The 58,727-nt window shown below is 47.8% G+C and overlaps 1 long non-coding RNA gene across 3 annotated transcripts; it reads right to left on the bottom strand.

The window, feature by feature from the left end:
- Positions 1–13,016: 13,016 nt before the first annotated feature.
- Positions 13,017–46,926, bottom strand: LOC139018754 (uncharacterized). 3 transcript variants are annotated; one of them, XR_011472935.1, is made up of 6 exons: positions 46,826–46,926; positions 45,980–46,120; positions 38,885–38,990; positions 22,493–22,626; positions 17,298–17,404; positions 13,017–14,629 (listed from the first exon to the last, which is right to left on the bottom strand). It is a non-coding gene; the product is annotated as an uncharacterized lncRNA (long non-coding RNA). The 3 variants fall into 3 exon arrangements; XR_011472937.1 differs by lacking the exon at positions 17,298–17,404; XR_011472936.1 differs by lacking the exons at positions 45,980–46,120; positions 46,826–46,926 and adding an exon at positions 39,163–39,261.
- Positions 46,927–58,727: the final 11,801 nt, after the last annotated feature.

Genomic DNA, 58,727 nt, shown 5'->3' with positions numbered 1-58,727 from the left:
CCATGTGAGGACAGCCTGGGACCCCTTTCTCCAACCTCATCCCCTTCCATCCTTTCTTTCACTTTATGTTGGAACACATCATAATTCCCCAACTTGTACACTATGTCAAGACTCTGGGTGTTACCTAGACTGCCCTGTGTCCAAGTAGAGTTCTTTATCCCTCCTTTTGGTATGGATTCACAACCCTCTGCCTTTCCCCTTTCCTTCTTCCAGGGAAAAAGAAGAGAGAACAGCCGTGACTGGTTTAGCGCAGTGGATTGAGCGTTAGCCTGCGGACTGAAGGGTCCGAGGTTCAGTTCCAGAGAGAGAGAGGAAGGTGAGGGGGAGAGGAAGGTGAATGTTTCATTTTATAAATATAAAGCCACCAACACAAAATAATTCAACAATTATTCCCTTCACTTTTTTTTTGTGATCCTCAATGAATATTTTTCTCTTTTAAAAAATTTTTTTTTTTTTTTTTTTACAGAGAGAAAGGGAGAGGGATAGAGAGTTAGAAACATCGATGGAAGAGAAACATTGATCGGCTGCCTCCTGCACCCCCCCACTGGGGATGTGCCCGCAGCCAAGGTGCATGCCCCTCACCAGAATCGAACCTGGGACCCTTCAGTCTGCAGGTCGACACTCTATCCACTGAGCCAAACCGGCCAGGGCTCAATGGATATATTTTTTTTTTAATATATTTTATTGATTTTTTACAGAGAGGAAGGGAGGGAGAAAGTTAGAAACATCGATGAGAGAAACATCGACCAGCTGCCTCCTGCACATCTCCCACTGGGGATGTGCCCGCAACCCAGGTACATGCCCTTGACCGGAATTGAACCTGGGACCCTTCAGTCCGCAGGCCGACGCTCTATCCACTGAGCCAAACCGGTTTCGGCCTCAATGGATATTTTTTCATTGACTTTTAGAGAGAGTGGAAGGGAGGGGAAGAGACAGAGAGAGAAACAGGGATCAAGCCTGCAACTGTGGTACCGGGCCCTTGACCAGAATTGAACCCGTCACCTTTCGGTCCGGGCCGACACTGTCCACTGATTTAAAGCAGTCAGGCCCTCACCTTCTTCCCTGAAGGACTGTTGATGGCCTGCGTGTTATTGTGATGAGCGACGGCATGAGGGCAGGTGGGACAGTCTAGTCCAGTGGTTCTCAACCTTCCAATGTCGCGACCCTTTCATACAGTTCCTCATGTTGTGGTGACCCCCAATCATAAAATTATTTTCGTTGCTACTTCATAACTGTCATTTTGCTACTGTTATGAATCGTAATGTAAATATCTGATATGCGGGATGTATTTTCATTGTTACAAATTGAACATAATTAAAGCATAGTGATTAATCACAAAAACAATATGTAATTATATATGTGATTTCCGATGGTCTTAGGCGACCCCTGTGAAAGGGTCGTTCGACCCCAAAGGGGTCGTGACCCACAGGTTGAGAACCGCTGCTCTAGTGGGTGGAAGGATGAAGGGACAGCATTGACTCCCCTAACCAACCCTGGCTCCACTGGGGGCAACGGGTCCAGCTCCAAACACCTGTCTGCCTGTCTGTTGCCTGGTTCCCGGGACACCGGGTCCTCAGGGGACCCATTTCTGCTCCGACGGGGCCAGCCTGGGAACCGCGGACTTCCACCCCCTTCTCTGCCCCCCACACATCATTTCTCTGGGGAAGGCAGCCCAGGCCAGGGCAGCAGTGGGAACCCCCTCACCCTCCCTGCTCTATGTCCTTTCATCTTCCTTCCCAGGCTTGCTGGCCCCACCTCTGCTATTGCCCCGGGTCCTAGGCAGGCCCTGGGCAGGAACCGGGGCTCAGAGGAGAGGCCAGAAAACGAAGGGATGGGGTAGGGGTGGAGAAAGAAGGATGGAGAGCAGAGGGCTGGGGTGGGCAGGGTCACTGGGGTATGAACTGCGGGGTTTCCAGGCTGCTGTCCTGGCCACACTCTGCTGGGCCTTCGTTGGCAGTGCCCCGGTCAGGGGCTTTGGGGCTGAGCCTCGGTAGGGCAGGTGGTCTGGCCAAAGCATGGCACGCCTGGTCGCCTTGTAAAGGCCAGGGCTTTAAATGCCCTTCCCCGAGCCTGGCCTGGCCCCTGCTGTTCCGCCTGGGTGTGCTGCGGGCTCCGCAAACGGAGCTCTTGATCCCCATAACCCTGCTCAGGCTCGCCCAGCAGCAAATGGCAACTCCACCCTCCCAGTCCCGAAGCCAGGGCCATCTCATCCCTTCCTCTCACATCTCACGCAGGGGCTCCAAGCACCTGCCCCCCTCCCCACCCCATCGCCTCCCCACTGCCAGGCCACCTGCCTCCTGAGCCCCCTCACTAGTCTCCCCGCTTCCACCTCTGTCCTCACAGCCACCCGAGGGATCCTTAGGGAATGCAAGTTGGGTCACCTGACTCTGCCGCTCACCTTGCAAAGCCCCGGGTTCACTCAGTGAGGCTTGGACCCTGTCCTGGGCCTGCAGAGCCACCTGCTTCCGGTCTCCTTCCTGCCCACCCTCCTGCCTGCAGAACTGCCTCCAAAGCAAAGCACTTCCGGTTCAAGAGATGTGGTCCTGACCCTGCCTGTTCCAGCTGCTCCACGCTGTCGTGCTGAGTTCAGTATGAGTGTCTTTGTCTGCAACCATAATGTTGAAATGTCATATTGTAACAGTAAATCTATTTGGTGCGATTTCCAGTAAAAGGAAGAATCATTATATATCCTGGGGTTTCGGCACCAAAAACAAAAGAAAAGAAATCATTATAACTTGTTGGACCATTTTTGCAACTTTTCTGTATGTCTAAAAACATTATAAACTAAAGTTTATTAAAGTGAAAAAGCGAGCCTGGCTGAGTAGTCAGTTGGTTAGAGTGTCGCCCGATACGCTGGAGTTGCGGGTTTGATCCCAGGTCAGGGCACATAGAGGAGTCAACCAATGAGCATAAATATGTGGAGCAAGTCAATGTATCCCTCTCTCTCTCATTCACATCAATTAATCAATCAATGAAATGCTGATAATAAATAAATAGCCCTGGCTGGTGTGGCTCATGCGGTTGGGCATCGTTCGTGCACCGAAAGGTTGCCCACTCAATTCCCAGTCAGGGCACATGCCCGGGTTGCAGGCTTGATCCCCGGTAGGGGGCGTGCACAAGGCAGTTGATAAATGATTCTCTCCCTCTCTCTCTCTCTCTGTCTCTCTCTCTCATCGATGCTTCTCTCTCTCCCCCTTTTAAAAAATATTTTAAAAGATAATAAATAAGAAAGAAAGGGACGGGAGAAGGGGAGCAATTGTGGTGAAAAAGGAGTCACTGTCCAAAGGCGGCCTAACTTCGTAAGAGCCATTCCTCCTGTGCCCAGTGTGCAGCAACACAGGTCTGTGACCAGGGCTGTCCCGTGCACGCCTGGGGGGGGTGAGGGGGGGTGGTGGTGGCGGGGTACGGTTCTCCTACTTTGGCTGAGTGGAACAGAGCATGGCCTCTGGTCGCAGTCAGACGAGCCAGGCCTGGACAGGAAGCCAGAGCACAGGCCTGGGAGAGCGTGTGCGAGGCAGAGCGGCGGCGGCGCCAGCAGAGGGCAGTCAGGCATCAGGGTTCCCTGGGAAGCATCTGAGCTGGACCTGGAAGGAGTGGGATTTCCGCTGGAGATGGGGGAGGGGGGGGGAAGAATATTCCAGAAAGGGGGAATGAGCCAGTGAGGGGCTGTGGGTGGGGCCTTGGGTGGCTCCTTTGCAGGGCTGGGAATCTTTCTGCCCAGGGCCATTTGGGTTTTTATAACATCATCCCTGGGCCATACAAGTTTATCAGCTTAAAAATTAGCCTGTGGCTGGTGTGGCTCAGTGGTTGAGCGCTGGCCTATGAACCAGATCACCCGCCAGACATCTCCATTCAGACATCCCACAGGCCCCTCAAAACTCAACAGTCCCACGCTCCCCTCATTGTTTTCATCTCCCTGCCTACCCCCAACCTCCCGACCCTCTCCTTCCTGTCTGCTCTGTCTTGGGGATGGCATATCCATCCCTGTGGCCCTGAATCCGGGGGGCCTTTCTCAAAGCCCTTCTCTCCCTCAGTCCTGGCCTAGGGATTTCACTCCCTCCACGCCCTGGTCCCCAGACCTTCAGTCCTGCCTGCTTTCCACAAATTAATTAAAAAAACAACAACAAAAACTTGCCCTAGCTGGTTTGGCTCAATGGATAGAGCAATAGAGCATCAGCCTGCGGACTGAAGGGTCCTGGGTTCGATTCCGGTCAAGGGCACATGCCTGGGTTGTGGGCTAGACCCCAGTGGGGTGCATGCAGGACGCAGCCAATCAATTATTCTTTCTCATTATGTTTTTAAAAATATATGTATTGATTTCAGAGAGGAAGGAAGAGGGAGAGAGAGTTAGAAACATCAATGATGAGAGATAATCATTGAGTGGCTGCCTCCTGCACACCCCCCACTGGGGATCAAGTCCGCAACCCAGGCATGTGCCCTTGACTGGAATCGAACCTGGGACCCTTCAGTTCGCAAGCTGATGCTCTCTCCACCGAGCCAAACCGGCCAGGGCTATTCTTTTTCATTGTTTCTGTCCCTCTCTCTTTCTCCCTTCCTCTCTCTGAAATCAATAAAAACATTTTTTTAAAAATATATTTTTATTGATTTCAGAGAGGAAGCAAGAGGGAGAGAGAGAAACATCAATATGAGACTCATCATTCCTCCTGCACGTTCCCTATTTGGGACCGAGCCTGCAACCTGGCCATGTGCCCTAACCAGGAATGGAACCATGGCCTCCTGGTTCATAGGTCAATGCTCAACCACTGAGCTATGCCTGCCAGGAAATAAAAACTTTTTTTTTTAAATGTTTGTTGAATGTATTACAAAGAAGTCCAAGGACAGTGTATGCAGTATTCCATTTGCACACTAGATGGCGGCAAAGGCCAACTTATGTCCAGTTCTGTCAATCTGAGTCTGTGGCTCCTCTTCCTTACCTGAGCTGGGAAGGCCGGCCATTACCCCAAATTTAACCTGAGAAAAAACTCAGGCCTGGAGAAGGCAGGTGACTCTCCAAGTTTGCCAACTTGTCAGAGCCAGGAGCCAAGATCTCACCCATGTCTCCTAGATATTCTGGGCTTCCGAATCGACCTTTACCAGGGAGATACTCTCACATCTCAATTTCCACCCACACCCTGTCGGAGGCCTACCCCTATGTCCTCTCACTCTCCTAGTCTCAATCCTTTACTGAAGTCAGAAAGCTGGCCAGTTTGCTCAGTGGATAGAGCATCTTCCTGCAGTCTGAAGGGTCCCAGGTTCGATTCCAGTCAAGAGCACATGCCCGGGTTGCTGGCTTGATCCCCAGTGTGGGGTGTGCAGGAAGCAACCGATCAACGATTCTCTCATCATTGATGTTTCTTTCACCCTCTCCCTTCCTTTCTGAAATCAATAAAAAAAAGTATATATATATATTTTAAAACCTGCTGTCCAAGTCCATACCAACTAGCCCTGGCCCTGGGGGCTTGAGGGGAACCTCAGGGAGGCTGGGATATGGGGGAGCTACCATTTGGATTCAGGTTTGTTTACCCCTGTACTTCTGGGATTGCCGGGATGATGAAATCCAAGGAAACATGTATAAAAGACATACATGCTGGGGGTGTATGTTGTCAAGACCTATACTCTTGACTTGGACATAACTTTCAGGAAACTGTTACATTGGCCTCCTCTATTCTTTTCCGCTCAGAGGGTGGAAGGTGGCTTCCGGCCTACTTTTCTGTCTTTGTGCCTTTACATTTCCAGTCCCAGCCAACTGTGAGCCTGTGCAACACAAGAAGCAAAGTAGCCCCTGGCAAGTCTCCCCTCCTCTCTTACTTCTCTGCTAATAAGTCTAGTGCCTCAGGGAGCCGTCCAGCTCTAGACAAACATGGGAGACCTTTCTCCATAAAAGGCTCCTAAGACGCTGTGACTCAGCATCAAGGAGACCATGGGGTCTAGTGCAGCTTCTCCCTTCCTCTGCCCTGACTAGGTCACTTCAAGAGCAAGCCCCTCTGCCCCGGGGCCGCCCAGGCTGAGTCTATTGGTCCTGGGTCTGCATGGCTGCTTCATCTGTGAGGACATTCCCTGCACTGAAGAAACGGCAAGAGTTGAAGTGTTTGAAACTGACTAGGATTCAAATCCCAGCCTTGCTGCCTTGGAAAAGTGACCCGATCAGCCTGCAGCCCCTTTGCAGCAGTAAACCCAGCCATTTACTGAGGCCCCTCCACTGGGCTGGGTACAGGATCCCTCTGCAGCTGCAGCCTCTTTGGTCCTGGGTCCCCATTCTCACAGGCCTGGCTGGCTTTACTGGATCGAGTCTCTCCCACTGTTAAAGGAACAGGCTGATTAGAAGCAGACACCTCAGATATGTAGTGGCCAAGGTGGAACCACGTGGGTCATTTTAATATTTCATTTGCAACTGAGGTAATACTACCTGAAGCTCATGCAGTTGCACAGAACAGGGGAGACATGACCAGTTGTTGGGGCAGCTGACAAATGACAACGTGACCAACCCAAGACTTAAGAGGTAACATCAAATGGCTCTTTATTGGCTGCAGTGGTGCCTCTTCAAGGCCTGCATGGAAGCAATGGAAACCCTCCTCCTCCTGTCCTCCAGCGTTCTCTCCACCCCACCAGCTCACAGCCAACTGCACAGAAACAGGCTGCTGAAAGCTCCTATTGTTTCTGGGGATGTTATTGGGTCACTCACCCACCACACATCCCTTCCATGCCCCCCGCCCCACTTGAAGATTGTGCTGTGTCACAGTGATGTGTATTTATTAGACCGTAAGTTAAACAGGAACAAGGTGGGACCCCACAGAACGCCCATTTCTCCCCTCTACTGAGGGACAGAAACTCGGTTTATACTCAAAAGAATCACACCAAGAAGACCTTTTAAATTTTTATTAATATAAAATCTTTAAAGTTTTTAGCCGTAATCGACGTGGTTCAGTTGGTTGTATATCGGTCGTCCCATGCACCAAAAGGTTACTGGTTGATTCCCAGTCAGGGCACATGCCCGGGTTGTGGGCTCCATCTCTCTCACTAAAAAATTAAGAAATCGTTTTTTTAAAAAGTTAATTGTAAGGCTTCTCAACACTAGATGCATGGAAAATACCTGAAAATAAAAAATAAGGCAGTTACATTATGTCTCCATGTAAATACAAACTGATTCAGGATCCTGTCGACTTCAAAAGCTACTTTACTCCCAACTCGAGCCCAGCTAGCCCCTGAAGAGGAAATGGAGGAGAATCCTTAAGGCAGAGTTATTCAAGCAAAGACGCCACAGGGACTCGAACCCCGTCCTGGAAACCAGGAGTGCCAACCACCAGCATCTTTTGCTTTTTTTTAAAAAGCTAGGAAAAGGCGAAAAAGCAAAACCTGAGAAAACAAAAGATTGTTTTCTCAGGAAAAGAAAAACCTTTACAAGCCCTAGTGAAGAGCACTGGAGAATCTGCTTCAGCTAAGATGCTAGCTTGGCCAAGTCTGTATGTTCACCTGCAAAAGTCTTAGCAGAGAATTGTGCAATCCCACCCACTCAACCACTAAACCCTATCTTCAGTTTAAAGTTACAACTTCCCACCCAACATTCCAGTTCTTAAATGTTATTCTGCATTTACTAGTTTAAGTCAGTTTTAATCACTGGTAATAGTGCTGAATATTTAAAACATTTTTCGAGCTCAGTGTGGTTTTAGTAACAACCATTTGCAGGCAAATTAATGGCCTTTCTAGTAGTGCAACCCACCAAGACCTCAGCACCACCGTTACCTTGCGACACATATGGACCATGCCAAGGATCCAAGCTACTGGCAGCATCGAGGTGAGGGGTGAAGGGTCTGCGCTAGGCCAAAGGCGGGGAGTGGCGATGTGGCAGAGAAGTCACTTGTGGGGAGACCTTGCTTTTTAACAGGCTTCTGGAAAAGCTAGGGAAAAGGGGTTGCCCGCTTTACCCCTTTCCCTCCCCTTCAAGCATCACTTGAAGTTTGTTCAAGCTTTAAGAGCTGCTATAAAAACAGCTTAATTCAATATTAGGACAAGCCCAGGGGTTTACAAGGTACGCAGGCATTCCTTTGGGCGCTTCACTCCCCAGGAAAGAGGACCAGTGCATGTCTGCCAAGTGTTAAGGCAAGTCCTCGTTTCTGACAGAGGATGGGGTTACGAGGCCGACACCCGTTTTGACCTTAGTTAATAGCGCTTTGTTGTCTCTTGCCACAGGAAGGCTCCGTGGTTGTCCTACTTTAAGCCTTCGGTGCCTTTAGTGAGGTATACCTGAAAAATCTTAAAAAAAAAGGCTTAGCGCCCACCTCACCCCTCCGCCCCCAGGCCAACAACGTGCTCATGTATGTACTATTTGCTCCAGCATAAAGCTGAAGTCTATTCCACACTAAGTTATTCACCCATTAACTGACTTGGTATGTAAACAGAAAAGGCTTGGTCACCTGTTGTCCTCATTGTCCACTGGTGAATGCAACTGGAAGCTCCTTCTAGTCTGAAGAATACCATCTGAAAGAACTAGTGGTTCCCAATCCCCACATACAATACGGAATATTTGTTTAAAGAAAATAAGCTATTTTTCCTTACTGGGGCTGGCTTCTCTGGCCCTTTTCATACGTCTGCTGTTTTGAATGTTCCTGTGTGTAAGAATTAAGACCAAGGGAGGGGAGAGAGAAACCCACACAAACACAATGCACTAAGTAAGACCACTGAACTGTATTAACATTTCCACTTGCCAGTTTACATTTCTTGAAGACTTGCATTTCTTGTCACTGAGTTTAAGTTGCATCTGGAAAAGACTAAAGGCTTCAGTGCCCTCCCCACCCCCCTACCAGGAAAGAACAAAAAGCATTTTACCTAAAGCACAGCAAAAGGCACTTGGCTTCAATCACAAACATGAATACTTAAAGCTGCAGAAATTTCCTCAACACTCAGCCTTTAGCACTCAGCTGGTTTTCCTTCAACAATCACTACTCCAAGCATTGGGGGAAACACAACTTTAAATCATACTCCAGTCGTCTCACAATGCATTCTAATAGCAGCGGATCAGAACAGTACTGCATTACTTGCCAACAGAACAGACAGACCTGAGGTCAAGACAACCGCATTCTGTGTAGTCTGTAAAAAAAAAACTGACAAGTAAGCCCCGCCCCCTCCTCCCATCCCTGGAAAATCAGAGGGGAAATGTTACTTAAGTATGCTGATAAACTCACTGCAGGGTCTCACACACTAGGAGAACAGAAGGCAGAGCCAAGCGCTAGATGCAAGTCAAAGTCCTGAACAGCTTCATGAGGGATGAAATGAAGCCTCTGCAAAGGAAAATTCTTAAAAAACCCACATGCCCCCCAACTGGTGTCTACATAAAAGGCCAATAGTGTGGACATTAGCTAACACTGGATGAGATGGTCATAAGCATTTAAGTTAACATGCAAACTTTGGAAATGTAGACAGTATTTTATTGCTCTAAGTTTATAGATCCCTGGACTTTCTGGAAACAGTGTAGGTGCAGTTACCTGTTTTTCTGATTATCTCCCACCTGTCCTAAGAGGTATTTATTCCTTATTTAGAGGCCCTCTATTGCCATGTGCCTGGCATTATTAAATGCTCATCAATTTATGAAGAATAAAATTTGTCTTTCCTGCCTTAAGAGTTAAATTCCTTCTTCCGCTCAATTCCTGATCTTGTCCATTAAAGAGTGTTCGCAAAGTTTCTGAAAGATTAGAGAAGAATCCCCCCAAGATTGCCCAACACTAACCACAAAACAAACAGTATTTTATTTAAATAAGACAACTGCTTCCTAAAAGCATACATTTTCTATTAAAAATGTTTTATTTTGAATGATTTAATGGTTTTCTGCACAACATACAACACAACTTTTAAATTTTAGCAAGATTAACATCTGATTAACAGCACATTCTTATCCTATCCTATCATAGGGTTTTTCAATTCAGTGCTAACAAAAACTTCAGTTTTATTATTAAGTACTAATCTGGAGAGGCTTGAAGAATTAACTTGCCTCTGAGTGAGGTGCTATCCCATCATGGAAGCCCACAGGTAAAGTCCTGTCTAATCTTAAAAAGGCTGAATGGGGAACTTCCTCACAATCCTGGAATCCTCGGGAAGGGACCAGGAAGGAGGCCATGTTCAATACTTAAGACCTCCACAGCTCTTAATGAAAATAAGCACTTAGCCCTAACATGCAAAACTGCAGATGCAAGTTAAACTTATCTGTTAACAGTTGCCTGCTGTTTTCTGCTCCCAGATGAAATGAAGCAACTCTTCTGATAACGAAGAGAACCTGTCTGAGGCAAACGAAAGATTGGCAAACAGCACAGCCTCCTCTCCTCTGAATCCACTTGATCCCAACTCCTCTGAATTATTTCAGCTTCTTTTATTCCGGGATTAATGTAGTATTATCATTTTCATTTCATTTCATTTATATTCTGCTTTTGTAAAAGCAGTATTTTGAGATGGACATATGATCTTCATTGTATTTCTCAATTCATTATTTAATTTCTCATCGATTCATTTTTTTGTGGGTATAGCTTGATAAGCCGTAACTTTAAAATGGTAGATTCCATTAACTTTAAATTGGTAGCTTTCATTTGCTTTTTTGGCATATGCAGACAATGTTTTCATCAGTAGTTAGGATCTCAGGGTTATGCTTTTTCCCCAATGAAGGTATGAAATATAATCTTTTCTGCTTTTACTTATCATTCACCAAGGAGTTGTTCCCTCTCCATCTAGGCCATCATTATTGCCAGGCTGGTTATGACTCAGAAGATGTTATCTGAAAAAAGTCTACAGAAAAAAAGATTTCCCCTCCCTCGTCAACAAAGCCCACCCTTTCTTTTATCGGTTATGATTTACAAACTTAGGATGCAAACATAAAATATACAATTGACAATAATTTTAAAGCATACCTTAACATCTTGTTTTGCAGTCAAAGGAAAAATGTTTTTCCTACACCAAAAAACACACACACTTGCTCATGTACAATTAAAAATAGAATCTTACTTGTAACACAAAAGCTACCATCAGAAGAAATCCCTTCAGGATCATTAAGCCACTTCCTCTGCTCTGAAGCTCCTATAGTATTAACTTTTATTAAACCACCTGAAAAAAATTCCAAAAGAGAACCAACACACTACCATATCCAAACTTTAGTGTTCAAAAATTCCCAAGGTATTCTCTTTGTCAGCCCAGTGGGCTAGACCAACCCCGTCCAACACTTTCCTTCCCCAGGCCCTGCATTTTGAATCCAGTGGATCTTCATGAAACTTCCCAGCTGCTCAATTCAAAAATTGAGGGCAAACAAAAACTTGAAGATTGGGAGTTACTTGCCAACATGGAAGTTGAGATTCCTTAGTTTTTCATCCTAAGTACTTAAGTTCTCTGGCATGAGTTTATCTGAAATCATAAACTAAACAATTACCTAAACCCAACCCCCCCAACCCCAACCATAACAAGCTACTGCCAAAGGTTGCCAAAATTTGCCCCTCCCCTTTTAATAAAAGGTTATTTTAAAAGTCACAGTATTTGAAAACTTAACTTCAACATTTGGCCTAGTCAAGATCTTCTGAAGTTCTCCTGAGATGACTGAATGTGAACCAAAGCTGCACTGTGCTGTACCTTTCAGCTTCAACTGGGAATACTCTTCCAAGAGAAGAAGCAGCTCCAATCCCTAAAGGCGGTGTTGCCAACAGCATATCGGCACAATCCTTCTCTAACCCAGTTTGTCAATAGCACTATAGCATCTGTGGAAAATCTTAGAAAAAAACATTTTGCTCCCCCCACCCTTTTCCCTATTAAGAACACCCCAAAATACTTCAAATGAACTTTTAAGGATTACATACTTTTAAAAATCTGATTATGGGGTGGAAAAAAAGAATAACTACCAGCCATTTCTCCAATGCACAGCTCCTCCACAGACCTCAAAGTGAGAACTGCTCGTGCTCTAATTTCTAGAAACTGTAAACCTGTGATGTTCTGATTATCCTGATACTGGATTTTCTTTTTTCCTGTTACCTTGAGTCATTTGCCTTTGAGATTCTAGACAGACCTAAGGGGAAAAGAACTCAAGACATTTTGCCCCCCCACAAAAACTCCCCCCCATACACGCCCAAACTTGACATTCACAACTCAAATGTTTCATTACCCCAAGCTAAAAATCAAAACTTGCCTTAATTTTGTCTCAATTCATGTTTCCCTCAAATTGGTTAAAAGACAAAAACCATAAAACTTGCCATCTACCATTCCTCCGGGCCTTGGAAGTCTGCCCTCAAAAGCTTCAGACAAGATGCATGAGAAAATAAGCCTGAAAAAGAGAAACCTACAACACCCGGAAATCGGCCTACATTCCATAAGAGAGCCCTTGCCGCTTAATACAACGCCCCCATTACCATTAGTGAAGTAAAGGTTACCATTCTCGTTACCAAAAACCAGGGCGCGGCCGGCCTCCCGGACTTTACCACCACTGGCTGCCCCGCGGCCTCGCACCGGACGCCCGCTGCTCTAGGCTCCTCTATCTATCCTCCAACCGCCTGCTCGCCGCCTCCGCCTGGTCGCCTGGTCGCCCAGTCGCACGCTGGCGTCAGCACGCCGCACGGGCTCCTCCTCCTTCCCCGGAAGCCTCTCTAGCTTCACCGCCAAGCGCTCCTCCTTCTTGCTAGCTGCCTCCACACCGCACTGCTCCCGGGCTGCTCTCCTATTCGCCAGCCGCCGCTGGCCGCTCAGTCCTAGCTTCACCACACTGGCTCCTGGAATCCTGTCTGTCGCTCCTGTCGTCCTAGCTTCACTGAATCCACTTCTGTGCAGCACCTGGTCAGCTGACAATTAGCTAAGTCCTCAGGTTTTACTTCATCTGAGCTCAGTCCAAAGCAAAAGCGTTAAGTTGGTGATTATTCTTGATCTCGAATTACTTCGGTTATGAAAGTCCTTTAAATTTTCCAAAGAGAACTAAGCTAATGTATTTAGGCCTTTCAAGATTTTGTAAGTCTTGCAAAACATCCTACCCTTAGTTTTAAAATTACTTCAGTCCTTTTAGTAGATTTTTGCTATTTTTTTTTAGGCGATTTCCCCTCTAGCTTCTTCCGGATAATTTTCTAAATTAGGCCTGTTCTACAGCAATTTAAACATCCTCGTCTTCTCAAAGCTAACTTCTGCACCACCAGAAATTAAACTTATGGGCGTTTATAGTAAATTACTAAATTACAAATTATTAAAAATTTAATTTCCTCCTTTTGTTCCTGTACTATCTTCTAGCTGAAATACTTTGCTTGACAACCTTCTATCTTCTACTAAACTTGTATCTTCTCGTTTTCTATCTTCTACTTTTCTACTAAACTTGTATCTTCTCGTTTTCTATCTTCTACTTTTCTACTAAACTTGTATCTTCTCATTTTCTATCTTCTACTTTTCTACTAAACTTGTATCTTCTCATTTTCTATCTTCTACTTTTCTACTAAACTTGTATCTTCTCATTTTCTATCTTCTATTTTTCTACTTAGTCTGTATCTCATTTTCTATCTTCTATTTTTCTACTTTTCTGTATCTTCTCATTTTCTATCTTCTATTTTTCTACTTAATCTGTATCTTTTTCTATCTTCTATTTTCTGCTAAACTTGTATCTTCTCTTTTTCTATCTTCTAGTTTTCTACTGAAATCTGTATCTTCTCATTTTCTATCTTCTACTTTTCTATTAAATCTGTATCTTCTCATTTTCTATCTTCTGGTTTTCTACTACATTTGTATCTGTGCCCTTAGTTGCTTTTGTTAATTTGCCTAAATACTTTCTCTTCTGCTTTCTACCTTTTGGACTTAGTTTTTCTGTCTTCTAAAATGCATGTTGTATCTTCTATTTTCCTGTCTTCTCTAAGTCTTTTTCTTCACCTTCCTGTACACTTCTGACTTCCAAGTTTTCCACTTCAAAATTTCTAATCTTTCTCCAAAATTTTATCCTACGATTTCTAAATTAACAATTGCCCATCTTGGGCTAATAATGCCGTAAGAGCAATTGGGCTTCAAATGACACAATCTTTCCTGCGCCATGAATTTGAAGGCCTCTCTTAAATCAATTTTTTCTTTTAAATACGGCATTTAATATATAGTTTAACCACCTCCAACTTTCTTTAATTGACAATTATGTTCTAGTTATGTCACCTACGGTTCAATGGTATTTTTAAAGTTTGCCCTTCAATTTAGTTAAGGCGTTTTTGAGTTCAGACTTTGCCGTCCTATCAGCCATTTCTTTGAAATTATTTTACTTCGTAAAGAAGTTTCATCTCTTTAATCTCCGTCATGTTCTGGAAGTATTTTCTTCTCTCTTCCTTTCTGAAACTATTTTTTAAGTAAGTCTTCATCATATTTTCCCTTAAATAAGATCTTTGTTACAAAAGTTAAAATATTAATGCTAAGCAGTATCTCAGTAAGTACCTTCCCTCGCTATTTAGATTTCCTAAACAGTATTATTTTCTATCTCTTTTTAATAGAAAAACTTATCTGGTCTCCTCAAGTAGTGCCTCGGTCTCAGCAGTCATCTCTGCGCTCGCTGCCTGAATGCCTGCCGCAGAGCCGGGAGAGGCGTATTTATGGGCGAAGGACAACTCACGCCGTTGGCATTCAATAACCCTCCGCAGCCTTTGTGAGGGAGAAAAAGTAGTTCCTAGGAAAGGTTAAAAATAGAATCTGGTTTACAAGCTTTTCTCGTTTTTTCTAACCGTTTATGCAAAATAATTGCAAACCATATATCCAGAAATATTTAAGACTCATTAGCAAGTAGATTTGAGCTGAAATTTAGGCAAAATCCATGGAAATCACATTTGAGTCCATCAGCAAACAGCTCACAAAACCTCAGAGCCATTGCTTGGGAATCTTTTAGCAGCTTTGAAAATACCTTTCCTCGAAGTTCAGTAGGTACTATTTAGTGCTTTTTGAAGGCAGGTTAACACGGGTTTGCTAAAGGCCTTAATTTTCATTATGTAACAGAGACCGCAGCCATTTTGGCTGTGGCAAAGTGTTGAGGTACCCCTCCCCCCCCCCCAACTGCTCACGTCCTGTGAGTTGATTCTGGGGTTACACAACGTTTTGATTACCCGTTTATTTGAGAAATCCAGTGGTCTGGATTATCTGCTTAATTCTACTGAATGTGAGAATCCACTAATAGAACATGTCTTAGGTAGACACAATCCACTGTTATCTCCGGCAATAGAGTCGGCACCCTACAATCTGAGGCATCCGTGCGGCTCACTGTGGTTATTTTACTTGCTTAACGTCCTTTTGTTTGTGCCATTCCTGCCAGCTAGACCCTATGCTTTTGGTTGCCTGCTGAGACTTTAAATCAAGCCTGGTTTCTGTGTTCCCAGGCTTTTCTCTCATTATCAACATCCAAACCCGCTGTCAAAACTGAGGGGAAGTGCGCTCTATCAAGGGCCCAAACCGCGAGGGTTTTGCCTCTGAAGACACAGTGACCTTGGGAGCCGGGCTAGGCGGGCTTGTCAGCGCTCAGGGGTCGCTTTCTGGGCTCTTGTACAGACGCTGTCCTTTCCGGTTTGCCTGCATTCTAACACCTTCGGACTTGGAGGTGGAAGGAAAGCAAACACTCACACAAAGCCCTTTCTTCCTGCAGTTTGGTTTTCTCTTGGCCGCCCCCTCCGTCTCTCCCCACAGGGAAAGCGGGGTTAGGCTCCGGACATGGAACTTGCAAACCCGGGGCCCAGGCAGCAACGAGCCCGGCCCCCCAGCGAGGCCTGAGGGAGTGGGAACAGCGGCACCGGAGGCTCCCCGCACAGTTTCCACGCAGCCAAAGGGGCTGCACAGAGAAAGCAAATCCAGGCTGAAGCGGGTGGGGGCCCCGCTCCCCTTAGTTCAGTCTCCCCACCCCCGGGCGGCGCGGCGAGGCCCGGGACCAGGCTGGGGGAGGGGCGCGGCCCGGCCCGGCACCCACCCACGCCGGCCCGGCGCAGGGATACGCGGGCAGTGAGCCGCCGCCTGCCTTTGTGAGGTGTTGGCTTCCGGGCGGGCGTCACCGGTTCCAGCCGGTTCCAGCCGGTTCCAGCCGCCTCCGGGAGCCGGCGGTTGTCGCAGCGCGCCACTGCGCAGGCGCGCCCCGCCCCCAGGGCCCGTGTGCGGCCGGGGAAGAGGCGTTGGGGGAGGGGCGCGGCTCCGGCCCGGCTTCCTGGCTGCCCCTCCTCCCTCCCCTGCGCGCGGGTGGCTCTCCCCTCTCCCGTCGTCCGTTTTCAGCCCAGGCCTGCTTTTCCTTCCTTTGTCAGAGTCATCCACTGATTTAATATCTATCAAACGGCACGTCTTTAGGCAGGCAGTCCCAAGAGGGGAAGATGGAGTTTAGTGACCGATACAGGCTAGAATGGCAGCTAGAGGAGCTGTATGAGGCCCACACTCCCTTTAAGGCCCTGCGGCTCCTGTATGGCGGCGGCTGTGAAGGGTGGGGAGCCGCCTGGGACTCTCACTGCCTCGTGCGGACCCCCCGCCCCGCACCCAGTAAAGCGGGGGCTGGTTTAACCTTCCCTCCCGCTTCCCCGCCTTCCCTTCAGGGGGGGAATGTCACCGAGATGCAGACGGATGTCCGCGCCGGGACTGGAAAATTTTTACAGAATTTTAGCACCGGAAGGAGGAAAACAGTCACCTTATTTTACCAATGGGATTTGGGAGCCCGGGGAGTCTGTGATTTGCCTAAAACCAGACACAGCTAATTAGTACCGGAACCTATTCCTGAATCCCAGAACCTGGACTTCATGGCGCCGCTGTCGGCCCGGGGAGGGCGCGGGCCCTCGGGACCGGTGGTCCGGTCCCACTCCGGAGCCAGGAGATGAGTGTTAGGAGCCCGGAAGTGCTTCAAATAATTGTCAGAATGTCCCTACACTGTTCCCCATTCCCTTTACAGATTATAGCATTTTTCTTATATTGTGAAAATGGCTGTATATTATTTGATTAATTCTCCTTGGGTTTGGGAAAAGAAATAGAGGATTTGAATGCAGCTCAGCACTGTGCTGAGAGATGGCTTGCCAAGGCCAGAGAGAACATTCTAATTTTTCCGATGGGTAAATGAAAAACATTTTAGAGATGATTATGGACACTAACTCCTGTTTTTACTGTTCAGGCTCAAACATTGATTGCCTTCCTCTCTCCTAGCTTTTGCTTCACAAAACAGCCTCTAAAATACTGATTCCTACCCTCCTCTCCTTTATATATTGATTTAAACAAGATGGTAAAATCACCCTGTTCTTTGATGAGATTAATATGTGCCTTCCCTCAACTCTTTGACCTAAGATCTTTAACATAAAACTGCATTTTTTAAGGCGCTTTCCCCTTGCCTGCATCCATGTTTCCATTAACTTCAGAATGTCGGGTTGATGGCCGCTGCTCTCTCCGCTGGTACTTCATATCCTCCTCAGTCTAAAAACCTGGACTTCATTTGAGTCTAAAGATACAAATTTAGAGGGCAAATCCATTTTATTTTATTTTTTTAATTATTATTATTATTATTATTTGCAAATCCCTTTTAGCTGGTTGTCTCCTGTTCCCTGCCCCCACCCTCAAAAAGCCGAGGCTAAGAATAGGAGGTCCTTGGTTTCTGGTAATCACTCCAGGGAGGAACCAATGTGACCTTGGGCACTAACCCAAATAACTTCTCAGCAATTTTCTGAGGTGTAGAATGAGGAGATTAGATGACAGAAGTGATGATGCTAATTCTATAAAATGCAGTAAACAAAGCGATGGGAGGAGAACGTGGGGGATTTTAGATCCTGGTTTTGGCTTCAAGGAGGTGGGGCACTGAAAAGGACTAAAGTAGCGAGATTTAGAATGAGGGCTCCAGGCCCTGCTGTCAGCAAGGCCCTACCTCATCCCCCAGACTCACACCACGGCCAGAAACCTCCAGAAAATGCCCGAATCCTTCCCTCTTCAGTCAGGCTTACTCAAGAGAGAAGCTTCTGAGGCCCTTGGTATTTGGGTCTGGGGTCCAGAGCCAGAGGGGTGAGGCTTCAGCTACACCTGGATCCCCTCAGGGCCTCTTGTTTGCTTTTAATCTCATCCTTGTGGGGGTTTTTTTCTGATCCTGCATTACCAGAGACTGTTCTAGAAATGCATGTCTCAAAAGGCAATGGGTGTTACAAAGAAACAACTTGCTGGTTTTCTGAAGAATAGGAATTAGGAGTTCCCAGCCCCCTCCTGCCGCCCACTTTCCAGAGCTGATCTCTCGGGAACAATGACCACAAAACGTTCAGCTCCTCCTCTGCAGAGCAGCCAGATCCTGCGGCAGGAAAAAACCCAGGGATGACTCAGCTCACAGCTCCATTATGCGGAAGAGAGATCAACAGCAATTAGAAGTGGCTAAAGGAGAAATATCCTTAATCCCGAGTAATTTATAGTCTAGTGCAGTGATGGCGAACCTTTTGGGCTCGGCGTGTCAGCATTTTGAAAAACCCTAACTTAACTCTGGTGCCATGTCACATATAGAAATTTTTTGATATTTGCAACCATAGTAAAACAAAAACTTATATTTTTGATATTTATTTTATATATTTAAATGCCATTTAACAAAGAAAAATCAAACAAAAAAATGAGTTCGAGTGTCACCTCTGACATGCATGTCATAGGTTTGCCATCACTGGTCTAGTGAGTTAGATAGAAATGTAAACCAATCACAGTACAATGTGATAATTGTATTTGTGATATATATAACAAAGATATATACAAAGTGCTATGGAAAACAGGTCTGGGGTGGGAGGGATGGAGGGTAGTATAATCCTCTGAGTGCTGCGTAGGAAGTAGCGGGGGAGGGGGAACTAATCACTACACAGAAGAACTGGGAAATGATATAGAAAGTAAGAAGTTATCTTTTGTCGCCGAGGAATACCTGACCTCTAGAATATATCATTCACAATGACCTGAAAGTTTCATCTTTTAATAACAAAAAAGTTAAAGAGATTCCATTTCACTTACCAATGTCAGGAGTCAACAGTTCACTGCCTCACTGGCTGAAACACTGACACACTCTAGGGCCTGTTGGGCTGTGCTGGGGTCCAACCCCAGCGGGTCCAGGGGTCCCCAAAGGTGTGGACGGAGCAGCGAAGAAGGAATGACACGGAGACAGCCTTCAGTTGATCAGCAGCCTAGTCAGGACCTCTAGCCAGGATCTCCAGCCAAAGTTCTGGTTAGGATCTGATGTTTATTGTCTTGTTACATCTGTATTTATACCAGTCGATTTTAATCCTGTCAATTTCTATTGCAAAGGTTAGGGCGTTTCTTATCTCCATTCCAGGGAGTAAAGATTATGTAGCTTAAGCGTGATTGTTTGTAGTTAAAGTGATTAACTACCCGCCTGGCACTTAGTTAAGGGGTCGTATCCCCTCCCTAACCTCAGGGAAAAATCCCCATCTGGGGAAACAACCTTTCTCAGAGAGGTGACCTTGTTTAAAACGCATGGTGCTAAGGAGAGCAAACATATTAAGAACAATATGCTATATATGCCAGGTCCCTTGAAACATATGCTGTGCAGATGTTTCTTTCCTGCAGCGACTGTGTCAAGCAGCAAGGATGGACTGGCTTCCGGCAGGGCTGGGAAGAATCCAGAAGTAATTCTTGACATTATTTCTTGTTCTACCCCAGGAGATAAAAGTTAAGGATTCCTAAATGTGATCGAAATGTACAGTGTTAGAAATTCCACCCTTAAAAATAACCTTTAGCCGAAACCGGTTTGGCTCAGTGGATAGAGCTTTGGCCTGCGGACTGAAGGGTCCCAGGTTCGATTCCGGTCAAGGGCATGTACCTGGGTTGCGGGCACATCCCCAGTAGGAGATGTGCAGGAGGCGGCTGATCGATGTTTCTCTCTCATCGATGTTTCTAACTATCTCTCTCCTTTCCTCTCTGTAAAAAATCAATAAAAATATAAAAAAATAAAAATAAAAATAACCTTTAACCATGAACACAAACACTGATGTGTGAAAATAGTCATTCTAAAAGCTGAATCTGGAAAGAAGAAAAAATCAAATGTACCCTCCAGCAAAATAAATCACATGAAACAGAAAAAGGGGGGGGCTAGAAGTAGAAGTGGCTATAACCCTGGTCTTCCCCCAAAATGCTGCCAGGAAGAGGCAGCCCTGGCCTCTCCCACACAGACACTGAGCAGCACTAGGTAGAATAAGGGAAACATTTTCTTCTTCCTGAGAAAAGCATCCATCTTCTAAATGCCCCTCCCCTAAGACTCAGAAGCAGGGTTCTGTGTGATAGGATCCACTTCTGCGGAGGGGACAATGGTATCTTTAAAGAGAATTCCCCGCGCCCAGCCCCAGAGCTCCAGGCTGCTAGTTCCCTTCTTTAGTTTATTCCCCACATAACGTGTCTGGCACTGGCCCTGCAGCCTGCTCTGTGGATCTTTCTAGAAGGCCTGGGTGTGGCAGTGCAGCTGTAGCACCCTGAGCTGTGGGAGGACAGAATGGCAGCAGTGGCCAGAGCATGGCTCTCAGAGGAGCAGCTTTAGCCCCATCACAGTAGAGACTTTTACTGACCTCCCCCCAGTAGAGAACAGAGGGCACCGGCTTTTCTTGGCCCCTCCACTGCCCCTGGTGTGTCTGCAGGACAGTAAACCCAGCAGACAGCTTTCTGTTCTGTGACATTTAAAGAGCTCCATGCATGATCTCTTCTCAGTCCTCTCAACCACCCTGTGAGGGAGACGCTGCTGTTACCCCCTTAGAGGGATGAGGAAACGGAGGCCTAGGAGGTCTGCCTTGGTATCACTAGTGCTTGGCGCACAGTCTTGAGATTAAAAACCTAAGAACAGTGAAGAGAGCCTGGTGGTAGATGCTCAGTAGGTGGGATGCTGAGCGACCCAAAAGCCAGCACAGAAGGGGCTGAGAGAGAACCAGGGTTCCCCCTCCTGGGATTTCCTAGAGACACTTGTCGCAGTAAGCCCAGTGGTAAGGGAGGTTTTCAGCAGGTTGTTGTGATGTTTACGTCCTGGAGAATGGTGCTGAGTATTGTTAGTAAGGAAGAAGGAAGTGATGAGGCACAATTTGACGTGACTCTACAGGAACAAGATGAGTTAGATTTGACATGAACGCACTGCCCATCAGGATGGAGTGACTGCGTGGAGCTGGTACTGAGTAAGAAAGGGGGAACTGCTTCCTCTCTGAAGAACTTCTAGACCAGCGGTTCTCAACCTGTGGGTCGTGACCCCTTTGGCGGTCGAATGACCCTTTCACAGGGGTCGCCTAAGAGCATCCTGCATATCAAATATTTATATTATAATTCATAACAGTAGCAACATTACAGTTATGAAGTAGCAACAAAAATAATTTTATGGTTGGGTCACATGAAGAACTATTTAAAGGGCCAGAAGGTTGAGAACCACTGTAGACAGACTGTGATCCGAGAAGACAGGAGAGAAGACCTGAAGGCCGCCTCAGGGCTCCATGAAGCTCCAGTTGGGCATTCACCCTCGAGGGAAGGGGAGCGAGGGGAAGGCTCAGGCCTTGCTGTCATTCCGCTGTGTGACTCACTGCAGGGAGGCAGAGTGTCCAGCCCTCCCTTGTGCTGGGGCCTCTAGTTACCCACCCTCTGAGGCCTGCTGAGTGGACCTTCAGAAATAGCCTGAAGGAATCAGGAGGCTCCCCAGTGAATCATGTTGACCTTCTTGTATCCCCACCTGTGATCTGTTCAATCACCCCCTTTGAGGTCCCGGCAGATGTTTGTGTCAGCATCACATACGCGTTGCACACCCAGCAGGAAGCTCATTAAACATGTCACATCTTCCGTATGTGTTCATTCTTTCTCAACACAACTGTGGCCCACATCCCCACAGAAACAAGTCTTGTAGAAAAGGGGGCAGAGGTCACCCAGTTCCAGGAACTTTGCCAATGGTGTATTTCTCAACATATGCCAGGTAAAAACAGAAGCCCATAGCATTATGGATCCTTCCTGGGGCTAAGGTCATAGTAGAGCTGTACAGTGACTGAGGTGGAGTGGACCTTAAAGCTCATTACCTGCTGGGAACCCACTAGAGAGTAGGGGAAGCAGGAAGGGAAGACTAAAGTGAGGTCTGCCAGGGCTTGAATTACCTGGAGAGGGGTTTGAACTCAACTCTTTGGGCAGAGGCTGACTCCTGAGCTGGGAGGGGGCCTGGCTTTGGGAAATGCCGTGGCTGCTCTTTGCAAAGTGGCTGAGGGGGGAAGGGGGCAGAGGGGAGGGCACTGGTGTCCATTCTTGCAGCCCAGGCAGGCCAGAGGTCATGGAGGCCTGCACTGGGGTAGGTGGTGGCTATGGGACAAGGGACAGAACACAGGTATAGAAAACCTGCCTGAGGCTCTCTGAGCTTCCCACACTGGTCTCTGTAGCACCCCTGGCGTTTCCAGAATCATGTTCTTTACTCTTGATGACACATCTGCTTGGAATAGACCTCCCTACTCTTCAGATGAGACTCGTTCTCTCAGCCTAGACGGCACTCCTCTCCCAGGGCCTCTCGGACCAGCATATCCAGTCACCTGGCATCATCACCCCTTAGTTATCTCACCTCTGTCTCAGCACAGCCTCCATTTTCCTGGATGATGCTGTGTTGTTAACATGTCTCCTGGCTCCTCTGAAGGCCAGTGGGAATGCGGGGTGTGCAGCCAGGTTGGTGGGAGGATGAGGTGCCACTGCTGGAGCCTGAAAGTGGACAGAGAAACCTCAGGCTCACTCATGCCCAGAGGTGGGAGAGGTGATCGGCATCAACCTCACTGAGGGCGACCCCTCCCCTCCCTCCAGCTGTGGACAAAGGGTGCAGACACCATAGAGATGGCATTTTGTCCTGTTTGGAAACCTCACTTGATTGCCCTGAGGCCAGGGCTCCATCTGGCCCCCACCCCAGCTGTTGCTGTGGTGGCAGAACCTAACTGGAGGTGGGCAGAGCTGAGATCCTGGGCAAGGAGAGGTGGGGGTGGGGAGGGGAGAGCTCCTGGTGTCTTTCCAGCTCCCCTCTCACACACAGTCGCTTCTTCCACTTGGGAGCTGTGGGAAATAAATACACAAAATGCTCCCCCCAAGAGAACTGAGCAGACGTGTGCACTCCTCGTTTAGGTTGCCTCTGGGCTAGTTCTGGGCCCGACGCCTTGTGCTCTGGGAGGCACAGGCACAGGAACTGCCTGGCTTCAGAACCCTGACAAGATGGTGGGAGCTGCCATTCCTCCCTTTGCCTTCCCAGGAGCGGGAATCCTGGGACCTGTCAGTTGGGGTGACAATTCCAGTTTCCAGGTGGCACAGTGCCCTGGGTGCCTGAAGCTCTGACCACCGTCTGTGGCTGTCACGGTCCCTGGGGGCGCCCTCGCCTCTCCAGCCTGCAGCCCACACAAGCAAAAGAACTTTGGACTCATCAGGGCCTGGGAGGAAGGTGGAGCTGAGAACAGCGCTGGGAAAAGAACTTGGGTGGAAATTTCCATGGCTGTTCTGCTTCAGCAAAGACTTCAGCTGAGACCTTTTGGCCTAGACAGAGACCAGTGGGCTACAGACCATCAAAGTCACACTGAGTGACCCTTCCTCATTGTCCCCGATGCTTTTCACTTACTGTCCCACCCTGAACCAGGGCCATAACGCTCAACCAGTTGTGTCCCTCTGTCCCCCCTTTCTAGCCCTGCTTGCTGTCAGATCCCTAGTTCACAGGATATGGTGAACTGGTTCCTGAGCCCACCCGTCAGGAACCAGGTCAGAGCCCTTTCCTCCTGCAGGAGGCTGCTCTGCGGCCAGTCCTTCCTGCAGACGCCTGTGGCCTTTGTGGTCCAGTGACCTCAACAGCACTCCTGTTGAGAGGCGCCAATATAATCAGGTCAGAGAGGTCAAGGAACAAACGGCATCAAAGCGTTACCAGAGTGTTACATTTAACAAGCACCAGAGCAATCAGGAAGGTTAGGAGGGGGAGATGGAACAATCAACTTTTATGGGACACAGCTGCAGCCAGGGAGGTTACGGAGATGGCTGCAGCCCGGGAGTAAACTGAAAAGCAAGCAACCTGATAAGAAAGTGGACAGGCATTAATTCACAACGGCGCCAAGATTCCCAGAAGAGTGACCCCTTTGCTTCCCCCGTTTGCTCCCCCCGTTAGCTAGAAAAAGTATATAACCTATGCCTGAACCCTTAGTCGGGGCTCACGGCCGCTGCTCTGCCGCGTTCAGAGTGAGTTGTTGTGGGCCCCAACATGTTGGAAGCTAAATAAACCCCTTGCGTTTGCATAGAAAGCGTCTCTTGGTTCTTTGTGACAGCGGCTTGCACCCCGGACTTTACATTTGGAGGCCCCAGCGAGATACCGGCGGGGGTGAGAGGGACCCCTTATTTAGGGCTGGAGGCTCTCCCCCTGCGGGGAGGAGAGGGACCCCCTATTTAAGGCAGGAGGCTCTCCCCCACTTGTCGCCGGGCACGCAGCGAGGTATTTGTTGCAGCCGCCTCTGGGTTCCAACAGACGCTTCTTGGGGTAAGTGACGGCGCCTTTCTGAATAGCGATCGCTTAGATATTGGAAACACAAATTTAGTTAGAGCTGGCAAATCTGTTTGGTCGGGTGGCTGTCGGGGAGGGGCGTGAGCCTCCCCCGACTGCGACAGACAGACGTGTCGGGAGGTCGCAGGCCACAACCCCGGGGGACGCCCTGGTGGAGTCTGGAGAGGACCAGGGACGCCTGGTGGACTCCTGTCTGTTCCGTCAGTTAGGTACGGATTCTGATTCTGGTTCTGTAGTTCTGTTGCCAGCTAGGTCAATTGGTTCTGTAAAACCTTCTTTTTGGATCCTTCGATTTTTGTCTCAACGCGTTGTGTCTGTCTTTGTCTTTTGTTCTTTGTTTCTTGTCGTTGGTGTGTTGGTGTGTTGGTGTGTGTGTGTTCTCTCCTCCACCCTCTGCTCCCTCCCTCCACCCTCTGCTCCTCCTGGATGGACGCTGTGGAATGGACTCAGACTGCTCCTTTGGGTATTGTGATTGATCAGTTCAAGGAGATTGCGGGAGGCTTTAGAGCTCCCTCAGAAATTGGGAAGTTGTTAAGAATTGAATGGATTGTTTAAACTCTAAATGAATGTCGGGTGAAAGTATGTGAGTGTAAAGACGGGGAGGGAGGGGGGAGGGGGCAAGTGTGCTGGAGCGCGGTGCGCGGTGACCGCAGCCCTCGCCCCGGAGCCTGGCCGCGCCACGGGCCCAGGCAGCTCGGCTGCAGCGGCTGAGGCCCGGTCGGCGGCGGGTGCTGGGCCGGAGCTGGAGCCCGAGCTGCGCAGCCTGGCGGGAGAGGCGGCGGCAGCCCAGGCAGCCCGAGCCCCGCAGCTTGGGCCTGCGCTCGCTCAGCGCCATAGGCGGCGGCGCGCCTTCGGGGGGCGGCGCTGGGGGGCTCGGGCCGGGCGCGGACTCGTTCACGGAGCCTGGCGGCGGCGGCTGCGGCCGGCGGTGGCCGGCGTTGGCCCCGGGCTTGTGTGGAGCGCGGGGGGGCGGGGCCGGCGAGTCGCTTGCAAGAGGCCGGAGCAGCGAGGCCCCCGGCGGCGTCGGGTCCGGGGGAAGGTCTGGGAAAGGTCCCGCGCGGAGCCCACGGGCCGGACAGCTGGGGGCGGCGCGGCTACTCTGGACGGGAGCAGGGCTCTTCCCATGGAGATCGCGCCAGCTAGATGACAAAAAGTCCTTCTTGTAATTGAAAAGTTTTAAAATGTGTCTGGTATTTCTGTTCACATGTAAAGAGAAAAGCTGGTTTAAAACTAATGCGCGCAATTGTCCTGTTTTTGGACATTTAGATAGAGTTTTGAACTAGAGTCTCTTCACACATGTACAGAATAAAACCCAAGACTAATTATTTCCTAAGGAAAATAGCTAATTTTACCCAGGGAAGCAATGCAGGCTTGTTCTAGCAACAAGCCTCCAAAAGAAAATTCAGTAAGATTGCCTCTGTTACAAAATTTGCCAAAGTACATGCCTTAATAATAATAATTGGATTTGAATCTCAAGAAATTATGTAGCTACAAATTTGCCTCTTGACTTTCCCGAGAGAAAAATGGTGGTTTTAAAGTCAAGGGCTGGGCCAGGCCTGTTTGCCAGCCTCAGGTGTGGTTTTCCATAGCTGCTGGAAACTTGAGACCTTAAAATTTACTGAGTCAAACAATAAAAAAAAAAAAAAATGTTCATCTAGGTATTATTAATCTGAATGTGCCTCATACAAAATCTAGAGGGTAGAATTGAATCTATTGGTTAATTGTGCCTTATATTTTTGAAGTTTACGAGAAGTCGCTGACCACAGAGAGACAGACAGCTATCCCAAGATGACGTCAACAAGGCCTGTATACTCACAAACTGATAATTGCTAGCTGTGGTGATTCAAAGTTTTAATGGGGAATGTTATCTGTCTTTATTGTTTAAGTATATGTCTTTGTTGTTTAAAATTGTTTAGCTAGTGAAATTTTTGTTTGTATCTCCAAGAAAAAAAAAAAAATGATGAATGTATTGCTAATCTGAGGAATGTTAATTACTTACATGCCACCTTAAAAATTAATTAAGGCTCAGAGTTCTAACTAACTGAAATGTACAGCTTTGATGTGATGGAGGAAGGTAAAGAAATACTTAATGGAAGGTCTGAGGCATGGTTATGCATTTTTGAAGGACATAGAAAGAAGGTTTGAAGGCTAACCTAAAAGAATGAAATTTGTAAAGATTGTGTATGTAATAAAAAGAAAAAGATAAATATTAAAAGAAAGATGAATGCATGATAGACCAGTAAGCTGGGACAAGTAGAATAGGGAAACTAAACAAAAATCCTGTTTTCCCTAAACCAAAGACATTTGGAGTAAATGCTTTGCATTTGCCTCCCTAAACAAAGGTTAAATCGTTTATGTCAATCTGATTAGTGTCATTTGTTGTCCATGCCCAGGGACAAATGAAGTTAGGAAATAAGCCTTATTTTGATTAGTTCTTTCATTCAGGAGGAGCTAACCCGGTCCCTCCCTGCAACATGAATGATAAAATGTATGTTAAGAAATTTTAAAATTGCTCAAAACTCGCTGCCTTGGGTCCAGTTCTGCATGTATAAAAAGGGACAGAGTAAGGTTTAGTAGCAGGAGTGGAGAGGCAGGCAGGGCAGGAGCAGGCCAAAAGAAGCTGGCGAGGCCATCCAAACCACCCAGCCGCTATTGGCCAGAGCCGCCTGAGGCAGACCTCCTCGGACTGGCAACAGCTGACTCTGACTAGGACAGGCTGGGCTCTTTCCAACTGGGCCCCCATGAACCAATGGTCGAAATGAAAATCGGGGGCCAGACTGTGAACTTTATGGTTGGTACAGCGGCAGAGCACTCGGTAGCTACTCAGAAGGTAGCTCCCCTCTCAGGACAGGAAGTCACCATTATTGGAGCTACCGGGACCACAGCTGCAGACTGTTCTGCCGCCCCCGCCGATGTCAGTTAGGCGGCCATCAGGTGGTTCATGAATTCCTGTATTTGCCAAATTGCCTGGTCCCTCTAATGGGCAGAGACCTTTTAGCCAAAATGAAAGCAGAAACCACTTTTGCCCCAGATGGTTCAGCACAGCCCTGCCTAGGTGAAGAGACCTCTTCAATGATCCTGCCCTTAGCAGTGCCGAGGGAGGAAGAATGGAGACTTTATACCCCCCCAGCCAGAGGCCCCCACATCTGTTCCTGTCAGGCCCCCATCAGGGGACTTGGATGATGTTCCTGTTATCTGCTCAAGAGCCCAAGACTGTAAAGATACTTGTTCACTAAAAAGATAATTGTCTCTTTTCTTGAGAGGGCTCCAGAGGGCGCACGAGGACATTTGGCTGCGCCTTGGCGCCACCCAGGCAAAAGGCACCTCCTGGAGCCTCAATGGAAAGGTCCCTACACCCAACTCCGTGGTGCTGATGACCCCCACCGCTCTCAAGATAGACGGCGTCGTGACCTGAGTCCATCACACCCACGTCCGGTCAGCGGACCCATCCATGATCCGGAAAGACTTCGTCAAGCTACAGCGTGCTCGACCTGCCTGATGCTGATAACATTGAATAGACTTAGATAATGCCTGCATCTTCATGGACATGGCTCCAAAGAGACAAGGACAATTTATAGAATCACATGTTTAGTAGCAGAAGATGTGGCTGCCTAAAGCGGCCATGATGCCTATATTATGTTTCATTGTCACATTAACCTTTAATTCTCTTGCAGGTTTAAATGTATGTTGACTATCCTGAAAGGGTACTATGTGGGGTGAGCCCCAAAAAGTAAAGGGTGCCTAGCTGCCAAGAGGGCAGGTGCCCACCTGGGCAGGGAACAGTGCCCATCAGGTTTTGGTCTCTGTTGAGAGACAGCTAATAGTTGGCAGCCTGTGTACTGCTTACAGGCCTTTATGACCATGCCCATGTCAGGGGTAGTCTAAAAAGAGAAAAAAAAAAAAGCCTATTTAGAGTAAAAAGTCTGAAGCATAGTTATACATAAAAAGAAAGTTTAATGCCAACAACTAAAAGGAATTGGCAAGGAAAGTCAGAAAATCTTAGAGTAGATCAATATGTCTTTCTTCTTATGTAATTCCTCCGAAATTTGGCGATGCTAACATGGCAATACATTTCTTTGCATAGATTCAATAAGACCGGTTCCTAATAATGGTTTTATTAACAAAAAACTTTGACTGGAGTATCATGTTTTAAAGAGCCCTGTCTAAGCTCTAAAGACTTGAAGCCAATAAAAATGCCACGAAGGAAGCCTGGTATTCTGCTTGGAAGCCCTGAAGATGGCTGGCGCTGGAGTGTCAGGCCGATGCCCTACCATCACTGGCGGTTGGTAAGAGTAAAAGGGGAGCAGTAGGGATGCCTCTACGTTCCTGCGGAGCCCCCACACGCTCTGGGCCGCAACAAGTAGGAGGGCTACTGAGATGGGCTTAAAGCCTGGAGCGTGGGCTCAGGTGGAATTGCTACAGGTGAAGAATTCACCTAACTCAGCAAATACTGCAGGCGGGCCTGATGGCAGCTGGGTGGCATGGCTTCCTAGCCCTACAGGGCACATTAAAATTCAACCATGAAATTCCAGCAAAGGTAATCAGTTACCATTCTTGTTGTGTTTATACAAACATCAGGACAATAGATAAATTAATCTTAATTTGGCTTTTTAATAGCCATGGAGAAATTTTAAGAAGAAAAATCCTATTTCAATAGAAGTTGCTAAAGCTAAAATAGTTTCTTTCCTTATCATCAGGCAACAGTGCTCAGCCTTAGCTGAGCCTGAGGGTCTCTAAGATTAGAAACCGTCCACAGAAAAAGGGGGGAATGAGAGGCGCCAATATAATCAGGTCAGAGAGGTCAAGGAACAAACGGCATCAAAGCGTTACCAGAGTGTTACATTTAACAAGCACCAGAGCAATCAGGAAGGTTAGGAGGGGGAGATGGAACAATCAACTTTTATGGGACACAGCTGCAGCCAGGGAGGTTACGGAGATGGCTGCAGCCCGGGAGTAAACTGAAAAGCAAGCAACCTGATAAGAAAGTGGACAGGCATTAATTCACAACGGCGCCAAGATTCCCAGAAGAGTGACCCCTTTGCTTCCCCCGTTTGCTCCCCCCGTTAGCTAGAAAAAGTATATAACCTATGCCTGAACCCTTAGTCGGGGCTCACGGCCGCTGCTCTGCCGCGTTCAGAGTGAGTTGTTGTGGGCCCCAACATGTTGGAAGCTAAATAAACCCCTTGCGTTTGCATAGAAAGCGTCTCTTGGTTCTTTGTGACAGCGGCTTGCACCCCGGACTTTACACTGTGATCACACCCTTCACTCAGTGACTCATCTGTTGTGACCTTAAGCCATGGCATATGACTTCTGTTCTTTGTTATTGTCACTTAACATCCTTGAAAACAGAGTTGGGGGCTTCCTACGGCCCCGCCTCAGCTCAGAGCAGCTCTGCACATGCTTGCCCAGCACCGGGAGTTGCTCCTGGCCTCACCCCAGGTTCCTTCCAGCTGCTGGTTCTTGGCTCTGCCAGCAGCCACGCAGCACTTCCCCGCAGCAATGTCTGTAGGCTGACTCCCTCCCTGCCCAGCACGGCCAGTTCTACAGGATGAAACAAGGACTGGGCCGGCCTGGCCTGACCCACCAGCCCTCAGCTCCATATCCTTCCCCTCAGCCGCAAAGTCACCCTCCTTGTTTGGTGAAGCCTCCCTTCAGCTCCCCTGAAAACCATGGCTCTCGCCCCCTCTGCACCCTCCCCCGCCTCATCAGGTCCTGCACACCTCAAGCATTAGAGAGCCATGGAGGAGAGAATGGCCTGCTGCCTCAACATGCTCTGTGACATAGGCAAGTTCCCTAACCTCTCTGAACCAAGTTTATTCCTCAGTGAAATAGAAATGTTCTGTGCCCCACCCTCCTGTCAGGGGTGTGAGGCTACCAGGAGCTTGGTACAGGGCCGGGCTCAAATGATTTGCGCTATAAATGCTGTCACTACCAACTTGGACTACCTTCCTCCGCCTCCAGGACCAGGCACAGTGCGGAGCATGCTCCCCCTCCCAGGCCCCTGGATCTGACTGGGGCCAGGCCCCGCTCGGAAAGGGTTAAACACCGGCCCTGACTTCATCCTGGGCCCCTCAGGCAGGAAGGAGGCAGAGAAGGTAACAAAATCAGGCTGAAGGCTGGGCGGAATTTTCCAGTCCTCATAAACAGCACCAGCCCGAGTTGCTAAGGGAGGTCACCATGGAAACGGTCACGTGTGCCGGCCTCCTTGTTATTCCAACCTGGCTGGAGGCCCACGGCTCAAGCTCCAGGCCTCTTTATTGGCTGCCACCGTCCTCTTGCCACTGGAATCCAGCAGGAGATTGGCCGATGGCAGTAGCGGGGCTCGCATTAGGCCTTCCCCGCCCCCACCAGGAACCTGCTGGAAGCCGCAGTTTGAGCCCGAGGAAGACAGATAGGCTGCCAAAGATGTTGCCATAGCAACTGCCTGCCTTTCTGCCCTACTTGGAGTTAACAGTTAACTTCTTTGTAGTTGAAGGACTTTTCCAAAGGCAGAGCGGTGTCGGCCATTTTACAGGAACCTGACTTCCCCTTTTGAAGAGGACAGCCCTCAACTTCCAGAGGAGTCAAGGCATTTCTGAGCCTCCGCTTATCAGGCCTGGGCACCAGCCCACCCTGGAATGAAATACAGGGTGCGGCAAACGTAGATTTACAGTCGTTCATCTGGAAAGTAATACAATAATTAATAAAAAATAATACAAGAATAAACTCTGGTCCTGCTGGCATGGCTCAGTGGTTGAGTGTCAACCTATGAACCAGGAGGTCACGGTTCGATTCCTGGTCATGGCACATGCCCAGGTTGTGGCCTCCATCCCCAGGGGGTCCTGCAAGAGGCAGCCGATCAATGATTCTCATTATTAATGTTTTCCCCTCTCCCTTCCTCCCTGAAATAAATAAAAAAATATTTTTTGAAAAGGATAAACTCTGGATTTCGTGTAATTACAACTGTAAACCTACTGTTAGGTCTGATCAAATAATGAGTCAATTGAGTGCATCCCCACTCCCCTGCGCACTGACCTTCAGGCCACTTTACAACAGTCCCTTTTTGCTTCGACCACATTTCAGTTGTTAGACCACATTCCAGTTGCTAAGACCATTCTCTTTCCCCTCAGGACCCACCCAAGAGAATTCTCTGCCCTGAAGAAGCCCGCCTAGAGTCTTTTAAAACCTCTGACTCCCCAGTCCCTGGATGCTGGCGCCATTTGGGGGCTCAGCCCATCTGGTTTTCCAGTGATCTAATAAACTCATAATTCTTTACCCCTTTTGGCCTCCTGTGTTCCTCCGTCAGGGACCCTAACACCTACTTTGCCCCACCCTGTATTCATTCCAGGATTCACTATCTACAGCTGGAGTAAGGCTCCCACTGGACCAAGTTTGCAAATGATCATTGTAAACTGTAAAGCTCTGTGCACTCACCATGTGTCTTTAATTGACTGGCACTGACATTAGCTTAGGGCTCTATGAGGTGGGGCTGACCCTCTACCCACTCCCAGAGGGAAGCCCAGAAAGGGGTGTGTGTGTGTGTGTGTGTGTGTGTGTGTGTGTGTGTTGGGGGGGGGGCTTTGCAGTTTACTTCCTCTTCTGCCACCAACTGCTTCCTGGGACCCTCAGCAGTTCACATAGCCCCCAGGGACTCATTTTCTCTTTCTTAAAAGGATTTCCTGTAGAAGATCTCAGGAGGCCCATTCCAGCTCTGTCATTCCCGCTTTCCACAACAAACCTGTGGAACTCATCTTGCCCATAGGAGGTAAGAATACAGGCAACTGCCCTACACCGAGCACTTTCTATGCAGCAGGCACTGCAAAGGCATTAGCTCAATCTTCACAGCAACCTTAGAAGGTGAGTACCACCATACAGCATCTACCCATTTTACAGATGAGGAAGCTGAGGCCTGAGGAGTTGGGTAAACCTACCCAAGGTCACACAACCAGCAATTAGCAAGGTCAAGATTTAAAGCCTGGTGGTCTGGCAGCACGACTACACAGCTATCTTTCCAGGCACCAACTTAAATTAAGACAAAAACAATATGCATTGATTCAGAGTAGGTAAAACATTGGGTGGAGCAAACCATGGAATAGCAATAAAAAGCCCTGCGTTCTTCTCTAGGTTCTGCCATTAAGTCACACTATGTTACTTCCAGCAAGTCACTTTTCCTCTCTTGGCCTCAGTTTTTTCATTTGTAATAACAAGAGGTTATGCTACACCTCTGAGGCCCTTTCTGGTTAAACACAGAGTCTCTGAGAGAGAAATATTGGCACAGAGGAGACAAGTGACAGCCGTCCAGAGTCACAGAGCAAACAAGTGCAGCCTGAAATGGCCTGTCCATTAGCTACGATCTCAGTTTTTCAAAAACAGGAGGTTTAGGAAGGACTGTTTGAAGCTGGGGCTCACAGACTGGCTTTTATTCAGAGATAAGCCCTTTCTGCATCCTTGATGTTATAAAGACCACTAGAGGCCTGGTCCACAAATTCATGCATGGGTGGCGGGGGGTGGGGGGACGGGGAGACTCAGGGAGGTTGGCCAGCCAGCCCTGCCCCCTGGTCGAACTCTCAGTCTAGGGGACAATTTGCATATTAGTGTTTTATTATATAGGATTTTCTTAGGAAATGATGGTGCTGGTGAATGGTAGCTACTTTGCTGTAATCTTATTTGGGAAAAGTTGGCTAACCTTATATCAATATATACAATTTAAAAAAGTCTTATTATGAAAAATTCCAAACATATAAAAAAGTATCTCTGGCTAGTATGGCTCGGTGGATTGGAGCGTCGTCCTGTATACAGAAAGGTTTCTGTTCGATTCCCGGTCAGGGCACATACCTAGGTTGCAGGTTCAATCCCTGGTCCCTGGTTGAAGCACATATGGAAGGCAACCGATTGATGTCCTGTTCTCTCTCACATTGATGTTTCTCTCTCTCTTTCTTTCCTATCCTCCCTCCCTTCCCCTCTCTCTAAAAATCAATAAGCATATCCTCAGGTGAGGATTAAAAAAAAAAAAACTAAAAAATTAGTAAGACCAGTTTAATGAAATTCCTTTGTTACTAACTCCTAGCCACTTTTGCTTCCCAACCCCCCATGCCCTGCATTATTCTGAAGCAAATCACAAACCCCATATAAACTCACCTGTAAATAAGTTATTTTAACATAATCACATTACCATTCACACTTTGTCTCAATTTTAAATGTTTTTGTAGTTGATTTGTTTAGTTGGGATCTAAACAGAGTGAACAGCCCTAACCAGTTTGGCCTGCGGACTCAAGGGTTCCAGGTTCAATTCTAGTCAAGGGCATGTACCTTGGTTGTGGGCACATCCCCAGTAGGGAGTGTGCAGGAGGCAGCTGATGGATGTTTCTCTCTCATCAATGTTTCTAACTCTCTATCCCTCTCACTTCCTCTCTGTAAAAAATCAATAAAATATATTTTTAAAAAATTAAAAAAATAAATATAAAGAGTGCACACATTTTCTTTCCTTCTATGTCTCTTAAGACTCTATCATGTTCTATAGATTTCCTCTCCCCACCGTTCTTTCCCCTGTAATTTATTTGAAGACCCTGGGTTGTTTGCCCTTGGAACTTTGCACAAGTGGATTTTGCTGCTCAGATCCCTGTGGTGTGGTGTAACATGTTCTTCTGGCCCCTCTGCATTTCTTGTAAATAGATTAATAGATCTAGAAGCTTCATTCAATTTTGTTTTCTTTTAAAAATATATATATATTTTAATTAATTTCAGAGAGGAAGAGAGATAGAAACATCAATGATGAAAGAGACTAATTGATCAGCTGCCTCCTGCACACCCCACACTGGGGATGGAGCCCACAACCTGGGCATGTGCCCTGGTGGGGAACCTAACCGTGACTTCCTGGTTCATAGGTCAACACTCCACCCCTGAGCCACGCCAGCAGGCTGTTTCCTTTTTTTTTCAAGAATATTTTATGGATTCTGTTGAAAACATCCAGTTTAAAAATAAAATTATTAGTCATGTAATCCAAAAAGCTGGAAGCCATACTGCTCTGAAGGGAATTATGTGGTTCTAGGCCTCAAGCCTGAGTCTAGCCAAAGCCTCAGAAAACGCCCTGCTCTGCCCTGCAGAGCTGCAGCTGTGCGTGGCATCCTCACTGCTGATGTAGCAACGCCCCGTGAACAAGGCCTTTAGTTAGGAAAGCTGCTGTCGACAGCCACCACACATCCCTATGTGAGAAATTTCTTATAAACTGCCAGCACAATGTTTGCTTTTCCTGAGAAATGAGGATGCTTTTCCTTATGGGCAGGGTAAATCATGTAACAAATTCTGTTCCCTTTTTCTTTGGCTCCCAGGAAGCTCAAAGCCATAGGAGGCACAACTTTGGTGGTAATGTTGGGTTCTATGAATCTTTCTTACTCTGTGGCCTTTTACCTGTTATTATTTTTTTCTTTTTGAAGAATTTTCTTTTCTTCTCATTGATTCTAGAGAGAGAGGAAGGTTGCCTCCCTTATGTGCCCTGACCAGGAATCAAACTGGCAACCCTTTGGTACATAGGATGATGCTCAACCAACTGAGGCACTCCAGCCTGGCTCACTGTATGTTTAAAAGCTGACTCCAATCCTTTGTGTAAAAGGTTCACAGAAAGAGAGAAATTAAAAAATTAGTAGCAGAACAGGGGCGGATCTTGCTATCTTCTAGTTTCAAAAAATTTTTTTTCACTGTTAAAATTCAAATTTATTAATCTAGTTTCAACCCACGCAAGAAGCTCCCCGTAACAGGCCATCTGTCCTTGGCTTATGAGTGTGAAATATGCACTGTTGTTACTGCCCCCAGATACCTGTGTTGAAATACATGCCTACAACCTTCTTCATGGGTGGGGGCCCCAAACCTTCTGATTCTGGGCTTGACCTCAGACAGGTAGCTACTGGTGTCCTGGCTTCCTGCACCATGTGTCCTCGGTCCTCCTGCTCTCGGGGCTGTGCCAAGGGGCAGGAGCCAGGTTTACATGGACCAGCGCAGCCCCAGAGGAGCCACCCCTAGTACCTACTTGCCGCTAGAGCAGCGGTTCTCAACCTGTGGGTTGCGACCCCTTTGGGGGTCGAACGACCCTTTCACAGGGGTCGCCTAAGACCATCAGAAAACACATATATAATTACATATTGTTTTTGTGATTAATCACTATGCTTTAATTATGTTCAATTTGTAACAATGAAAATATATCCTGCATATCAGATATTTACATTATGATTCATAACAGTAGCAAAATTACAGTTATGAAGTAGCAACGAAAATAATTTTATGGTTGGGGGTCCCCACAACATGAGGAACTGTATTAAAGGGTCGCGGCAACAGGAAGGTTGAGAACCACTGCTCTACAGAGCAGAGCTGGATGCTGGGGGTGGGGGTGAAGTTTCAGGCTCAGGATTCAGCTTTCACTGGGTGCTGGTGCATTAGTCATCACCAAACACCCTGGTCAAGCCCAAACCAGAAGGGGCTCCACCTTCTCCAGCTTATTTTTTATTTTTTTATAGCAAAGGTAGAAATTTGAGAAACAAGCACAGACTCCCACGTGGGGAGGGGGACGAGTCCCCTTCTCCAGTTTATTGAGGTGAAGGTGGGGTGGGTGCTGATGGGGAGGAAGCCTGGGGAGCTACTAGGTAGAGCACAGAAGGCGGCTTTAACCCAGAGGACAGAGCCTGGAGGGCTTCCAGGGGAAGTGATCCATTCCACAAGCTCAGAAGAATCCTAGAACATGAGCCAAGAGGCTTGGGACTTGGGCTTATCCCTGTAAAATCCTCATTATCTAAACCAGTGACCAGTCTCTGCCACACAGTAGGTGCTAAGTGAACATTAGTTGAATGAAAAAATAAGCGAGGCCTAAGGGGATGTCAATTCAAGAACTTTCTTAGTAGTAATAAGTAGTGAGCTCCCTGTTAGTGGGAGACACCAAGGAGCAGCTGGATGGTCACTTGTCTGGCGTCCTGTCTTAGGGGCCTAGAGCAGCCTTCCATCCCAGGTGTGTGAGGTTAGTCAGAATCACCTCACGTGGCGATCGGATCCAGAGATGGCAATCCAAATCCACGGAGACGTCCTGCTTAACCACTTTGCAGCCCAGACCCCCTGCGTCTGCTTAACCACTTTGCAGCCCAGACCCCCTGCGTGCCTCCCCAGCCGCCGCGGCCTGGCCCACGCTCCCCCTCCCGTACTGGAGGCTGCGTATACCAACCCTGCCCCCAGACCGAAGGCCAGGCTGGCGGGCGCCTCCCGCTCGTGCAGCTCCGGCTGGAGAAGCGGGGCCGGGGCGGGCGGCCTAGGCTGAGGAGCTGCCACGCTGGTGCTCCGGGAGGCGGTCGGAGCCTGCGCGTCACCTTCGCGAGTGAGTTCAGTCTGCAGGCGCCGCCCGCGCCCTGCGGCCAGGGGAGGAGAAGGGACGCGGGTCTGGTTCGCTGTTCCGGACCCACTCCCTTGACAACGATTCCTATGGAGGACGAGTGACCCGTCCACTCAGGTCCCAGCCCTCGGCCGCTCCCCAGCCTCAAAGCCCTTTCACGGAAAGTGCCAGGCCCTGTGCTAGGGGGGTTCACACGCATTGGTTCCTGGTGGGGGGACAGGAAAAGAAGTGGGGTCGAGCGTGGAGCTGGTAGACACTCCCAGAGGAGGCATCCCAGAAGGGGCCTGAGTTCACCGGGGACAGAAGAGGGTGCAGAGGGCAGGCTGGGTGCGGGGAACGGTATGTGCACAGAAGGGTGTGCGAGCGCCCCCTGTCGGAACAGGCAGGAATGTGCGCAGAGGAAGAGAAGGAAGGGCGCGCAGAGGGCACTGGCTGGGATGTGAAGGGCTTGATGCCAGGTTGCCAATGGCTGGAATCCAGGGAGTTGGGGCGGGGGGGTGGTGCGGGGAAGACGGACCACACGTGAGGGGCCCCCCGCTGAGGCCCAGCAGGGGCCTGAGGTTGTTTCGGAGTGGGTGGGACAGAGTGCTGTACAGATGACCTTTCTGAAGACCCACATTCCCCCAGCTCCACCTCTCAGGCACATGTGGGAGCCATGCCAGGTCCCCAGATAGTCAAGGCCGGTGGGAGCACAGAGGCCTTATCCATACACCAGAATGGCCAAAGGCCGCTCTGGGCATGTGCCTAAACCGGATGTTCAAGGACTCTGAGCCTGAGAACCATAATCAGGCCAAGATACCAAGCAGATGCAAGGACACAGTACATGTGCCCTTCAGTAGCTAATATAATTGAGGTAACTGTTGGTTGGAAGCCTTCTTTGTCTAAATAGGGTAAAAAGTAGGTTACTGACCAGCTTGTCGGGTGGGGTGTGTAAAGAAGTTTGCTAGAGAGAGCAGCTGGGCAGGAGAGACAGAAGCTGCTGAGCCAGGGCTCAGGTACCGCTCCATGGAAGGCGGTGAGTCTGGGGCAGCATGCGGCCGCTCAGATCACGACTGTGGGTACAGAGACCAATGCTACTATGTGAGGAAGATATGTGTTCACCAGCCGGTGTCCGGCCGCTGCCTCTATGGACTTTGCTGTGAGGACTGTCTTGTCTGATGGCCCTGTGGCCAATGGCTTCTGCAATAAAGACTCATTCTTATACACCCACAACCTCTCATGGCTTCTCCGTCTGCCCCACCCCCGAGAATTGACCTGTAATTAGTGAGCAGAGAATAAAGGAGGAACTTGGACTAAGTTCCCAACAGTTAGTACAGTGGGCAGGGTTCGAGAAGGACCAGGCCTGGAGGTCGATGGGAGAATTGAGAAGAATACACAGACGCACAGCCACTCAGAGCACCGGAGCCATGCAGGGCTCTGCTCTGACACACATGATCTGAGTTGTCCTCTCCTCCCCTCCCAAAACATTCCCCCTATCCTTCCTCCAAACCTGGGACACTCCCTCCAGTCAGTCCTGACCCCCCTCCCCTCCACCCCAACACCTGTACCCCCGTTATGAGGGTTGCTTTCTAGAGCCTTTTTCTGCCTCTAGATTCCCCTCCGCAGCCTGGAAGTCCTTGGTTTTCCAATCCGTAAAGCCAGGACAGAGACCCTGAGCACTCCCACCCCACTACAAATTCTCTGCAGGTTGGGATGTTTCTTACATCGATAGTCCTTAGAGCAGCTCAGCCTGCAGCCTGCTTGAAGACATGAGTGTAAAGATCCTGCCGCCGGGCTCCCTGACCTTGGGAGAGAGCTGACTCATTCTTGTTCCCTGGGGCCCAGCTCAGGCCTCAAGACAAGGGAACCAGTGACACAGGCCCGAGTGTCTCCTCAATCTCAGAGTGCTGCCACCGAGTGTGTCAGTCCACTCTCCACTCTCAGACCAGTAGCTCTGGGGAAGCTAAATCAGCAGAGAAGATTCAGAGAAGGGGTTCAGTCACACTCTTCTGTTAAGAAAGAATTACTCAGCCCTAGCTGGTTTGGCTCAGTGGATAGAGTGTCGGCCTGTGGACCAAAGGGTCCCGGGTTTGATTCTGGTCAAGGGCACATACCTGGGTTGTAGGCTCGATCCCCAGTTGGGAGCCTGCAGGAGGCAGCTGATCAATGATTCTCTTTCTTCACTGATGTTTCCATCTCTTTCTTCCTCTCCCTTCCTCTCTGAAATCAATAAAAATACATTTTAAAAAAATTATTCAATTTGAAAACAAGGCAAAAGGATAACTGTCAGTCCCAAGTTGGTGATAAGCAAATGGATAAAATGTAAATAACTGTCAGGTAGAAAAGATGGTTTGACCTCCCTGTAGGTCACTAGCTAGTTTTGTAGGAGTACCTAAGAAATCTTACTCCGGTCCTTCTGTTTTGGTGCCATTAAATACTTCTGTCTCTCCAGTTCTCTTTAAACTAGCCCTTCAGCATGCTGGTACCCTCCTTAAGGAGTTAAGTGCTCTTTGCCACATACTCTATATTAAGGAGAGTCATGCCTCAGCTTTGAAAATTATATACTGTGACACTCTGGGAGACTGACTCACGGATATCCAATTGGACTCAGCTGCCAGAGCCAGTACACTTTGTTGGAGAAGCCAGACTCATGGGCTCCCCTGAAACACTGCCTCTCCTCCCTCAGGCTTCCTCGCTCCACCTGTGATTTGTTATTATTATTTATTTAGAATTCTCAAGTACAGCCCTGGCCAGATAATTCAGTTGGTTAGAGTGTCATCCCAATACACCAAGGTTGTTGATTCGATCCCCAGTCAGAGCACATACAAGAGTCAACCAGTGAATGCATGAATAAGTGGAACACAAAAATGGATGTTTCTCTCTTTCTCTCTACCCCCCTCCTCTCTCTCTCTCTAAAAAAAAAGAAGTACTCAATTACATGGGTACTTTCTTGTTGTAAAATTTAAATAGTACAAAGTCCCTTGTATAATCACCTCCCATCCTAGGCCTGTCCTAAAGTTGACTACTATTATTCTGCATTTTTAATATATTGTTATGTAACATCTTATATATATTGCAGTATGCAGGATCCATATACTCATTAATATACACATCATATATGACACAATATGCTTGTATATGTTTATATATACATACCACACAAATATACATACATATATTTATACACACACACACATATATATAACCTCTTTGATATATGTGTATATATGAATATACATATATAAAAATGTCCTATCACTTTAGTGGTTGGGGGATTGTTTTCATAAAAGATATATTGAAGATATTCTTGCAACTTGGTTTTTCTCATTTAAAATAGGGTTGGAGATCTATTTTAGTACATGAGACCTACCTTATTTTTTTAAACACTAACACAGCAACACAAACCATAAAACATGTAGAAATAAATTTAAGAAATGTGTAAGGTTCTGTGTAGAAAGTTATGAAAGATTTTGGTATTTTATAACAAGCATTTAAAACAAAACGTTGTGATATTTAAACCCATAATATTGATATATTTTATGAACAATGAATGTATAAAGCAAAAAGTACAAACACACACTCCTCACCCCCACCCTCAAGGCAACAGCACTGTGTTTTTCCAGGCTTCTTCTCTACCTTTCTAAGCACATTTCTGGAACTTGCTTTTGGGGGCTGAGTCAGAGAGCTGAACATATCTATAAATAGCTGTGACGCAGCTTGGGCTGTGCACCCAGCACTGGGAACCTGCGTCAGGAAGACAGTCATGAGCAGGGGGAGGCTTCCGGGAGGGGGTGGGACTTCAGTTGGGCCCGGAAGGATGAGTTGGTGAATAAATTGGACAGAACATTCCAGGCAGGGGGCTTGGTCTGAAGGTGGGATAATAATTTCTACATGGCAGGTCTCTGACAAGGGTGAGACTGAGGGCCCACAGACAGAGGTGTGGGGCTGACCAGGCCCATGGCCAGTGTCCTGGCTCAAGCCTTATGGAGAGCCAGGCCAGAAGCCTATGTCCATAGCCAGACCCATGGCTTGAGTTCCAGTTCCAAGAAACAGGAAGGGTCCAGGCTGTGACCTGCACTGCTTTAAGGGGGGCCACAAAAGAACGCTTCCCTGCAAAAATGAAAAGTCTGTACCCCTAAAGGGGCTTTCCAGAATGTCGAAGCTGGGAACTTGCTTGGTGCAGGAAGGGGAAGTACTCATGCCACCCCCCAGGCAAGGCCTGGCATTGCCCAGAGATGGAGCCCAGAGCTCTTCGGGCCCCACCGGAAGTCAGTGGGAGCTGGTGGGAGGACTGGACTCCTGGGTCTCTCTCATCATTTCATTAGTTGGCAAATGAATGTGTTCTGAGTCATAGACCTTCCTGACCCAGGCAGTTGCTTTGAGGAGCACACTGCCCCCTAAGGACCTGATGCCTGTGGTGCAGCCCAGCATGACTTGCAGGAGTCCACTAGCTCAGGCGTGGCAGCATGGCATGCAAGGTCAAAGTTTAGGTCTACCAGACCTCCTCCTATTTCACCTGAAACCCCCACCCTAACCCAAAAGGGAGTATTTATTGTATCGTTTAACTTCAAAACACAGAGGTGGTCTAGGCCTCTGGCCGTGGTGGCCCCGTGCACACCACAGCTCTCCCTCCACCTTGAGGCTCTGCTACCCTCTGCCTTCCTTTTCAGACAGGCCTTCTCACATCACCCGGAGAACTGGTTTTTGTTGTAGATAGGAAACAGGAAATGCTTGTTAAACTGGTTTTACAAGTATTAAAAATGGACAGTTTGCTGTGATTTACTCATGCTGTGGGATGCTACAATCCGGAAGGGACCACAGGGCTTCACGGGAGGTTCCTGGAGGTATTTCAGAGTTAGCCAAATACTAGATTCATCAGACCATCAGGAAACTGCAAGGCTTCTGTCAAAGTCAAAGCAAAACAGACCAGGCTAGAAGAAATGCGAAGAGGATGTGACAGTCAAGGGGTCAGAGGACAAGGAAAGAGAGAGGCCGCAGGAGTCTGGTGTTGAAGTTCAGTGAGAGTTCAGGAAGTGCTGAAGTGGGAGGGAAGGCCAAGCTTAGCCCCAACTAAAGATGAGGACAGTATGACCCTGACTCATTCCCCATGCTCCGTAACTGGGGGGCTTACAGTACACGGACCAGTTTGTGGCTAACAGGGCCTTCTTTCTGCAGCTCGCGCTGACTCATGTGCTTCATATTTGCATGGTGTCTCTGGTTCTAGTGCTTTTCCATTTTCCAGCTGAGCTCTGCTGAGCTCTTCCAGTGTTCCTGGATCCTTCTGGCCCCACCTGCTACTGGGAGACAGAGTCACACCCATGGGCAGGAGAGGCCAGGAGTTGGGTGTTTTCAATTAGAGACTCGACATATTTTATGGCCTCCTGTGGGGCCCTGGCGTAGGCACTCCTCCACTGGGTCTGCTTCCTGGTCACAGGACAGTGGCCTTGGCCAGGAATTAATTTTTCCCCTCATCAACCTTATAACAAGATGACATCATTTGAGGATCTGCTGTACATTGTTTTTTCCTTATATAGTCAATTCTCTTCTAAAGTCTTTTAGCCATGTAGTTGTCATTTCTGGTATTCTTTACTCCTTTCTGTCTAACCACATTTCCAACATGTGTAGTTTCCCTTCCATCAGAAGGACTTCCTTTTTTTTTTAAAGTATATTTTATTGATTTTTTACAGAGAGCAAGGAAGAGGGATAGAGAGTTAGAAACATTGATGAGAGAGAAACATCAATCAGCTGCCTCCTGCACACCCCCTACTGGGGATGTGCCCGCAACAAAGGTACATGCCCTTGACCAGAATCGAACCTGGGACCCTACAGTCTGCAGGCCGATGCTCTATCCACTGAGTCAAACCAGTTAGGGCCTGAAGGACTTCCTTTAACGTTCATTGTAGTGTGGCTCTGCCGGAGATACATTCTTTAGCATTTGTATGTGTGAAAAAGTCTTTATTTTGCCTTTGTTTTTGAAACACACTTTGCTGTACATAGAATTATAGGTTGACAGTTTTTTTTTCTACCAGTACTATAAAGAATCATGGGAGATCAGGTAAAAAACTCAGAAGGGTTTTGCCCAGGTAGAAGACAAAATGTGCCTGAGATTAAAATCTGCCCTGATCTTACCAATGTAAGCTGTAAAGCAAGATCCAAAAAGAACAAAGTGTTTCCAAGTTACACAACTGCATCCCAGAACACTGTCTCTGACTTGCATTGCTTCCAATGAGAAATGTGCTGTTGTCCTTATCTTTCATCCTTTTTACATAACACGTCTTCTTTCTTTGGCTGCTTCTCCGCTCTGGCTGGTGGGATCCCAGGCCTATGTGATCTCTGGGAATTCTTCCTGATGATCCCTCCTGGTGGCTCATCTTGTGGCTTTGGGTCATTTCCATTCACTCATGCAGTGATCAGAACTCACCTGAAGACCCAAGGGAGACCCTCTGCCGATGCCTGCTCCTCTGCACTGTGAGCCTTAGCCACCTTGGTCTCCCAGCTCCCTCTGCCTGGGCTCCCCCGCACTGTGCCCTGTGCCTCAGATATTTTCTCTAGACAGCAAGCTGGGAGAATCCTAGGGCTCACCTTGTTTTTTTCCTGCCTCTTATGGTTCAGTCTTTTAGTGCCTGATGATCAATATCTTAAAAACTGCTGTTTCTTATATTTTTTCTGGTTTATTAGTTGTTTGAGGTGGCATGGCAAATCCTGTCCCTGTTGTCCCATCTTTGCTGGAAGTGGAAATGTAATGTATTTTACATTTTTTTCATCTATAGTTCCATACAATAAATGAAGCTTTTTCTCTCTTAAATCAATAATAATATTTAGCCCTAGCTGGTTTGGTTCAGTGGATAGAGTGTCAGCCTGTGGACTGAAGGATCCCGGGTTTGATTCCAGTCAAAGACACATGCCCAGGTTTCAGGCTCTATCCCCAGTAGGGGACATGCAGGAGGCAGCTGATTAATGATTCTCTCTCATCATTGATGCCCGCCCCCCCACACCTCTTCCTTCCTCTCTGAAATCAATTAAAAAATATTTTTTAAAATAATAATAATGGTGAGATTTGAGAATATATTCCATTCAAATCTCCTCTCAGTATATGTAATGTTAATGTCTTCTCTTTTTATAGTTCAAAATGGACTCATGACTTTTCAGATTTATATGTCAGTTGATCTTGGCCAATAGTCTCTTTTTGATGCTTAAATATTCTCAGTTTGATCAGTGGGAGCCCCTCTTATTATGGTCTCCATTATTTCAACTTGATGCTATTTATCTTTCAAATTTTCCTTCCTTCCTGGCACGCTAAGACTTCCAGGCTCATCTTGTTCTTAGAACCTATTGCTCCAGTTCTTGTGAAGACGAGTCAAAGTGTTGTGGTAATAGGACCATGGACTTGAAAACTTTGAAACAAGGCTTTTGTTACTTCCTTAAGATCTGTATGCAGACTTACCATGAGGGAAATGACCAACAGCAGCTGGAGATGATCGCACCTCAGGTTTTAAAAAATCATCTTTGTTGCGATATAATTTACATGCTATAAAACAGACCTATTTTAAGCATATAGGTCAATGAATTGACAAATGTAACCACCACCATAATCAAGATAATAGAACATTTCTATTGGCCCACAAATTTCCCTGTGTCACATTATAATGAATCCATCCACTACCACCCAGGCAGACAACCTTAGTTCTGTTACTTTAAGAGTTCTTATGGCTTTCTGGAATCTCATATAAATGGAATAATATAAACATAGGCAAGTCTTTTGTGTCAGGCTTTTTATACACACACACACACACACACACACACACACACACACACACAATTATGGTAACTAATTCCATTAGGCAGAAGTCTCTAAATTTGGGTAGCCAAGTAGGTTACAAAGACAAGTACAATAGGCCAGGTATATGAAAAAATCAAATGCGAGGATGGGGGGGAATCTAAACAATTTTTTTTTTATTGAACCACAGTGCAAGCAAAAAACATACAAAATTTATAATACTGGATATTTCAAAGATAAAATTTAAAAATACACATTGAAAACTAGAAAACTTTCATAATTTCATTTCTCTCAATTTCATAGCAGAAAACAACTGTTCACAGACATAGGTGCTTCCAAACATGGACATAATCTTTGCACAATGGTTTCTATACCATTGCTTGGGTAACTCTTGCTGAGGTATTTATAGAATTCTGGTATTCCAATTTCATCATATTTCGTTTTCAGTACCGCATTACACTGCAGTTCAATAACTTCCATTTGTAATTCTGGGAATGCTGGCTCCTAACTGCTCACCTGCCTGCCTGATTGCCCCTAACCACTCTGCCTGCTGGTCTGCTGGCCCCCAACTGCTCCCCCTGCCAGCCTGCTCGCCCCCACACCCCCAACTGCCCTCCCCTCCTGGCCTGATCACCCCTAACCGCCTCTGCCTCAGCCCCACCACCATGGCTTTGTCGGAAAGAATGTCCAGAAGGCCTCCCAGTCTAATTAGCATATTACCCTTTTATTAGTATAGATAAGAAATAATAAGGGCGGGGGGGAAAAAAGGACACTTATGTAATACCCTTTGTAATACTTTAAGCGAAAAATAAAAAAAAAATTAAAATAAAATAAAATAAAATAAAATGATACTTGGCTTAAACACAGCTTTTGAATCTGGTCAAAATAAAGTATTTATAAAAATCAAAAAAAAAAAAAATAATAGCTCAAGCCTGATGATAAATGGTAACTGACATTGGTTTTGAGGACCATAGCAAGTTGTAGAGCCTTCCATAGAGAGCAGCCACTTCTCAGTTATGGCAGATTGTTGGTATGTGGGAACACAGGCCCACTGTCCCCAGATCGCCTCAATTAAAAAAAATACATGTTTTTTAAATTGATTTTTTAGAGAGGAAAGGAGAGGGAGAGAGAGAGAAACATCAATGAGAGAAACGCCCCCTATTAGGGATCAAGCCCTAACCCGGGCATGTGCCCTGACTGGGAATCAAACCGGAACCTCTTGGTTCCTAGGTCGAAGTTCAATCACTGAACCACACCGCCTCGACTCTCCCCAATTTTTGAAGCAAAACCACACATTGAATTTTAACATAAAATCAGCTGACCTTCAGATATTGTAAGTTAAATTAGAGAATGTTAGACACTGTGAAAGGCAAATAAATAAGTCTACAGGTCATGAATCGCACCAGTTTGGGGCCTCTGTAGCCCCACTCACCTCCTAGCATGTGGCCAACTACTTCCGGGTCGCCAGGCCTCGACCCCACACTGGCCCAAGGTGGTTGCGTTCTTAGGGAAGAACCTGCCGGAAGCACGGTCTTGACTCCAGTGCGAGGCCCTCCAGGGAGGCTACAGGGGCCTGGGGAGGAAAGGGGGAGTCAAGTGCTCTGTGGGGGGCCACGGGGCGGTGCGTTAGGGACGCTCAGGATCACACATCATCTTGACCCCGATCTGGGCAGCGGCCTCCAGGCCAGTCACTTCAGGCGTGTGAGTGAGGTCGCTACTTGGGGCAGGGAAGAGCGAGGTCGGCAGCTGGCGGAGGCAAGGGAGGATGTGGGGGTCCAGGCCAGTTCGTGGGCTGAAGGGCGCTAGTGGACGGGCAACATCCTACGGGAATGGTGGGCGGAACGGACTAGAGCCGCAGGAGGGCACGCGCGGGGCCGGCCTTCCTCCCGCGTCCGGGTCAGGCCCGCTTCCCTCTCTCCCGGTCCCCCACGTCCTGCAGCCTCAGTCCCTCAGGTTTCATGTTTCAACTGAAACACGATTTACCTGTGGCACCGCCTCGCGCCGCCGTAACCGTGGAAACGGAATCCGGAGGCGACAGTGAAGGTGTGAGCACACCCTCCACTAGGGGCGCCTGCGTCACCGCCTCCCGCCGGCCGCCCAGGCCACGCCCAGCCCTCCGCGCCACCCCGCGCCGCGCATGCGCCGCCCGTCCAGGGCGCGCCCAGCCCTCCGCGCCACCCCGCGCTGCGCATGCGCCGCCCATCCAGGGCGCGCCCAGGCTCTGCAAAGCGGGATCCCTGCGGACTGTGGGAGGCGGCAGGTGATGGGAGCCGCTTACCTAGCACCGGTGGGAGCCCAGCTATTTGTCGGGCCTCGGAGCAACGAGTCCTCAGCTGGAACCTCGTGTTTTCATTGACACAGAAACGGTGAAAGCGAGAGAGTTCGTGAAGAGTGTGCAAGGGGCCCACGGGGCTGGCGGTGCGGCCAGGAGCAGAGGAGGCGGCTGGGGAGGTACCACGTGGCCCAGCTACAAGGAGCCGCCTGGCAGCCCCTCTAGCTTTGTCATCCTGCGGCCTGCTCCAGCACTGGGGTGCTGTGTTGGAAAGAGAAATACTCCAAGTGGGTCCTTAAGGCAGAGGACTTAACGTCACAGATTGTTGGGGACTCTAGGTCTGAATGCTAACTCAGAATTTACCCGGTCCTAGCCTAATTCTTCTCTTCTGTGAAGTTGTATAAAAAGAATTACTAGCTTGTGAGATTGCAAGATATATGTATGACTCTCACTGAACATAGTGTTGGGTGTGTCTGTATAAAACCAAAACTGGGAAAAGCTTGTCCAGAAAGGTAGACTTTTAAGTATGGAAAACTCTAGATCTTGGCCTGGTATATTTTTTGGAGTCAGACTGAGTTCAAATTCCAGCTCCGTAGTTTACAGTCCCTTACCTCACTTTTCTTATTTGAGAATGGAAATAACCTACTCATGTGAGAATTAAATAATATACAGAGTGGGAAAAAGTAGTTTTACAGTTATATGGAAAAAGACATGCCAGTTATAATTATTACAATACCTTTATTAACTCAAAAGAATGTCATAATACAATGGTGAACCTACTTTTGCCCATCCCTGTATTTATAAAGCATTTAGAACAGAGTCAAGCACAGAATAAAACTGTCGGGTGTGTTTTCCCTCCATGTTCCGCCGTGGTTCAGGGTTCGGGGTCTGGAAGAGGAGCCGCACACAAATGAAAGAAAAATGACACGAGATAATTTTGAAATATTGGGGGACCAGGCGGGCAAGTCCAAAAGGACTTCCACCGATGCTCAGGCCGCTCCAATCTTTTATTGATCTGGAGTAGCCCTTAGGGTAAGGAGGTTTCAATGACACACAGATTAGCTCATCAGCAGACAATTTCCAGAAATAGGCAGAATATCTAATCAACAATAATCAACAAGGATTTACATAAGTATCTGAGGAATTGAGTGAACTAAGGTGGGGATGCTGCTTCAGCTACCATTATCTAGATTAACTGGGTGGTGTCTAGATTAACTGGGTGGTGCACAGCCCTGACCTTTGTTAGGGCTTCAAAGGTTACTAGCTTTTGGGGGTCTCTGTCTATACTCAGCTAGTGAAGACAATAAATAGACTCCGGCATAAAACATAAATTACTGTTTTTTAAAATATATTTTTATTTCAGAGGGAGAGCAAGAGGGAGAGATAGAAGCATCAGTGATGAGAGAATAATTGATTGGCTGCATCCTACATGTCCCCCACTGGGGATTGGACCCCCAACCAAGCCCACAACCCCATATGTGCCCTGACTGGGAATTGAACTGTGACCTCCTGGTTCATAGGTCGATGCTTAACCACTGAGCTATGCCAGCCAGGCTAAATTATTGTTAATAAATAAAACAACCATCATCTTGAGTTTGAGATCCAAACATTTTTTCGGAATTTTTCAAATGCATCTCCTCACTTGAGACTCACATGTGGGAAAAGCAGACACCTCAGAGCCCAACCCTTTTTCCAGCCTTGGACCCCACTAGTCTGCACTCCCGGCAAACTGAACCCAATGCTTTCCTACCGACCCTACTTTGTGGTGTCCTTTCAGATGCACAACATCTTCCACCTTGTCCACGAGGACCACCCATACCAACTCCAGGTGAAAAGAGGGGAGACATCTGGCCAACGGGTGTGGGAGTGGGAGCCTGGAAGGCAGAACTGTCCTCCCTGCCCTCGAGGCGTGAAGCCTGTTCCATCTCCTTCACCCCTTTGGCGGGGGGACCTGCGTGAGGTGAGGGACAGTGGAACAGGAGGGTTCCTGAGAGAGAGGCACCCCACCCCGACATCTGTCCTTGGGGAGAATGATGTCCCAGATGGGGTGGGAGGAAGGGCCTGGAGGGGGAGCTGGAAGGAAGCAAGGACACCACAGGGACTCGAACCCTGACCCAGCAGTGCTGGGTGTGCCACCACCAGTGCCTTTTGCTTTTTCCTGCTCATTTTCTCACAGATTCAAAGGTGAAAAGCAAAACCTGAACGCGGCCATGAGCCGCGTCCAGTAAAAGAAACACCTGCGGCGGCTCCGCGCCTCCCCCCCTCCCAGGCTCACTCCTACCCTGACAGCCCTTCCAGGTGCGGCCAGGGGGACACACGTCCCCTCAGGACCACGTTCCCTGTGGTGCTGGTGCTCGTTCCACTGCAGGAGCCATGAGGTCAGACGGCAAACGGAACTGCATATGGTCCTGCCTGTTCTAGCAGTGACAGCTGTGTGTGTGTATAGAAATGTCCAGAAAGATTCAAAGGAACTGGAGGATGGGTGAGGGAAAGGGATTTTACTATCGTTTTGTATCTTTTCCAGGGCTTGGATGTTCAACTCTATGCAGATTATTTTTATATTTAAAGGTAAAAATCCTAAGCTTTTTCATCAGAACAGGAAACCTAAGAACTAGGGGTCAGGTTGAACACTCCGGCCTAGCTCAAATGCCAGCGGTTACCCAGGTCTGCTGTGCCCCAGCCACGTGGGGTTGCACAAACGCCTGCTGGGCTTGCAGGCCTCCTACCACTCTCCAGCTCTCCAGCGCCGCTGTGGATCCTTCCTGGGAACTGCCGTTACTTGAACATGAAGTCGGAAGCTCAGTGCCCCCACCGGCCTCTCTCCTCTCCTCGGACTCACCGGAGTCTGAGTTCCGGGGAGGACGGGTCCATGTCGCCAGGGCCCAAGATCCACGAAGCCCAACCTGGACCCTTAGCCAGTATCTGCCCCAGGCCACCCTCCAAGCCCCCTGCCCGCAGCACCCACTGCTCCCAGCCCAGGCTCTGCACCCCCGGGCCCCCGGCGGGTCTGGTGGGAGCAGCTCCCACTAGCTCTGTAGTTCTAGTCCAGGAGTCCTGCCCTGCCTCTCACCGGGAGGGTTCCTGGCCCCTCATGTCAGCCCTGAGGAGTTCAGAAGTCCCTCCCCAGCGAGGCCAGGTGACAAGCTGAGGCTCACAGAGGGATGAATCCTGCTCAGGGTCACACACAGCGGAGAACTGGGTCCTTTCTACTCATTCCGAGGATTGAATGCGAGCTGAGCAGCCGGCCCCACTTCACACACACACACGAGTCATATAGTCACCCACACTCATACACACACAAGTCATATATAAAGTCACGCACAGACATACTGTCAGTCATGCACACAGTCACACACGAGTCATTTACAGTCATGCACAGACATACACATACATGAGTCATACACATAGCCATGCACAGACACACACACACACACATGGTTTGTGGACGACCAGATGGGCTCAGAACCAGTCCTGAAGGCCCAGCCCCCAAACCTCTCACCCGGCTCCCTCCACCCAACCCTCCTCCTGGCCCATCTGCCTCACAGCCTCCCTCCAGCTTCAACCCAAACACCACAGAGGAGAGGCACTTACTGATTGCAGCAGGAGAGGAACCATGAACGGCCATCTAAGTCCCAACCTGACGATGAAGTAACAAAGCTCTGGCCTTAGAAGGCCTCAGAAATGTGGGAAGGCAGAACATACTCTGTAACATGAGCAAAGAATTAATGTAACATGTTAATGACCAGACCTCAAGGCTTGTACTGTGGGAACCCCCAAGACTGAGCTAATAGGGCAAAAGTTACAATAGCTTTAAGGAACCACTCCGCACTCAGTCCATGAGCATGAATAAAACCGGTTGCATTTGCAGGGCAGTGGGGGAAAGTGTACATAACCGCCCCTGAGAACCATCTGGAGGGCACAGGGCAGCGAGCAAGGAGAACAGAGCAACTGCCCTTCCTTCAGCCAGTTGGGCCGCAAACCAAAAGAGGGACTTGCCCAAAGACGTTTGTGACAGCGTGATCTGTAACCACAAAATGCCGTAACCCCCCCCCCCCCAAGTGGCTCACAGGTGGCCCTGACAGGCTCACACACCGGAGTGCCCCAGAAGGTGCCAGCCTGGCGGAACTGTGCCCATAACATAACCTGAAGTGGAAAAGCAAAGTAACCACTCATCGCAACCGTGTGAAATAAAGCATGATGAGCAGAAAAGAGAAGTAAAAATAGCTTCAAAAACACCTCAACAGATGAAAAGAACCCCGACAGGTACTTCAGTCAAATGCCAACAGGACGCGGCCGGGTGGGGCGGGCGCAGGTGCAGGCCTGGCCTGTGGACATCAGGCACAGTGAATTCCAAGCAGAAAGCCCTGCACAGAGGAGGGCGGTTTGTGCTGCTGGGAATCTCCAGGTTCCAGTAACACTGCAGGGAAACATGGGGAACAGACTATAAGCCGCCTCGGAGGGGAGAGCAGCGAGGAGGTGGGGCTGTGATCCCACTTCTCTTTCAGGTGCAGCGGGTCTGGATTGGACGGAGCAAGACCCGAGGCAGGGACTGGTCCAGAGCGGGACATGACACAGCACCTCTGACTGCCGGGGGACACCATCAAACATCATACCTGGCCCTAGTCGGCGCGTGGACTGAAGCGGCCTGGGTTCAATTCTGGTCCTCAGTTGCATGCTCAATCCCCGCCCGGTTGGGGCACGTGTGGGAGGCAACCAATCAATGTGTCTCTCTCACATCAGTATTTCTGTCTCTCCCCTTCCCTCCCATTCTCTCTAAAAATCAATGGGAAAATATCCTCAGGTGAGGATTAACACAACAACAATCTATATATTTATCATACCTGAAGCGATGAAAAAGGGAACCACAGACTCCAAAAAGCAGGAACTGTACAGGCTGCTTGCTCAGGTAACCAATCATTCATTAAATTAGAGATAGATTACAATAGTTACAAATAGTATTTCCCAAACACTTAGAAATTTTAAAGCAGGGGTCCTCAAACTACGGCCCGCCGGAAACAGTTATCCGGCCCGCCGGGTGCTTTTGCCACCGCTGTGTGCATAGGAATTTGTTCATAGTTTTTTTTTAAACTATAGTCCGGCCCTCCAAAGGTCTGAGGGACAGTGAACTGGCCCCGTTTAAAAAGTTTGAGGACCCCCGTTTTAAAGCATGCTTTTAAATAACTAGTCAAATTATATGGCAGAGCTGAAACCACAAAGCACACAGGACATAAGGACAGATATTTCCCCAAGTACAGCTGGGAGGCCTCCCGGCCCCTGGAATCACATCCGAATCTCAAGGTGGCTCCAGCCAGTGCCCTTCACAGCTCAGGGGCCGCCATGCTCTCGTCTCCACTGGAAATGCTCTTCCTCACACAGGCCCTCCCCTCCCAAAGGGGAGCTCACAGGTCCCTCCTCCGGGTGAGGGTTTCTGTCTTTACTCGCAGGCCACGCTCCTAAAAATTTTAATTCTTTGAGAGAGGGGAGAAGGGAGAGAAACATCGATTTGTCACTCCACTTACTGATGTGTCATTGGTTGATTCTTGTATGTGCCCTGACTGGGACGACGCTCTAACCAACTGAGCTACCCGCCAGGGCTTCGGGCTGCACTTCACTCCGTTGTGGCTGTTACCACAGCGGTGCTAACCTACAGTCTGTGTAATCACCACCTCAGGCCTGTGCCCCGTGAGGACGGGGGCGCCATGAAGGCAGGGCCAGCCGTCTTGTGTGCTGTGTCAGTGGGACCAGCTCGGTGTCTGCCACGGAGGGCGTTATTGGAGGGACTGCTAGAAGCGGACACTGTGGAAGGAGACAACAGTTCTGTTCCCTTTGCCGAAGGCCCCCACGTGCCTGCCGGACCCTGCCCACCAACAGGATCCCGGCATCCTCTCGGGTGGCACCTCAGCAGCCGAGGCCTGTCCTGACCACAGGGTGACGGTTGGCGCGGCTGGAGCAGGACTACCTTGCGCCAGGGCCTCTCTCCCTAGGCTGCACCTTCCCTTCCTGTTAAAAGTATGTGGGTCTGAACATAAATGAAGACTAGAAAAAGAGTAACAAAGCAAATCCAAGGAAAGCAGAAGGAATTAATGCAATAAAAGTAGAAATTAATAAATTACAAAATGAAAGCAGAACTGTTTATCTAAAGCTGTTTCTTTGAAAAGGTCAATAAAATGCATTTCTTGAAAGTCTACTAAAGATAAAGAAAAAAAAGAAAAACTAGGAATCAGAATAAAATGAGAAAACTACTCAGAAAGAATATTAAAACGTAAAAGCATATTTTACACTAATACTTATGAAAAAGGTAATTTTCTTAGAAAATATAACTTTGAACAATTAACTTATGATGAAATAGAAACATTGACTAGCACAGTAACTCAGGAGAAATGGAAAAAGTTTCCAAAGAACCAGTGACCCTCGAGGAGTGGCGGCAGCCCCGGCCGCGCTTCCTCCTGTGCCCGAGGCTGGGACTCGCCTCTGCCCAGTATTTCTCTCCTGACGCGCAGGAGGCAGCTGTCCCCTCACTCAGTGCCCGCGCCACGTGACCAGCTTCGCTCAGGCCAAGAGATAGGTTCTAAGACCGTTTTTGTCCTCATTTTATCACTGAGGAAACCGACTTCAAGAAATTAAGAATTCTGACCAAAGTCCGATTCTATTAAGTGACAGAGCAGGGAACAGAGGCCAAGTGGTCAGAGCTGTTCTTAGCCACTGCTCTTGACCGTGCCTTTCCACATATTCTGCGTGACAATGCCCTAAAGTTGACGTGGACCTTCTGACTGATTTCTGTGTCGACAAAACAAAGCTGCAGGCCAGGGAATGGTTTGTTTCAGAAATCACAGGGCAGCATACGATTCCATTAATATTAATACAAACCTTAAAATTCCATTAAGATAATTAATCATTAGAAAATGAAAGGAGAAAACCTGAGGCTCATCTCAAGATGCAGAAAAGACATTTTAATAAACCCAACATGTTACTGATGAAAAAACAAACGCTTCTGAGCAACCCAGACGCCAGCACGCCTATCGGCGACGCCAGCGGACATCACACGCGAAGGGACGAACCGGGGCAGCGCTCACCCATTTCACGGTCAAGGATCACACTCCTTTCCTGCCTCCAGACACCGGTGGTCTCATCGGGACACCCTCCCTCCCAAACTTCCATCATTCCCACAGCACTGGGAGACTTTTGCCACATCTGAGTACAGCAGTGCCCCCCATCCCCATTATATCAATTCCTTTTTTTCAAATTTAAATTATTATTTAAAGTATTATATGTCTCCTTCCCCCCCCACCATTGACCTCTCCCCAGCCGCTCCCACTCCCCAGCACATGCCCTACTGTGTGTGTCCATTGGTTATGCTCATACGCTTGCATACAAGTCCTTTGGTTGATCTCTCAATTCACTTTTTAAATGTAAATTTATTTTATGTCCAAGGAACTTATCAAGAAAATGGAATCACAAATTCCCGGATGGGAGAAATTATCTGCAAATCACATATCTGAGGGAGGTCGTATCCAAACTCCATACAGAACTCCTGTAACTCAGTAATGAAGAGACAAACACCCGAGTTAAAAGTGGTCAAAGGATCAGTGTAGACACTTTTCCAAAGACGATACAGACACGGCTAACGAGCACATGAAGAGGGCCTGACGGAACTACACGAGATACCGCTTTCCCATGCCCATGAGGGCTACAATAAAACCAGGTAAGAACAAGTGTTGGCGAGAATGGAGACATGGAACCCTCACAGATCACTGGTGAAAATGTAAGATGGTACAGCTACATTGCAAAGGTTTGGCAGTTCCCCCAAAAGTTAAACACAGTTATTATATGGCCCAGTAATTCCTCTCCCAAGTAGATATCAAATCAAAGAGAATTTAAAACTTATGTTCATACAAAAATTTCCCCACAAATGTTTATAGCAGAGTCATAATAGCTAAAGAAGTGGGAACAACCCAGATGTCCAACTGACAGCTGATAAACCAAACGTGGTGTATCTGTACAACAGAATATAATTCTGTCATAAAAACAAACGCAGTGCTGTTAAATGCCACAATATGGATGATCCTTGAATTCTTCATGCTAAGTGGAATAAGACAGACACACAGGACAGGCATCATTTCACTTATATGAGATACCAAGAATAGGCAAATTCATAGAAACAGAAGGTCACCAGGGACTAGGGAGGAAGGGATGGGAAGTTATTGTTCAATGGGTGCAGAGCTTCTGTTTGGGATGATGAAAAAGTTCTGGAAATGAATATTGGTGATGGTTGCACAACATAGTAAAATGCTAAAACCCACTTACTTGCAGTTTAAAAGCATGCATTTATGTTGTGTAAATATTTCAATTTAAAAAAGGAAAAATACATTTATTTTAAAAGGAAACTTTATATTACCACCATAAATAGAAAACCAATGGTTTTTCAAATACATGTTATATAAATACAATATAAATACATAAATATTAGAATTTAAAATGTCTACCAGCAGGCCACCCCAGCTTGTCCTGAGGACCACCAGCAGGACAATCACCCCTCAGCCACCTGTGCGGGCTGCTGGGGCCTAAGTGCACCTCCCAGGACCCTACCTGACCCCCTTTTGTTTGCTCACAGATCCCAGTAGAGGGTCAGGTGGGAACAAGGCCACGATGCTCACAGCTCATTAGTAATTAGACAGGTAAGAGAAGCATGAAAAATGGAGTAAGTCACATGATAATATACGTTCTAAAGATGACTGGCTACTTACGTGGACACCCCAACAACAGTGCCTCTCCATTTCAGGAGCGCCCCAAATAAGCACAATGCTTACTTAACCCTCATCATATTCTTAGTAAATAATATGATGATACTTTTTTAAATATGGGAAACTAAGGCAGGAGACTGGTCATGATAGAGGCGGGTCCAGTGTGAGAGCAGGTGATCGGATTTGAAAGCTTACAATTTTAGCCAAGAGGCTGCATGCATTACCTCTATTTGGCCCTAACACTGAAGTTCAGAATAATTTACTACACACACACACCTGACCATATGTTTCCATCATCTGAACTTTTTTTCTTTTATGAGCAATAACTGTACCTCGGATAAACCTCATTGGCTACGCCGCTACCAATGTGCAAAGCTCATCTGAACTTTTAATTGAAAAACAGATCCAACCACGATACAGAACAGCAGTCCTAAGAACGCTATAGACGTGCGTAGCTTGTATACTCGAAGCCTAGAACCCCAGAGTCTAAACTGCCTGGTGACAACCATCCCATCTGAATACATACGGAGGCCAGTTTCTAAATGGAAAGTCTCCGTATTATGATGTTTATGTTGATAAGGCAATTCCAATAAAAACCTATTTTATTATAAAGCTAAAATAATTAAACCATTGGGTTGGCCCACAGAAAGACAGGTCAGTGGAACAGACTAGAAAGCTCAGAAACAGAACTTAATAATGAAGTAGTGGCGTTTCAAATTGAGAGAGGAAGAATTACTCAGTAAATGGTGCTGGGAACTTTGGTTAGCCATTTTGAAAGAACTAAATTAGATCCTTACCTCATACTGTACAGCAAATTAACTTCTCGACGGATTAAAGAGTTAAACGTCAAAACTAAAACCACAAGGGAACCAGAAGAAAATAAGCATAATACCAAGGTATGAAACTATAGTAAAAAAACAGATTTGATTACAAAACGTAAAACCGTTGGCAAGACCCAATATGCAAATTTAAAAGGCAAACTTCAAACCTGAAAGCTTCTGTGATATGTAAGGGGAGCTGCCCTTAACAGAGGTCCCGGGAAGTGGAAGCTTAAATGAAGCACAAAGCAGACAGTCAGCGAACAGACACAGCGAACACAGCTCACACCATCAAAAGTGCAAATGAAAACGCCGAGACCCCGTTTTTGCCTTCCAATCAGCAAAGATGGAAACTAACCGGGGAGAGCAGGGCTGTGGGACGGCTGCTGTGGGGCGGCTGGGAGAGCTGAGCTGTGCCACCGTAGGGGGGCAACGCCTTCATGCGGGTCACACCCTCTGAGCCAGTAGCGTCACTGCTAAGGAATTCTCTTAAGGAAATAATCAGATTCATGCACAGCAACGTCTTAGGAAACAGGAAAAAGCATCCCACCCAATTTCAACAGCAAGTCAGAAAAAAGGCATCACCAGAACACAGAGCAGTGCTTGACGGAAACCCAGCCCCACGGGTGCGACTCCTGAGCAGGCTCAGGCCTGACGTCTGCACAGAAAATTTATCACAGACGGAAAGGCTTGGCGGTCTGGCTTCAGGCCCTTCAGTTCTCCGCTGCAGCACAATGAGCCCAGGAAAGGAGGGACGGGCTGACCCTGACTCGGCCCCCAACCAGAAGGCAGCCAGTGAGGGGACGAGCTCGCCCCACCTGGCAGCCCCCAAAGAACCACCGTGTCCCAGACAGGACAGGGTGCTCACAACGGCGGCCTCGAGAGCCTGGAGCCAGCAGATCTCTGACACGGAGGAAAGCAAGCAATGCATCTGTCAGCAGTTCCAGCAGGTGTGGACAGGAGAGGCGGTTCAGGGTTGAGCCTGGGGTCAGGCGCTAGGCACCAGAGCAGGGCTCTGTTCACACCTCCAGGTACACACAACTGCCCACAACAGGAGTCAGCCACATACATGGCAGAGGAAGAGAATTGCTCCGTCAGTGACATCTCAATGAAACCGGGGCAATGCGAGCATCCCAGAACAGGCCCCGTTCCTCCCCAGCTGGGTAAACAGGTCGGCATGGCTACCAGGACAGTGTGTTTAGAAGCATTGCATCCGGAAGTCCGAAGAACTGGACACTGCCAGCTCCACAGCAACAAGTCACTCTTAGGCGGAGCAAAACCCAGGAAAGTTTTCTGTGACGGCGACGGTCACTAGGACAGGAGGCCCAGATACCGTCACGGACCAAGACCACTGACCACACCCTCCCATCGAGTACAAGGCCAAATCAAACATCCGTGAGTAAATGGAAAGACATACCGTATTCTTGCACAAGAAGATAGTAGCACTTCTTAAGGAAGGAGAAGTAAAGTAATGAGGCCTGGCCATCCGTACCATATACTGAAGCACAGAACTGCAATATTTAAAACTGAAGCCGGCACATGAATAGACAGATCAATGGCAGCAGAGGTATGAGTCAGTACACGGCGTGGAGACAATAGGCTAACTGTACCTTAGTCACTCATTACACCAAATTCAGTCCAGACAGATCCCAGATTCAAATTTAAAAAACAGAATGAAACAGGAGGTTTAACAAAAAGTAATCTTGAGAGGGATTGATGAATATTTATATATTTAAAATTTTGAACAGCAAAATTTTAGCATAACAGCTAAAAGTCAATGACAAACAGGAAAGTATTTGACAGGGCTAATTTATTTAATATATAAAGAGCTCTTAAAAGTAAGTAAGTATACAATCCAATAGAACTGCAAAAAACTACGATGAAATGTATTTTCACTTCTCACACTGACAAACTGTCAAGTCCAAGAGCACGGGGTCGGTAAAGACGTAGGGAAATGTCAACGCAAACCATTTCCCTAAAGTGCATGCAGCCTGGGCGACCAGCATACAGTAGGTCCTCAGGTTATGTCAGAGATCTATTCCTACGGAGCCATGTAACGCGATTTTTGCCGTAAATCGGAACCCACCTACGTCCCTCACATGGAGCACATACACAGCAGTAATGAAGTGAAACAGTAAAAAAATTTAAAAGAAAGATAACAATTCCTGACCTTTACTTGTGGTAAATAAATAAAAAACATGAAGCACATATGTACATACGTCGAAATGACGGAACTTTTTTTTTTATAAATAAATGGGAGATGGCGACGTAACCACGAAACGACATAACCTGAGGACTGCCTGTATTTAGAAAGGCACTGGGGCTGCGAATGCCCGACAGGAAACTTCC

Source organism: Myotis yumanensis, unplaced genomic scaffold (genome assembly GCF_028538775.1).
Source record: "Myotis yumanensis isolate MYYU_CA2020_CCGP unplaced genomic scaffold, mMyoYum1.0.hap1 SCAF_10, whole genome shotgun sequence".
Lineage (NCBI taxonomy): Eukaryota > Metazoa > Chordata > Mammalia > Chiroptera > Vespertilionidae > Myotis > Myotis yumanensis.
The sequence above is the reverse complement of the archived record's forward strand: the minus strand, read 5'-3'. Positions and strand labels throughout refer to the sequence as shown.